Consider the following 72089-nt stretch of genomic DNA (forward strand, 5'->3'; position numbering starts at 1 on the left):
CACTCATTGATAAGTGGCTATTAGCCCAAATGCTTGAATTACCCTAGATGCCTAGAACACATGAAACTCAAGACGAATGATCAAAATGTGAATGCTTCACTCCTTCTTTAAAAGGGGAACAAGAATACCATTGGCAGGGAATAGAGAGGCAAAGAATAAAACAGAGACAGAAGGAACACCCATTCAGAGCCTGCCCCACATGTGACCCACACATATACAGCCAACCAATCAGAGAAGATGGATAAAGCAAAAAAGTGCAGGCAGACAGGAGCCGAATGTAGATCTCTCCTGAGAGACACAGCCAGAATACAGCAAATACAGAGGCGAATGCCAGGAGCAAACTACTGAACTGAGAACAGGACCCCCGTTGAAGGAATCAGAGAAAGAACTGGAAGAGCTTGTAGGGGCTTGAGACCTCATATGAACAACAATGCCAAGCAACCAGATCTTCCAGGGACTAAGCAACTACCTAAAGACTATACATGGACTGACCCTGGACTGTGACCTCATAGGTAGCAATGAATATCCTAGTCAGATCACCAGTGGAAGGGGAAGCCCTGGGTCCTGCTAAGACTGAAACCCCAGTGAACGTGATTGTTGTGGGGAGGGCGGCAATGGGGGGAGGATGGGGAGGGGAACACCCATAAAAAGTGGAGGGGGAGGAATTAGGGGGATGTTGGGCCGTAAACCGAGGGGAAAGGGAATAACACTCGAAATGTAAATAAGAAATACTCAAGTTAAAAAAAAAATAAAAGAGAGCCCCTCTGAGTGCTTCCGTGTAGTACTTTCTGAGTCACTCTTCATGGTGCTGTGAGAGGAGCTCAGAACACCTGACATGGGATTCGAGAACTACAAATTACGAGGAACCTGTGTAGTTAAGAATTTACTTCTGGGATAAACAGTTCTCTGCACCCAAATACCGTGGGAGGGAGAGATAAACCCTCAGAGAGGCAGACATGCCTGGGAAACCAGAAGAGACTGCACTCTGCATACACATCTCGGACGCCAGAGGAAAACACCAAAGGCCATCTGGAACCCTGGTGCACTGAAGCTCCCGGAAATGGGGGCACAGATCTTCCTGGTTGCTGTTGCCACGGAGAGCTCTTGGGCAGCACCCCGACAGCAAACTTGAGCCTTGGGACCACAGGTAAGACCAACTTTTCTGCTGCAAGTGACCTGTCTGGTGAACTCAAGACACAGGCCGACAGGAACAGCTGAACCTATAAAGAGGGAAAATTACACGCCCGAAAGCAGAACACTCTGTCACCATAACAGGCTGAAAGAAAACAGGAAAACAGGCCTACAGCACTCCTGACACACAGGCGTACAGGGCAATCTAGCCACTGTCAGAAATAGCAGAACAAAGTAACACTAGAGATAATCTGATGGCTAGAGGCAAGCGCAGGAATCCAAGCAACAGAAACCAAGACTACATGGCACCATCGGAGCCCAATTCTCCCATCAAAACAAACATGGAATATCCAAACACACCAGAAAAGCAAGATCTAGTTTCAAAATCATTTTTGATCATGATGCTGGAGGACTTCAAGAAAGACGTGAAGAACTCCCTTAGAGAACAAGTAGAAGCCTACAGAGGGGAATCAAAAAAATGCCTGAAAGAATTCCAGGAAAACATAATTAAACAAGTATAAGCCCATAGAGAGGAGTCACAAAAATCCCTGAAAGAATTCCAGGAAATCATAAATAAACAAGTAGAAGCCCATAGAGAGGAGTCACAAAAATCCCTGAAAGAATTCCAGGAAAACACAATCAAACAGTTGAAGGAATTAAAAATGGAAATAGAAGCAATCAAGAAAGAACACATGGAAACAACCCTGGATATAGAAAACCAAAAGAAGAGACAAGGAGCTGTAGATACAAGCTTCACCAACAGAATACAGGAGATGGAAGAGAGAATCTCAGGAGCAGAAGATTCCATAGAAATCATTGACTCAAATGTCAAAGATAATGTAAAGCGGAAAAAGCTACTGGTCCAAAACATACAGGAAATCCAGGACTCAATGAGAAGATCAAACCTAAGGACAATAGGTATAGAAGAGAGTGAAGACTCCCAGCTCAAAGGACCTGTAAATATCTTCAACAAAATCATAGAAGAAAACTCCCCTAACGTAAAAAAAGAGATACCCATAGGCATACAAGAAGCCTACAGAACTCCAAATAGATTGGACCAGAAAAGAAACACCTCCCGACACATAATAGTCAAAACACCAAACGCACAAAATAAAGAAAGAATATTAAAAGCAGTAAGGGAAAAAGGTCAAGTAACATATGAAGGCAGACCTATCAGAAACACAGCAGATTTTTCGCCAGAAACTATGAAGGCCAGAAGATCCTGAACTGATGTCATACAGACCCAAAGAGAACACAAATGCCAGCCCAGGTCACTGTATCCTGCAAAACTCTCAATTAACATAGATGGAGAAACCAAGATATTCCATGACAAAAACAAATTTACACAATATCTTTCTACAAATCCAGCACTACAAAGGATAATAAATGGTAAAGCCCAACATAAGGAGGCAAGGTATACCCTAGAAGAAGCAAGAAACTAATCGTCTTGGCAACAAAACAAAGAGAAGAAAAGCACACAAACATAACCTCACATCCAAATATGTATACGACAGGAAGCAATAATCACTATTCCTTAATATCTCTCAACATCAATGGCCTCAACTTCCCAATAAAGAAACATAGATTAACAAACTGGATACGCAACGAGGACCCTGCATTCTGCTGCCTACAGGAAACACACCTCAGAGACAAAGACAGACACTACCTCAGAGTGAAAGGCTGGAAAACAACTTCCCAAGCAAATGGTCAGAAGAAGCAAGCTGGAGTTGCCATTCTAATATCAGATAAAATCAATTTTCAAGTAAAACTCATCAAAAAAGATAAAGAAGGACACTTCATATTCATCAAAGGAAAAATCCACCAAGATGAACTCTCAATCCTAAATATCTATGCCCCAAATACAAGGGCAACTACATACGTAAAAGAAACCTTACTAAAGCTCAAAACACACATTGCACCTCATACAATAATAGTAGGAGATTTAAACACCCCACTCTCATCAATAGAGAGATGATGGAAACAGAAATTAAACAGAGACGTAGACAGACTAAGAGAAGTCATGAGCCAAATGGACTTAACGGATATTTATAGAACATTCTATCCTAAAGCAAAAGGATATACCTTCTTCTCAGCTCCTCATGGTACTTTCTCCAAAATTGACCATATAATTGATCAAAAACGGGCCTCAACAGGTACAAAAAGATAGAAATAATCCCATGCGTGCTATCAGACCACCACAGCCTAAAACTGGTCTTCAATAACAATAAGGGAAGAATGCCCACATATACGTGGAAATTGAACAATGCTCTAGTCAATGATAACCTGGTCAAGGAAGAAATAAAGAAAGAAATTAAAGACTTTTTAGAATTTAATGAAAATGAAGGTACCACATACCCAAACTTATGGGACACAATGAAAGCTGTGCTAAGAGGAAAATTCATAGCGCTGAGTGCCTGCAGAAAGAAACAGGAAAGAGCATATGTCAGCAGCTTGACAGCACACCTAAAAGCTCTAGAACAAAAAGAAGCAAATACACCCAGGAGGAGTAGAAGGCAGGAAATAATCAAACTCAGAGCTGAAATCAGCCAAGTAGAAACAAAAAGGACCATAGAAAGAATCAACAGAACCAAAAGTTGGTTCTTTGAGAAAATCAACAAGATAGATAAACGCTTAGCCAGACTAATGAGAGGACACAGAGAGTGTGTCCAAATTAACAAAATCAGAAATGAAAAGGGAGACATAACTACAGATTCAGAGGAAATTCAAAAAATCATCAGATCTTATTATAAAAGCCTATATTCAAGAAAACTTGAAAATCTGCAGGAAATGGACCATTTCCTAGACAGATACCAGGTACCAAAGTTAAATCAGGAACAGATAAACCAGTTAAACAACCCCATAACTCCTAAGGAAATAGAAACAGTCATTAAAGGTCTCCCAACCAAAAAGAGCCTAGGTCCAGACAGGTTTAGTGCAGAATTCCATCAGACCTTCATAGAAGTCCTCATACCAATATTATCCAAACTATTCTACAAAATTGAAACAGATGGAGCACTACCGAATTCCTTCTATGAAGCCACAATTACTCTTATACCTAAATCACACAAAGACCCAACAAAGAAAGAGAACTTCAGACCAATTTCCCTTACGAATATCGACGCAAAAATACTCAATAAAATTCTGGCAAACCGAATCCAAGAGCACATCAAAACAATCATCCACCATGATCAAGTAGGCTTCATCCCAGTCATGCAGGGATGGTGTAATATACGGAATACCATCAACGTGATCAATTATATAAACAAACTGAAAGAACAAAACCACATGAACATTTCATTAGATGCTGAGAAAGCATTTGACAAAATTCAACACCCCTTCATGATAAAAGTCCTGGAAAGAATAGGAATTCAAGGCCCATACCTAAACATAGTAAAAGCCATATACAGCAAACCAGTTGCTAACATTAAACTAAATGGAGAGAAACTTGAAGCAATCCCACTAAAATCAGGGACTAGACAAGGCTGCCCACTCTCTCCCTACTTATTCAATATACTTCTTGAAGTTCTAGCCAGAGCAATCAGACAACAAAAGGAGGTCAAGGGGATACAGATCAGAAAAGAAGAAGTAAAATATCACTATTTGCAGATGATATGATAGTATATTTAAATGATCCCAAAAGTTCCACAAGAGAACTACTAAAGCTGATAAACAACATTAGCAAAGTGGCTGGGTATAAAATTAACTCAAATAAATCAGTAGCCTTCCTCTACACAAAAGAGAAACAAGCCAAGAAAGAAATTAGGGAAATGACACCCTTCATAATAGACCCAAATAATATAAAGTACCTCGGTGTGACTTTAACCAAGCAAGTAAAAGATCTGTACAATCAGAACTTCAAGACACTGAAGAAAGAAATTGAAGAAGACCTTAGAAGATGGAAAGATCTCCCATGCTCATGGATTGGCAGGATTAATATAGTAAAAATGGCCATTTTACCAAAAGCGATCTACAGATTCAATGCAATCCCCATCAAAATACCAATCCAATTCTTCAAAGAGTTAGACAGAACAATTTGCAAATTCATCTGGAATAACAAAAAACCCAGGATAGCTAAAACTATCCTCAACAATAAAAGGACTTCAGGGGGAATCACTATCCCTGAACTCAAGCAGTATTACAGAGCAATAGTGATAAAAACTGCATGGTATTGGTACAGAGACAGACAGATAGACCAATGGAATAGAATTGAAGACCCAGAAATGAACCCACACACCTATGGTCACTTGATTTTTGAAAAAGGAGCCAAAACCATCCAACGGAAAAAGATAGCATTTTCAGCAAATGGTGCTGGTTCAACTGGAGGTCAATATGTAGAAGAATGCAGATCGATCCATTCTCATCACCCTGTACAAAGCTTAAGTCCAAGTGGATCAAGGACCTCTACATCAAACCAGACACACTCAAACTAATAGAAGAAAAACTAGGGAAGCATCTGGAACACATGGGCACTGGAAAAAATTTCCTGAACAAAACACCAATGGCTTTCGCTCTAAGATCAAGAATCAACAAATGGGATCTCATAAAACTGCAAAGCTTCTGTAAGGCAAAGGACACTGTGGTTAGGACAAAATGGTAACCAACCGATTGGGAAAAGATCTTTACCAATCCTACAACTATACAATCCAAACTATACAGAGAACTCAAGAAGTTAGACCACAGGGAGACAAATAAACCTATTAAAAAATGGGGTTCAGAGCTAAACAAACAATTCACAGCTGAGGAATGCCGAATGGCTGAGAAACACCTAAAGAAATGTTCAACATCTTTAGTCATAAGGGAAATGCAAATCAAAACAAACCTGAGATTTCACCTCACACCAGTGAGAATGGCTAAGATCAAAAACTCAGGTGACCACAGATGCTGGTGAGGACGTGGAGAAAGAGGAACACTCCTCCATTGTTGGTGGGGTTGCAGACTGGTACAACCATTCTGGAAATCAGTCTGGAGGTTCCTCAGAAATTTGGACATTGAACTGCCTGAGGATCCAGCTATACCTCTTTTGGGCATATACCCAAATATGCCCCAACATATAAAAAAGACACGTGCTCCACTATGTTCATCGCAGCGTTATTTATAATAGCCAGAAGCTGGAAAGAACCCAGATGCCCTTCAACAGAGGAATGGATACAGAAAATGTGGTACATCTACACAATGGAATATTATTCAGCTATCAAAAACAACGAGTTTATGAAATTCGTAGGCAAATGGTTGGAACTGGAAAATATCATTCTGAGTGAGCTAACCCAATCACAGAAAGACATACATGGTATGCACTCATTGATAAGTGGCTATTAGCCCAAATGCTTGAATTACCCTAGATGCCTAGAACAAATGAAACTCAAGACGGATGATCAAAATGTGAATGTTTCACGCCTTCTTTAAAAGGGGAACAAGAGTACCATTGGCAGGGAAGAGAGAGGCAAAGATTAAAACAGAGACTGAAGTAACACCCATTCAGAGCCTGCCCCACATGTGGCCCATACATATACAGCCACCCAATTAGACAAGATGGATGAAGCAAAGAAGTGCAGACCGACAGGACCCAGATGTAGATCGCTCCTGAGAGACACAGCCAGAATACAGCAAATACAGAGGCGAATGCCAGCAGCAAACCACTGAACTGAGAATAGAACCCCCGTTGAAGGAATCAGAGAAAGAACTGGAAGAGCTTGAAGGGGCTCGAGACCCCATATGTACAACAATGCTAAGCAACCAGAGCTTCCAGGGACTAAGCCACTACCTAAAGACTATACATGGACTGACCCTGGACTCTGACCACATAGGTAGCAATGGATATCTTAGTAAGAGCACCAGTGGAAGGGGAAGCCCTGGGTCCTGCTAAGACTGAACCCCCAGTGAATTAGACTGTTGGGGGGAGGGCGGCAATGGGGGGAGGTTTGGGAGGGGAATACCCAGAAGGTAGGGGAGGGGGGTGGGGGATTTTTGCCCGGAAACCGGGAAAGGGAATAACACTCGAAATGTATATAAGAAATACTCAAGTTAATTTAAAAAAAAAGTAAATAAAAGAAAATAAAAAGAAAAAATAGAAAAAAGGGAAAAAAAAGAAACACACTGTACAAAAAAAGAGTTTGAAGAAAGGTTTCAAGTGTGAAATTAAATACCTTTGTGGAAGGGAAGTGACAACCAGCCCCCTGGAAGCTTTAAGGGATGCCTTTGGTCTCAACAATTAGCAGATTCTAAAAACAGGTAGTATATCTAGTGCTAGTTTACGGCAAGGGTCTGTACCGTTAGGAAAAAGGAATCATCATGATAGTGGAGCTAGGGTTCTGTTCACATAGATATACAGAAAATCTCCTGGGAGGAATCACATGGGGACTGTGTCCTCTCTAAAGAAACAATTAGTCTTGGCTTGTATGTACTCCTCACTCCTATATGTGCTAATTTCTCTCTCTGAGGTTGAGGTATCTTTAAGGAAAATTGGACTGTTATGTGAGTATTGGAATAATTTAGTACCAAGAATTACTTCACTTCTGTAATTATCACCACTATTCTTACCATCATCACGGTTTATAGCTACCTTGGTTACCACCAGCAATATCACCTGTACTTACTGCCTTGAGGTTCGTTGCACATCACACCTAATTATCATGTATGCTGCAACATCAGCTAGCTTTAAACAATTACTTTAAGAACTTTTAAGAACAAGCTCAAAGATTTCACTGAAACAAATTGGATATTTTTAGTTAAACAATGGTAAACTTGTAAAGATGGCCAATCCTTCCTTGCCTGCTTATCTACTTGTAGACTGACTGTAGAACCGATGAGCTGGGAAAGCTTTTGAATGTGGGCCTGTAATAGTGTTCTCCTGTAGGTGCTTATTCACTTGGGGAATTTGTTCAGAAAAAAATACCTGCCTTAAGAATGTATTGAGGCTGAAGAGATGGCTCAGATGTTGGGGGAGCTTTCCTCTTCCAGAGGAACTGATCTCCCAGCCCCCATTGTGGTGACTCCTAACTACCTGTAACTCTAGCTACAGAGGATCTGGGATCCTCTTCTGGACTTTATGGATGCCTGAACACACACACACACACACACACACACACACACACACACACACACTTTCTCTTTCTGGAATAACACTAAATTAAAAAGAATATATTAAGCCTGATAAGGTCTATGAAGATATTCATATTGCAGAGTTTTAAATTGAAGTATTTGGTAATAATTGCAGATTTCTTATAGCTATGCTGAACAATACAGGGATATTTCTGTTGTTTTACTGAATTTACCATCCTGGAAAGCAAATACTCAATTCTCACATCCAGGATATAGACAGTGACACATTTCATTGATTTTGCTCTTGTTTCCTGATTTAGCTTTACTTCTTCCTATGTGTTTTTGTTTTGTTCTGTGCACTTTCACCAACCTGACTGAGCCCTTGGACCTACTAGTATAGAATATATACACAATGGAATTTTATTCAACCATTTGTAAATAAAAAATAAAATTATAAAAGAGGAAAATGATTTCAATGTAAAGAGCAATGACAAATACAGAACTTCAAGACACTTGCTCCATTACAAGGAGCTCAGAGATTTTTACAGATTTCTAAAATATTTCGAATATAATACTTAAATGAGAATCACATTATGTCTTCATTTAAAACATCAAAATATACTCTAGGTCTGGGCAAAAATAGACAAAGGATGCAATAATTTTTTTGCATTTTTGTTTTGTTTTGTTTTATTTTTCATAGATGAGACTATATTAGGAAAGCATAGATCCATCTTGTTTAAAATTTAGTGGAGTACATTTGTACTCTAAATTAAATTATACAAATTTACCAAGAATTTCATCAAATCAGCTCTAAAAATTAACATCATATCTTTAAAAGAAGTAGTTTATTGTAGGAGCGTCACGAAATTAATTTCTAGAAAGGAGCTCAGAGAAACCACTAACCATTATGAAGTAGCGACAACATTTCTAAGATAAAATATATTTGACTATAAAAGATACAATACATCACTGATAAAAATTGTGTAGATTTAGTGTTAAATAAGTGGTTTGAGAGGAGAACACACAATATTTAAAAACATAACAGTGTGCGTGTGTGTGTGTGTGTGTGTGTGTGTGTGTGTGTGTGTGTGTGTGTGTTGTGTGTGTTTTGGGATATACTATCATATGCCTTAAGAATGCCATTGACACCAGCTCAGGTACATTTCTGGTCAAGTTCTACTATACTTTCAAGATTGAATTCTGATTGCACAACATGTTAGCTAAGTGTTTGAAAATTCAGAAAGAAATTTGGTAGCATTTTCCCTAGGAATTCAAAGCATAAAAGTATGTATTGCATAAATCTATCACTGAGGGTGTATAAGGTTATGGTAAAACATATTACATTCTCCCTGTTATGATGAAGGTGACAAAATTTATTCTTAAGGATCATTCCAGTATGAGACTTTCAATATCAGCCAAAGAAATAGAAACATATTTCAGTTGGGTGAAAATTTTAATACCAATCCAGAAAAATAACTAGGACCATTTTATTGAAATTATTATGACTGAAGTTATTTTATTATACATACTTTATGAGTAAAATGCATGATATATTGAGAAACCATAAGTGACCTAAAGATTCATGATTCTTAATCATGCTAAACAAATGCTCAAGGCCAGTGTATATAAACTGCTTAGTTTGGAGATAAGGGTAATACTTGTATGACACAGTTAATGTCTGCCTGCCATTTTTGCTTTTCTGGAAAAAAAAGTAATTTTAAGAGTATATATCATTTTAATATATTTTAATTGCATTAAAGCTATTTTATAGATAATTAGAATAAAAGTTATTTATTTAAAAATAATAATTTTCTCACTTCCTTGGAAACAATAATTCCAGGCATTTACTAGGCTTGATTGATCAAAATGTAAGAATTAGTTTTATTAATAAAAATATAAGAAATCTACAGAATTGAATACTTCCAAAATGAGTGCTAAGTTGAAACCTATATCAAATTATGAATGTATAATATATATTTTAAAGTGAATTGAATTGAGATTAATTTCAGTATTTCAAATGTGATGCCATGAAACAGAAAAATGAAACACTATTATAACAAGTGTCAATAACCAAATCCAAATTACATAATTATATATATCCCAAATAATTACTATCTTAAAAGAAATTTGCTATGCAAAAGATGTAATTTGGTTTTTTACAAAGAAAATAAAATTATATGGTTTTAGATAATTGTGATCAAAGTATTTTAGGGGTAAGACAGGATGATCATGTATTTTAGGTTATCTTGCACTATGTAGTATATCAAAAACAAACCAAGTAAGAAAATGGAAATGATTTTGTAAAATATGATCAGGAATCAAGTGAGAAGGAATATGTTCAGAATATAAATGAATAGTACGTAAAGTAAATAGTCAGTGCAAAAGTTAATCAACATCTGTTGAACGTGCTTGGTGCATGTCTGTAACCAGCACATTTGAAGCTATAGTAGATTCAATACAAATTAAAGATCATTGTGGTCTACATTAACATTTCTACATTAAAACATAAATCTTTTTAAAGAAAGTAAACTTTATTAATCATAAGCTTAATAGAAGGGAAAAACAAACAAATGAACAAACTTTAGGAGCCTTTTCTTCACATCAACAGCTTAATTCTAATATTGAAAGTGCTATTTCCCTTTATTAACTTTTCCATTTCATGAATATCTTAAAAGGCATAAGTTTTTCTCCTTCACTCTTCAAGCTGGCTGCCAAGATTTTTAAGTAAATTATATGACTTGTGTCTGTGTGTATTTGTTTTGTTTTGTTTTTCTCTTAAATACTAATAAAACTATGTTTGAGCTTAAAACACATAAAGTCATGAACAAAGGAGAATTTTCCTGTTCGGCACTGTCAAAAATGGGATTCAAAACTCGTCTTTTTCATATTAAAAGGCGTCAACTTTAAAACAAAAAAATGACACTTATTCATATTTTTTAAAATAGTTTATCCCATATTGGCAAATGTCCTGGCAAATAGAAAACCTCATATTGAACTAATGATATATTGAATTAGAAGCACTTTCTTCTGAAAAATTATTTGTGAAATGCATTCACATATTCAAGAGTTATTGATATTTTTTTCCTATCATATTATTTTCGGTTAAAGCTTAGGAATAACATTTTATTTCCTGGATTGGTAAATGTAATGGACTTTTAACCATCACAGAAACAAATATTCATACATCATTCTTTCTCCATGTGCATTTTTTACAGAAGCTAATAAAATTCTTCTTTGTGTTACTTTCTATGGTATTTATATGGTGGAATATATTTTGCTAAGCTAGTTTATAAAATTGAACATTGAACATGCATCATTAAAATATTAACACTTAAATTGCAAGAGAGAATATCTGAGGAGCTGATGGTGATTTTTCAACTGAATGTTTTGGCAAAATTAAGATCTCATTATTGCATAATAATTTTCACCAAAACATGGGCTCTCCTTTCTCCCATGATGAAAGCCAGTCATTTGATGTTATTGAAGGAGGGAATTGGGAGTTTCTCTGGTCTTTCAAATTATTTTTTTTCATAGAAGAAAAGTAAAAACAAATAGAGGACGGTTATATAGAATTAATTTGAAATTTTGGGTCAATGGACAGACGTTTAAACCAACAACTTTATTTAAAAGTATTTCATCTCTCTTCCTTCTAATTGTCCATGTCATCTATTTACTGAGATATTTATTATAGCTATAATAAATTTTCCCATATATAGTGGTAAGAGATTTCATATAGAAATTCATCAAAACTCATATAAATATGAATTTGTAGTTCTAAAACACAGTGAATATAATGTTCATTCTAGATCTTGCCCAAGTAGATTGCCCTTCAATAATTCAACATCTTTATTTAAAAACACTCCTGATTATATATCCATTTTTTTCTCCTCCTCCTCCCCTTCCTCCTTCTTCCCCCCTTCTTTCTCTCCTTCTTCTTCCTCCTCTTTTTTTCTATGAGACAGGGTCTCTATATATACCTTTGTAAAACCTGGAGCTTAATTTGTAAATCATGGTGAGCTTGAATGCAAAGAGCTCTACCTGCTTCTTCCAGTAACACCACAGGAAATGTATCATACTACCCAGTTTTCATATAGAAATAGGATAATCTATGTCTGTCACTATTGTATAATTATGTTCACTGACCAAAAAAAGCTCCTATTTATAATAAATCAACGTGTCTACTCTCATGCTTAGTTTTGTTGACCACTTATGTTCCCTGAAGGAAATGGGGTTACAGAAACAGAGTAATCACAATTATATCTAACACTAACCTACTGGAATGAAACACTTTGACTGCAATCTCTGGATAGTAATAATGTTCTATGTGATATGGATTCTTAAGACTGCTTGAAGAACAGGGTACATGTGGATATAGTCTGACAAAATTACTGCTGAAATCTATTATATTATTATGACTTCTAGTGATACTAGAATTATTTTAGACAATTATGATACATATTCAGTTGTAATACACAGCATAGAAAAATCTCAGGGGTCACTTACTTAGTCTTTCCCAATAATGTTTTGTGAAAGACTATACAATTTTAAAATTAAATACTAATAATAAAGAGGAGCTTTAACTTGGGAGGAGGGAGGAAAGATAATACAGATGGATATAGAGGAAGTAGAGATGAATAACAATAAATATATTTTAATATCCATAGAGGAACATATTATGTTATGAATAGACTTAAATATATAGTATATATGTTTTATATTATATAATTTAAAGAGATTTATATTCCACATGATAGTATAATATTCTGTGATGATTAATTTTTACATACAATCAAAGTCATTTTTGAAGACTTAACCACATAATTACTCTGTAGGGAACTGTGGGTCATTTTCTTAATGATTGATTTGAGTGGGAGTAACCACCACACTGTGGATAGTATCACTCTTGGGTAGGTTGTTCATAGGTGACATAAGTAAGCAAGTTAGAAAGTCACGAGGAACTAGCCAATGAACAACATTCCTCCACAGTCACTGCTTCAGCTTTTGGCCCTAAGTACCTGACTTGACATCTCTTGATTATGAACCCTTACCATGGATGTGTTAAACATACTCCCAGTTTATTCTCAAGGTTTATTGGTTTTTGCTTACAATAAAATAGAAAGAAATTAGTGTGTTCTCACTATGAAAGCAATAAATTTATAAACCCATTGTGAGACATCAAGAAATGCCCTTTGAGTTAGTGAACAAGGTGATAAAATTGACTCCAAACAAATATAGGCTTGGTAGTCTCCAGCACATAAAAGTAACACCCTATTTCTGATGATTCCCCATATTATATATACATAACTTCGTAGAAGACTCATTGCTGAATACTCACTTTGATAATAACTAAAAAGGGAGAAATAAAAACAAAATCCAAGGAAATGCAGAAAATCATCTGATCCTACTACAAAAGCCTATACTTAATAAAACTGGAAAATCTGGATGAAAAGTATAATTTTCTAGACAGACAAAAGGTACTAAAGTTAAATCAGGATCAGATAAACCATATAAACAGTGCAATAACCCCTAAAGAAAGAGTAGCAATTATTAAAGTTCTCCCAAACAAAAAGAAAGCCAGAACCAGAAGGGTTTAGTGCAGAATTTTATAAGACCTTCATAGAAGACCTCATACCAATACTGTCAAAATTGTTCCACAAAAACAAACAGAAGGAACACCACCCAATGTGAAATCACAATTATGTTGTACCTAAACCACACAAAGACTCAACAAAGAAAGAAAATTTCAGACCAAATTCCCTTATGAATATCAATGCAAAAATAGACAATAAAATTCTCAAAACAGATTCCAAGAAGATATCGAAAGGATCGCCCAACATAATCAAGTATGCTGCATCCCAGGGATGCAGGGATTTTTCAATATACAGAAAGCAATCAACTTATTCTACTATGTAAATAAACTCAAAAGAAAAAATCATTATCTCAATAGATATTGAGAAAACATTTTATAAAATTCAACACACCTTCACTTTAAAATTCTTGAAATGACCAGGAATTCAAAGCTAATAACTAAGCATAGTAAAAGCAATATATAGCAAACCAGTAGCAAACATCAAACTCAATGGAAAAAAAACTTGGAGCAATCCCACTAAAATTAGGAACCAGATATAGATGTCCACTCTTCCCCTTCCTATTCAATATAGTACTAGAAGTCCTAGCCAGATCAATCAGACAACGAAGGGAGGTCAAAGAATACAAAAGGGAAAGGAAGAAGTCAAAATATCACTATTTGCAGATGATATGATAGTATACTTAAGTGACCCCAAAAATTCCTCCAAAGGACTACTAAGCCTGATAAACAGTGTCAGCAATGTAGCTGGGTATAAAATTAACTCAAATAAATCAGTGGCCTTTCTTTCCTCAAAGGATAAACAGACTGAGAAAGAAATTAGTGAAAGCACAGTAGTCCCAAATAGCTTAAAACTATTCTGTGTGTCTTTAACCAAGCAAGGCAAACATCTGTATGACAAGAACACCAAGACTCTGAAGAAAGATATTGTAGAAGATCTCGGAAAATGAAAAGACTTCCCAAGGTAAAGGATTGGCAGCATTAATGTAGTAAAATTGCTCCACTATGCTCATAGCAGCCTTATTTATAATAGCCATAAGCTGGAAAGAACCCAAATGCCTTTTAACAGAAGAATGGTGGCAGAAATTGTGGTACATCTACACAACGGAGTACCACTCAACTGTCAAAAATGCCAAAAGCAATCTACAGATTCAAAGGAATCCCCATCAAAATTCCAACTCAATTCCTCATAGAGTTAGAAAGAGCAATGTGCAACTTCATTTGGAATAACAAAAAACCCAGGATAGTGAAAACTAAACTCAACAATAAAGGAAAGTCTGGAGTAATCACAATTCCTTACCTCAACCTGTATATTACAAAGCAAAAGTGTTAAAAAATATATGGCACTGATACAGAAATAGGCAGGTAGATGAGTGGAATAGAATTGAAGACCCAGAAATGAACCCACACACCTATGGTCACTTGAACTTTGATAAACGAGCTCAAACCATCCAATAGAAAAAACATAGCATTTTCAACAAAAGATGCTGGCTCAACTGGAGGTCACCAGTCATGTAGAAGAATACAAATTGGCCCATACTTATCACCCTGTAAAAGTTAAGTCCAAGTAGATCAAGAACTTCCAGATAAAACCAGAGACACTCAATATAATAGAAGGAAAAGAGGGAAAGATCTTCAAACACATGGGCATGCGGAAAATTTTCTGAATAAAACACAATTGGCTTACACTCTAAGATCAACAAATCAACAAATTGGACCTCATAAAAGGGCAAAGTTTCTGTAGGCAAAGGACACTATCATTAGGACAAAAAGACAACCAACAGATGGGGAAAAGATCTTTACTTGTCCTACATATGATAGAGGGCTAATATTCAGTTTATACAAAGAAATCAAGAAGTTAGACTCTAGAGAACCAAATAACCCTATTAAATATGGGGTACAGAGCTAAACAAAGGATTCTCAGTTGAGGAATATGAAAATGGCTGAGAAGTACATACAGGAATGCTCAACATCCTTAGTCATCATGGAACTACAGATCAAAACAACCCTGAGATTATTTATGTTTCATAACACTCAGAATGGCTAAGATAAAAAAAATCAGATGACAACAGATGCTGTCAAGGATGTGGAGAAAGAGGAACACTCCTCCATTGTTGGTGGGATTGCAGACTGGTACAACCACTCTGGAAATCAGTCTGGAGGTTCCTCAGAAAATTGGACAGTGCACTACCTAAAGACATACCTATACCACTCCTGGGCATATACCTGAGTTCTTCTCCAATGTACAATAAAGGCACATGCTCCACTATGTTCATAGCAGCCTTATTTATAATAGCCAGAAGCTGTAAAGAACCTAGATGCCTTTCAACAGAAGAATGGATACAGAAATTGTGGTACATCTACACAATGGAGTACCACTCAACTGTCAAATACAATGACATCATGAAACTCATAGGCAAATGGATAGAATAAGAAAATATCACCATGAGTGAGGTAACCCAATCACAAAATAGTACACATGATATGTACTCAGTGATAAATTATATTAACCCAAAAGTTCAAATTACCCATGATAACATCCACAGACCCCATGAATTTCAGGAAGAATGACCAAAGAGTTGAAGCTTAAGTCCTCCTTAAATGGTGGAATAAAAATCTCATAGAAGGGGAAATGGAGAAAAAGTTTGGAGCAGATACTGAAGGAATGCCCATTCAGAGCTTGCACAACTGTGGATCTTGCCCATGTATATTCAGTTACCAAAACTAGGCAATATTGATGAAGCCAAGAAGTACATGCTAACAGGAGCCTGATATAGATGTCCCCTGAGAGACTCAGGAGAGTGTGACAAATACAGAGACAAATGCTGAGAGTAAACCATTGAACTGAGAATGCAGTCCCAGTTGGAGAAATTAGTAAAAGGACTGAAGGAGTTGAAGGGTTCTTGCAGTCCCATAACAACAACAATATCAATGAACTAAATCTTCCAGGGACTAAACCACTACCCAAAGACCACACATGGAAAGATTCAGGACTCCAGCTGCATATGTAACAGAGGATGACCATGTTGGGTACCAATGAGAGGAGAAGCCCTTGTCCTGACAAGGTGGACCCCCTAGTGTAGGGGAATCTCAGGTTGGGGAGTTGGGAAGGGTTGGTATTTTTGGAGTGCGAACACTTATAGAAGAAGGGGTGGGTGTGGGACAGAGGGCGTATGGTCAGGAAACCAAGAAAGGGAGTACCATCTGAAATGTAAGTAAAATATAGCCAAAAAAATGTGCTACAAAAATCACCAAAGCAAGAAAAGAAATCAATAGGTTTACCCATCTGTCCAGCTTACAAACCAAATCAATTAGTAGACTGGTAAGATCTGCTAAATGATGCAATAATGGCGCATTTATGTGGGTATAGCAAAAAGATATGTAATTGGACATTAGTGTCACTATGTAAGAGGGCTGTGGGATACTTAACCACACTGATACATCTTCAGCAAAGTCCCATACCTGAGACTCAGGATAAATCATGAAAAAAGGGGGAAGGAGTTGGGGATTTAGCTCAGTGGTAGAGCGCTTGCCTAGCAACCGCAAGGCCCTGGGTTCGGTCCCCAGCTCCGAAAAAAAAATGAAAAAAAAAGGGGGGGAGGCAGATTGTAAGATTCAGAGAACTCAGATAAGTGCTGTGAGACTCTATCTTCTAGATGTGACAAGTTAAATCAACAATATAATTTCAACAATGTATTTGAAACTTGGGTGACAGAAAATCTTACTAGGTGTCATCACTAAATAGTTATAGGAAGTCAATACATGTTGAGAGAAGGGGAAAAATTGCTCTGTATATCTCACTGCTAAGTTTATTATATCCCAATTAGTCAACCTGAAAGACATGTATATATGAGTAAGACATGTATATATGAATTCTTATATATGAATAAGAATCCATGTACATACGAATTCAATAGGCTACATCAATATACATACTCTATAACACACACACATACACACACCCACACACATATATCACTTATATACATGTTCTGCATGTGTCAAGTAAAAGGAAGAGAAGTCATCGATATGAAAAAGAGTGTTAAAGACACATGGGAGATTTTAGAATGTGAAAAGAGAAGGGCAGAAATGATGTGAATCTAGTACTGATGCAAGAACTTCTCAAAAAAAAAAAAACAAGTCACAAAATGTTACATTTATATAACAAAGATATAAAATTATTTTATTGCTATAAACAGCATAATTATAGCATTTCAAAATATGTCATGAACTAAATCTTACTTTACATTACATTTTGACACTAGATATTTTATATTTCAACATTATTCATTAGAATACTCAAATTTCTCTGTGGATAAAGCTTTGTGTTGTTTTTGTTTTTGTTTTGTAATTGCTAGAGTAGTGTTCTATAACAGGGGATTATCAAAGATTCATTAACTTTTCTTCTGCTGAAGAATTTCTGAACTGCTTTCACTCTGAGGCTATTGTAAACAAACCTTGTTGAAATACATATGTTAAGCTATCTTTAAAAATAATATGATTTTTCCCATTCTCTAGGTAGTATGGTATTTTTGTTTGATTTTATAAGAAACCCCAGAAGTGTTTAAAGAGTGTCTTTGTTAACAGCATTGTGCCAGAATTATAGGTATTTCCCCCATAATCCCATATTCTGCAATATATCTATTTTTAGGGTTTTTTAAACTGTTGCTTAAAAATTTAACAATTCGTGTGTGTGTGTGTGTGTGTGTGTGTGTGTGTGTGTGTGTTTGTGTGTGTGTATCCTTGTGTTTTGAATTTTCTATTTAGAAATAGCTAACTGTGTTGAACATCATTTACTTCATCAATTGCAATAAGGCTAACAGTTTAATTGGCACTTTTTTCAAAAATAGTTCAACTCTATTAGGAGTGAATTGTTTATATTATAAATATTCCAACTCATATTTTATGTCTATTCTATTTGTATTATATATATATATATATTTGTAAATATATATATGTATATATGCTTAAAGATTTACCAATATAAGGATGAATACGTAAAAACAAAAGTGCCCACAGAGGCCAGAAGAGGGCAAAAGAACTTCTGGAGTTGTATTTATAGGTAAATATGAGCTGCCAATCATGAGTGCTAAGAACGGAACTCAGGTCCTCTGGAAGAACAAGTTTCCTTGATCTATATTTTAGAAATATATTTTTGGGTATATAATTTGTTAACTATTTTGTCTCAGTTTTTACTGGATTTTTTTTAGACATTGCTGGGCAATATTTTTGTAAAAAAAATATTTTGTTAGGACCCAGCTATCACATTCTCTTTATGTAGCTGAAGTGTCTAAAAATGATTTGCTTAACTCTAAATCCTGAAGATTAATTAGATTTGTAACATGTTTTACATATGATTCATTGATCTATTTTAAGTCAATTTTTAATATAGTGTTTTATATTACATTAAAGATGTATTATATTATAATTTATATCATGTTAAATTGTTTCACAACATGTTGAAGATATGCCACCTTGTTTAAATCATTTTTACCTGTGTAAATCTTCAGATAGCAATATTTAATGTGTCAGTGATAAGTTCTAGGTTCTGCCTACATATATCTCTGCAATAATCCTTTCAAGATTATCAATACATATACTAGATCATACTATTGGACATTATGATTTCTTTCATGATTTTCTTCATCAGCTTTCCTTTATGTTTTGGTTTTGTGTACTTTGATAGGAACTATAAAATTCCTTTGTATTTCCTCATGAGGAAAACAAAACTTGATGATGTTTAAATGGGATTTATAGTAGTAAGAGAGAACAATCAGGTATAATAAACATCTTTACAATATTAAACTTTCCAATTTATAGGAACACACAGGTTTTCATTGATATAGATCTTCTTTAGAAAGGAGAATTTTTAATCTTTTCTTTCCAGTGTATATTATTTTAAATTTATTTTCTTGAAATATCATAGAAATGGGTAGTTCTGCTAAACAACAATGTTGAAATCTTATTTGTTTTCATATGCTCCCCATCAATGCATGAAGAAAAATTTCATTGCTGTATGTTATGTATAATACTAGGTGAATTACTGTAGATTATGTATATAATGAAGCAAATACTCAATAGTCTCTGAGAGGTTTTTACATGTCTATAAAGTATTGCATTAAATTATGTTTCTCCCACCAAAACAAACATGGAATATCCAAACACACAAGAAAAGCAAGATCTAGTTTCAAAATCATATTTGATCATGATGCTGGAGGACGTCAAGAAAGACGTGAAGAACTCCCTTAGGGAAACACAGGAAAACATTAATAAACAAGTAGAAGCCTACAGAGAGGAATCGCAAAAATCCCTGAAAGAATTCCAGGAAAACACAATCAAACAGTTGAAGGAATTAAAAATGGAAATAGAAGCAATCAAGAAAGAACACATGGAAACAACCCTGGATATAGAAAACCAAAAGAAGAGACAAGCTTCACCAACAGAATACAAGAGATGGAAGAGAAAATCTCAGGAGCAGAAGATTCCATAGAAATCATTGACTCAACTGTCAAAGATAATGTAAAGCGGGAAAAGATACTGGTCCAAAACATACAGGAAATCCAGGACTCAATGAGAAGATCAAACCAAAGGATAATAGGTATAGAGGAGAGTGAAGACTCCCAGCTCAAAGGACCAGTAAATATCTTCAACAAAATCATAGAAGAAAACTTCCCTAACCTAAAAAAAGAGATACCTATAGGCATACAAGAAGCCTACAGAACTCCAAATAGATTGGACCAGAAAAGAAACACATCCCGTAACATAATAGTCAAAACACCAAATGCACAAAATAAAGAAAGAATATTAAAAGCAGTAAGGGAAAAAGGTCAAGTAACATATAAAGGCAGACCTATCAGAATCACACCAGACTTCTCGCCAGAAAATATGAAGGCCAGAAGATCCTGAACTGATGTCATACAGACCCTAAGAGAACACAAATGCCAGCCCAGGTTACTGTATCCTGCAAAACTCTCAATTAACATAGATGGAGAAACCAAGATATACCATGACAAAACCAAATTTACACAATATCTTTCTACAAATCCAGAAATACAAAGGATAATAAATGGTAAAGCCCAACATAAGGAGGCAAGCTATACCCTGGAAGAAGCAAGAAACTAATCGTCTTGGCAACAAAACAAAGAGAATGAAAGCACACAAACATAACCTCACATCCACATATGAATATAACAGGAAGCAATAATCACTATTCCTTAGTATCTCTCAACATCAATGGCCTCAGCTCCCCAATAAAAAGACATAGATTAACAAACTGGATACGCAAGGAGGACCCTGCATTCTGCTGCCTAAAGGAAACACACCTCAGAGACAAAGACAGACATTACCTCAGAGTGAAAGGCTGGAAAACAATTTTCCAAGCAAATGGTCAGAAGAAGCAAGCTGGAGTAGCCATTCTAATATCAAATAAAATCAATTTTCAACTAAAAGTCATCAAAAAAGTTAAGGAAGGACACTACATATTCATCAAAGGAAAAATCAACCAAGATGAACTCTCAATCCTAAATATCTATGCCCCAAATACAAGGGCAACTACATATGTAAAAGAAACCTTACTAAAGCTCAAAACACACATTGGACCTCACACAATAATAGTGGGAGATTTCAACACCCCACTCTTATCAATGGACAGATCATGGAAACAGAAATTAAACAGAGATGTAGACAGACTAAGAGAAGTCATGAGTCAAATGGACTTAACGGATATTTATAGAGCATTCTATCCTAAAGCAAAAGGATATACCTTCTTCTCAGGTCCTCATGGTACTTTCTCAAAAATTGACCATATAATTGGTCAAAAAACGGGCCTCAACAGGTACAGAAAGATAGAAATAATCCCATGCTTGCTATCTGACAACCCCGGCCTAAAACTGGTCTTCAATAACAATCAAGGAAGAATGCCCACATATACTTGGAAATTGAACAATGCTCTACTCAATGATAACCTGGTCAAGGAAGAAATAAAGAAAGAAATTAAAAACTTTTTAGAATTTAATGAAAATAAAGGTACAACATACCCCAACTTATGGGACACAATGAAAGCTGTGCTAAGAGGAAAACTCATAGCGCTGAGTGCCTGCAGAAAGAAACAGGAAAGAGCATATGTCAGCAGCTTGACAGCACACCTAAAAGCTCTAGAACAAAAAGAAGCAAATACACCCAGGAGGAGTAGAAGGCAGGAAATAATCAAACTCAGAGCTGAAATCCACCAAGTAGAAACAAAAAGGACCATAGAAAGAATCAACAGAACCAAAAGTTGGTTCTTTCAGAAAATCAACAAGATAGATAAACCCATAGCCAGACTAACGAGAGGACACAGAGAGTGTGTCCAAATTAACAAAATCAGAAATGAAAAGGGAGACATAACTACAGATTCAGAGGAAATTCAAAAAATCATCAGATCTTACTATAAAAACCTATATTCAACAAAACTTGAAAATCTTCAGGAAATGCACAATTTCCTAGACAGATACCAGGTACCGAAGTTAAATCAGGAACAGATAAACCAGTTAAACAACCCCATAACTCCTAAGGAAATAGAAGCAGTCATTAAAGTTCTCCCAACCAAAAAGAGCCCAGGTCCAGACGGGTTTAGTGCAGAATTCTATCAAACCTTCATAGAAGACCCCATACCAATATTATCCAAACTATTCCACAAAATTGAAACAGATGGATCACTAACGAATACCTTCTACGAAGCCACAATTACACTTATACCTAAACCACACAAAGACACAACAAAGAAAGAGAACTTCAGACCAATTTCCCTTATGAATATCGACGCAAAAATACTCAACAAAATTCTGGCAAACCGAATCCAAGAGCACATCAAAACAATCATCCACCATGACCAAGTACTCTTCATCCCAGGCATGCAGGGATGGTTTAATATACGGAAAACCATCAACGTGATCCATTATATAAACAAACTGAAAGAACAAAACCACATGATCATTTCATTAGACGCTGAGAAAGCATTTGACAAAATTCAACAGCCCTTCATGATAAAAGTCCTGGAAAGAATAGGAATTCAAGGCCCATACCTGAACATAGTAAAAGCCATATACAGCAAACCAGTTGCTAACATTAAACTAAATGGAGAGAAACTTGAAGCAATCCCACTAAAATCAGGGACTAGACAAGGCTGTCCACTCTCTCCCTACTTATTCAATATACTTCTTGAAATTCTAGCCAGAGCAATCAGACAACAAAAGGAGGTCAAGGGGATACAGTTCTGAAAAGAAGAAGTCAAAATATCACTATTTGCAGATGATATGATAGTTTATTTAAGTGATCCCAAAAGTTCCACCAGAGAAATACTAAAGCTGATAGACAACTTCAGCAAAGTGGGTGGGTATAAAATTAAATCAAATAAATCAGTTGCCTTCCTCTATACAAAAGAGAAACAAGCCGAGAAAGAAATTAGGGAAACGACACCCTTTATAATAGACCCAAATAATATAAAGTACCTCGGTGTGACTTTAACAAAGCAAGTAAAAGATCTGTACAATAAGAACTTCAAGACACTGAAGAAGGAAATTGAAGAAGACCTCAGAAGATGGAAAGATCTCCCATGCTCATGGATTGGCAGGATTAATATAGTAAAAATGGCCATTTTACCAAAAGCAATCTACAGATTCAATGCAATCCCCATCAAAATACCAATCCAATTCTTCAGTGAGTTAGACAGAACAATTTGCAAATTCATCTGGAATAACAAAAAACCCAGGATAGCTAAAACTATCCTCAACAATAAAAGGACTTCAGGGGGAATCACTATCCCTGAACTCAAGCAGTATTACAGAGCAATAGTGATAAAAACTGCATGGTATTGGTACAGAGACAGACAGATAGACCAATGGAATAGAATTGAAGACCCAGAAATGAACCCACACACCTATGGTCACTTGATTTTTGAAAAAGGAGCCAAAACCATCAAATGGAAAAAAGATAGCATTTTCAGCAAATGGTGCTGGTTCAACTGGAGGTCAACATGTAGAAGAATGCAGATCGATCCATGCTTATCACCCTGTACAAAGCTTAAGTCCAAGTGGATCAAGGACCTCCACAACAAACCAGACACACTCAAACTAATAGAAGAAAAACTAGGGAAGCATCTGGAACACATGGGCACTGGAAAAATTTTCCTAAACAAAACACCAATGGCTTTCGCTCTAAGATCAAGAATCTACAAATGGGATCTCATAAAACTGCAAAGCTTCTGTAAGGCAAAGGACACTGTGGTTAGGACAAAACGGCAACCAACTGATTGGGAAAAGATCTTTACCAATCCTACAACAGATAGAGGCCTTATATCCAAAATATACAAAGAACTCAAGAAGTTAGACCGCAGGGAAACAAATGACCCTATTAAAAAATGGGGTTCAGAGCTACACAAAGAATTCACAGCTTAGGAATGCCAAATGGCTGAGAAACACCTAAAGAAATGTTCAACATCTTTAGTCATAAGGGAAATGCAAATCAAAACAACCCTGAGATTTCACCTCACACCAGTGAGAATGGCTATGATCAAAAACTCAGGGGACAACAGATGCTGGCGAGGATGTGGAGAAAGAGGAACAGTCCTCCATTGTTGTTGGGATTGCAAACTGGTACAACCATTCTGGAAATCAGTCTGGAGGATCCTCAGAAAATTGGACATTGAACTGCCTGAGGATCCAGCTATACCTCTCCTGGGCATATACCCAAAAGATGCCCCAACATATAAAAAAGACACGTGCTCCACTATGTTCATTGCAGCCTTATTTATAATAGCCAGAAGCTGGAAAGAACCCAGATGCCCTTCAACAGAGGAATGGATACAGAAAATGTGGTACATCTACACAATGGAATATTACTCAGCTATCAAAAACAACGACTTTATGAAATTCGTAGGCAAATGGTTGGAACTGGAAAACATCATCCTGAGTGAGCTAACCCAATCACAGAAAGACATACATGGTATGCACTCATTGATAAGTGGCTATTAGCCCAAATGCTTGAATTACCCTAGATGCCTAGAACAAATGAAACTCAAGACGTATGATCAAAATGTGAATGCTTCAGTCCTTCTTTAAAAGGGGAACAAGAATACCCTTGGCAGGGAAGAGAGAGGCAAAGATTAAAACAGAGACTGAAGGAACACCCACTCAGAGCCTGCCCCACATGTGGCCCATACATATACAGCCACCCAATTAGACAAGATGGATGAAGCAAAGAAGTGCAGACTGACAGGAGCCGGATGTAGTTCGCTCCTGAGAGACACAGCCAGAATACAGCAAATACAGTGGCGAATGCCAGCAGCAAACCAGTGAACTGAGAATAGGACCCCCGTTGAAGGAATCAGAGAAAGAACTGGAAGTTCTTGAAGGGGCTCGAGACCCCATATGTACAACAATGCTAAGCAACCAGAGCTTCCAGGGACTAAGCCACTACCTAAAGACTATACATAGACTGACCCTGGACTCTGACCTCATAGGTAGCAATGAATATCCTAGTAAGAGCACCAGTGGAAGGAGAAGCCCTGGGTCCTGCTAAGACTGAACCCCCAGTGAACTAGACTTGTGGGGGGAGGGTGGCAATGGGGGGAGGGTCTGGAGGGGAACACCCATAAGGAAGGGGAGGGGGGAGGGGGATGTTTGCCTGGATACCGGGAAAGGGAATAACAATCGAAATGTATATAAGAAATACTCAAGTTAATAAAAAAAAAAAAAGAGGAAAACTCATAGCTCTGAGTGCCTGAAAAAAGAAACAGAAGAGAGCATACATCAGCAGCTAGACAGCACACCTGAAAACTCTAGAACAAAAAGAATCAATACACACAAGAGGAGTATAGGGCAGGAAATAATCAAACTCAGGGCTGAAAACAACCAAGTAGAAACAAAAAAGGACTATACAAAGAATCAACAAAATCAAGAGCTGGTTCTTTGAGAAAATCAACAAGATAGACAATCCCTTAGCCAGAGTAACAGAGGGCACAGAGAGTGTGTCAAAATTAACAAAATTAGAAATGAATAGGGAGACATAACAACAGAATCTGAGGAAATTAAAAAAAATCATCAGATCCTACTACAAAAGACTACAATCTACAAAATTTGTAATCTGGAGGAAACGGACAATTTTCTAGACAAATACCAGGTACCAAAGTTAAATCATGAACAGATAAACCATCTAAACAACCCTGTAACTACTAAAGAAATAGAAGCAGTCATTAAAAATCTCTCCCCAGAAAAATGAAGCCAGGACCAGATGGGTTTAATGCAGAATTCTATTAACCCTTCATATAAAACCTCATACCAATGCTGTCCAAACTATTCCACAAAGAAAGAAATAGATGGAACACTACTAAATTCCTTCTATGAAGCCACAATTACTTTTATACCAAAACCACACAAAGACCCAACAAAGAAAGAGAAATTCAGACCAATTTCCCTTATGAACATCAGTGCAAAAACACTCAATAAAATTCTCACAGACTGATTCCAAGAACACATCAAAAGGATCATCCATCATGATCAGGTAGGCTTCATCTCAGGTATGCAAGAATTGCGGGGTTGGGGATTTAGCTCAGTGGTAGAGCGCTTGCCTAGGAAGCGCAAGGCCCTGGGTTCGGTCCCCAGCTCCGAAAAAAAGAACAAAAAAAAAAAAAAGAATTGTTCAATATACTGAAATCGATCAATGAACTCCACTATACAAACAAACTCAAAAATAAAAAACACATGATCTTTTTGTTAGACATTGAGAAAGCATTTGACAAAATTCAACACCCCTTCATGATAAAAGTCCTGGAAAGAACAGAAATTCAAGGTCTACACCTAAACATAGTAAAGCCATATACAGCAAACCAGTAGCTAACATCAAAAAAATGGAGAGAAACTTGAAGCAATTCCACTAAAATCAGGGACTAGACAAGGCTGCCCACTCTTTCCCTACTTATTCAATACAGTTCTTGAAGTTCTCGCCAGACCAATCAGACAACAAAAGGAGATCAAAGGGATACAATTCAAAACAATCCAATGGAAAAAAAATATAGTATTTTCAACAAATGGTGCTGGTTCAACTGGAAGTTAACATGTAGCAAAATGAAAATCAATCCATTCTTATAGCCCTGTACAAAGCATAAGTCCGAGTGGATCAAGAGCCTCCACCTTAAACCAGATACACTCAAACTAATAGAAGAAAAATTGGGGAAGAGTCTTGAACACATGAGCACAGGGGAAGATTTCCTAAACAGAACACACATGGATTTTTCTGTAAATTTAAGAATTACCAAATCGGACCTCATAAAATTGCAAATTTTCTATAAGGCAAAGTACACTTTCATAAGGACAAAAAGGCAACCAACAGATTGGGAAAAGATTTTTACCAATCCTACATCTGATAGAGGGCTAATATCCAAAATATGCAAAGAACTCAAGAAGTTATACTCTGTGGATTTTATCCTGGGCATTTTTTTTGCTAATATCCCCTTTTTTGGTTCTTTTTTTTTTTTTCGGAGCTGGGGACCGAACCCAGGGCCTTGCGCTTCCTAGGCAAGCGCTCTACCACTGAGCTAAATCCCCAACCCCGCTAATATCCCCTTTTAAGTGAGTACATTCTATACATGTTCTTTTGGGTCTGGATGAGGACATCTTGAGTTTTGCAGGCAAATGGATGGAACTAGAAGACCATGGAACTCTTTATGTAACTCACAAACAGCTTTCCTTTGGAGATTAGATATTAATAGTCACCTCTCCCAGAATGTACTTACCGCTTCTTTAAGCCATAGGCAAGGGTAGTGGTTGGCTTCAAGATTTTCAAATGTTATCCCCTTTTGCAGTTTCCCCTCCATAAGGCTCTATGCCCTCCTCCCTCTGCCCTGCCTTTATGAGGATGATCCACCACATTACCACCCACTCCTGCCTCAGCAGCCTAGCATTCCCCTATCCTGGGTCATCAATCCTCAACAGGACCAAGGGACTCCCCTCCCAGTGATGCAAGATAAGGCAATCCTTCACTACATATCCACCTGGAACCATGGGTATTCCCTGCATACTCTTTGGTTGGTGGTTTATTCTCTGGAAGCATTGGTTGTTTAGTTGGTTGGTTTTGTTGTTCTTCCTATAAGGTTACAAGCCCCTTCAACTACTACATGCCTTGCCCTAACTACCCTATTGTGGTCCCCATAGTCAGTCCAATGTTTGGCTCCATATATCCACATCTGTAATGGTCCAGTTCTGGCAGAAACTCTCAGGGAACAGCTTTAAGAGGCTGCTATCTGTAAGCATTTCTTAGTATCATCAATAGTGGCTGGTTTTGGTGTCAGCAGATGTGATCAATCCCTATGTGGGGCAGTCTCTGGATGGCATTTTCTTCTATTTCTGCTCTACTCTTAGACAGGACCAAATCTAGGTTAAAATTTTTGAGATGGGGACATTGCCCTATCCTTCAGCTAGGGACCTTGCCTATGTAATTGAGGTGGTATCTAAAATTTCTGTTACCCCTTTGTTGTGTATTTTGGCTATCTTATTTCTGGTTGGGTCCTGAGAACCTATTGGGCCCCCAGCATCTGGGACTTTCTAGTGGCTACACTCAGTTCACGCTCCCCCAGTGCTACATGCCTACTTCCAAATTCCTGACACTCTGTACTTCTCCACCATTTCTTCCCATATATGAACTGGCCCTGCTTTTCCCTCTCCCTGCTTGCTCCTTCCAGATTGCTTCCTCCTTCTAGTTCCCAGAAATTATTATTTTCCCCCTACTGAGTTGTATTGTATAATCCACACTTTGGTATAATCTTTCTTCTTAAGTTTCATATGATGTGTGAGTAGTCTTGTGGTCCCCATCAAAATTCCAATTCAATTTTTCATAGAAATAGAAGGAGCAATTCTCAAATTTATCTGGAAAAACAAAATTGCAGTATATAAAAAAATCATTCTCAACAATAAAAGAACTGGGGAAATCACCATCACTGACCTCAAACTTTAATAGAGTAATAGTGATAAAACATACATGTTATTGGTACAGAGGCAGACAGGTAGATCAATGAAATAGAATTGAAGACCAAACAATGAAGCCACAAGCGTTTGGTCACTTGATCTTTGACAAAGGAGCCAAAATCATCCCATGGGAAAAAAAAGATAGCATTTTCAACAGATGGTGCACGTTCAAAAGATGATAAGCATGTAGAAGAATGTAAATTGACCCATTCTTATGTCCTTGTACAAAGCTCAAGTCTAACTGGAACAAGGACTTCCAAATAAAATCAGATAAATTAAAACTAATAGAAGAGAAAGTGGGGAAAATCCTTGAACACATTGCATAGGGGAATACTTCCTGAACAGAAAATCAATGCCTTACGCTCTAAGAGCAAGAATTGACCAATGGGAACTCATATAATTGAAAAGCTTCCATAAGGCCAACATAATCTCAATAGAACAGAATGGCAGCCCACAGATGGGGAAAAGATCTTTACCAACCTTACATCAGATAGAGAGTTAATAGCCAAAATATAAAAAGAACTCAAGACAATAGACTCCAGAGATCCAAAATATCCTATTACAAATGGGGTACTGAGCTAAAGAGAGAATTCTCAACTAAGGAATTTCAAATGGCTGAGAGAAAGAAATGTTAATTATCACAGTAAACAGGGAAATCCAAATCAAAACAACCCTGTGATTCCACCTCATTCCCAGTCAGAATGACTAAGTTCAAAAACTCAGGTGACATCAGATGCTGACGATGATGTGGAGAAAGAGGAAGACTCCTTCATTTTTGGAGGGATTTCGTGCTAGTACAACCACTGTGAAAATCAGTCTGGAGGTTTCTCAGAAAATTAGTCATAGTACTACCTGAAGACCTAGCTATACCACTCCTGGGTATATACCCAAAGTGGCTCCCACAAAACCAAGGACACATGCTCTACTATGTTCATAACAGCCTTATTTATAATAGCCAAATGCTAGAAAGAACACAGATGCCCTTCAACAGAATAATGGATACAGAAATTGTGGTACATTTACACAATGGATTACTCCTCACCTATTAAAAAGAATGATTTCCTGAAATTCATGGGCAAATAGATGTAACTAGAATATATCATCCTAAGTGAGGTAACCCAATCACAAATAAACACAAATGGTATGCAATTACTAGTAATTGGATATTAGCCAAAAAGAACCCTGGGATACCCATGTCACTACTTACTGACCATATTCCTCGTATTTTGTGTGTGATGTTTTCATTCCACCCAAACTGCCATGTTCCAATTCTTCAGCTCATATTATCTATACCATAAATTCCTTAGTTCTAAAGGTTAATAAAGATAAAATTTTTGTCTACATTGAAATACACAGTAAATACTAGTATTTCACTTTTATTACATATAACATATATGTTCAGTTTGACAATTTTAGAGATTAGGAGATATATTTGTAAGAGGACATGCCTATAATTTTGGGATAAAGCATATAAAGCTATCAGTTTATATAGAATGCCCATTTTGACAGGGACACAATAACAAAATACCACATATACAATTATGTGTAACATATGAAGGAGTTTCATTAAAATTATGAGCCTTCCAAATGAGCCTTCCAAATAAAAATGGATTATTAGGAATAGAGTATAATATATGAAAATTATTTTAGTGTAAATCTAGAATAATAAGCAAGTGAAGTACTACATATCCAACAGCAAGATAGCAATATAAAAATTACTTGAATGAAAATTAAATTATTATGCTCTTGTATGCCTCCTATCATGACTAAAATTTCTGTAGCAAAAGTTCAATAGTTTTCCTGTATTATTTATCAATGAACCTGTTTTGTTACTTATTCATTTATTTATTTAAAATGGGGAATTTCTTATTTTATTATCGGTTATTTCATTTATTTACATTCTAAATGTTTAGAATTCTGGTTTCCCTCAATAAACCCTCAATCCCACCCCTTTTCCTCCCTGCTTCTATGAGGGTACTCTCCCAACCTCCCACAAACTCCTGCCTTCCTACCCTAGCATCTGAGAAAGTTGGGGTATCAAGCTTCCACAAGACCAAGAGATTACCCTCCCAGTGATTCCAGATGATGCAATCCTCTGCTACATATGCAGCTGGAGCCACGGGTCTCACCATGTGTACTCTTTGGCTGATGTTTTAATCCCTGGGATGTCTGAGGGGGGTCTGGTTAGTTGATATTGTTGTTCTTCCTATGAGGCTATAAACCCTTCAGTTCCTTCAGTCCTTCACCTAAATCTTCTGTTGGGGTCCCTATTCTCTGACTTTGGTTGCAAGCATCTGCATATGTTTGGTAAGGCTCTGCAGAGCCTCTCAGATTTAAGCTCTATCAACTCATTTCAGCAAGGCTTCCTTGGCATCTGTATTTATTTCTTTATCCTAAATTAAGAATAAATTTCCCATTTCTATGCAACATATTAGTGCCTCTTCACACTTCCACAAATTTATTAATCTCTAGTTTAGACTAAATTCTTTACATTCTAACAAAATATATCTTTATCATTCTTTCTGTCACTCATGTTTGGTCATAATGATTTGTTACAAAATCTGAACAAGTCAAGATCAAAGAATATAACTGACCCAAACAATGGACCAATATAGCCAATGAAGAAAATTTAAAAAGCTAATGATAGTTAAATTTATTATTATCTTAGTCAGGGTTTCTATTCTTACACAAACATCATGACTAAGAAGCAAGTTCGGAAGGAAAGGGTTTATTTAGCTTACACTTTCATGTTGCTATTCATTACCAAAGGAAGTCAGGACTGAATCTCAAGCAGGTCCAGAAGCAGGAGCTGATGCAGAAGCCATGGAGGGATGTTACTTACTGGTTTGCTTCCCCTGGCTTGCTCAGCTTGCTTTTTTATAGAACCCAGGACCATCACCAGTCCAGGGATGGCACCACCCACAATGGGCTTGGCCCTCCCCCCTTGATCACTAGTTGAGAAAATGTCTTACAGCTGGATCTCATGGACTTATTTCCTCAACTGAGTTTTCTTTCTGTGTGATAACTCCCGCTGTGTCAAGTAGACAAACAAAACCAGCCAGTACACTTAGTGACAAATAGATAACTACTGTAAAGTCAGTGCAAAATGCCTATGTGGAAATGTGACACAGGATATAAATGTAGATTTTAGTAATCAGAAAGAATTCACAGAGGGATATTGAAAAGAATGATTTGCTTACTGTAACTCAGTCTAGTCATTTAATTCATTTTAAATACCTATTATAATATGGATGTTTGGGTAAGGTAACAACAATACTTCATAATTAGTTGTCTATGAATACTTAAGTTTGTTGTAAAGAACTTCATAGGAATTTTGTTTTGGTTTCTTTTATTTTGTTATATTTAAAGTCAGTGTTTCTGTTACCGTGACTGTCCTTGAACTCTGTTCTATAGAACAAGCTGGACTTATATGCAGAGATCCACCCAAGAATCTACTGGGAGTGAAGATGTCTGACATTGCACTAGATCATAGGTATTTAAAATGAATTAAATGACATATCATCTAATTCTAAATGAATATACTTCCTAGTATTGAATTTGTACAAACTATTATATTTAATGGTTTGAAATTAATATAATTTTAAAAGCAGTACTCTTGATTACCATACTTAAACATCTGTATCATGTACATATAAGTATGAATTTTACATATGTCTAAAAACATGATTAAGCACTCATAAAATATACACTCCACACTTAAGGATTTTCAAAAAATAACTCTTTCAAATTAAAATAGTGCAATTCTACATGTGGGTTTGGTATTTAACTTGCTACCCAATGATGTTATTTTCATCAGCTAATCTATATGGTTGTTATAACTACTTGAAACTCAGATGATAAATATTTCATTTAGAATTTGATTACTGTGAATTTGTTTTTATGTAATAGCTATTGCAAAAAGAGAAAGTTTGGAAACTCCTATCATTGACAGAGGATTACTTCTTGAGAAAATTTCATTAAAATCAGGAGTGTGCATGAAAATTGAACACTTTTGTGTGGTGTTTGAACAGGAATTTATTAAAGGAATAAAAGTTATCCCCTATCTCTTTGACAAGACATGCACAGAAATGGATTTACTCTAAGGTATATAGATGATATAACTGCCTCAGAGTAGAAAAAAACAGAAATTTGATCTCTTCAGCTAATAAAGTCCTATTTTATATGAAAACACAGATGAAGAACTTAAAAGTTAAAGGAACAGAATTATCACTTTCTGATGAAATAGATAAGTATTTTCATTATTTCAAATTATGAATAAGTTGAGAACTGAAAATTTTTCAAGTTTCCAAAATATACGTTTGGAAAGATAGTGTACTTTTAGATTTTTGTGATTTTTGTTAATTTATTAATCATAGAAGACTAAAGTTGTTAGTAAAGCTGTTTCATTTTTCTCTTATGCACACAGAATACTTATATTTCCAAATTTTCTCTGTTGATATAAAAAAACTCATATTGGAATACAGGCCAATAAAATGTAGCTAGAAAGGATAAATGCAAAATCTTGGTATATAACCTGTAAATTATTCAGATTTCTCTTGACTTAAGTTTGCTCTTCTGTAAGTATGATATTAAGATCCAGAATAGATTGGCTGCCAGGTGACCATTGCAAAACGCACATAAATATGAGGTATACCATGATTAGTAAAAACATTTGTGAATAGGATGAAGGAGAAAAAATGCTTTTATGTCAAGGCAGAGAAAGGAATGCAAGGAATAAGTTTATGCTTATAGAATGAAATATCTGTTTTTTATGAAGTCCAAATAAATTCCAAATTATAGTTCAATATTTAAAATACCATTTATAAAGACTGTACTTCTGTATTTTGTAGATCATTATTTCAGTATGGGAACATAAAATTGTTACTCATCTAAAATTTATCTCTTTTCCTCTTGAGCACGTAAAATAATTAGAATTTCTGGTGTATTGTTAAAACAACATATTTTTTATTATTTTTCCTAACATCCAAACATAATTTGCAACTGTACCACACTTGAATTTTTCCTTTAATTTATTATATATGGTCTTTGCATTAAAGTATGTCTGTGACCCTCATGAAAGTACTGCCCACAGAAACCTGCAAGAGACAGTAGATACTCTGGAACTAGAAATACAGATGATATGGCTCTACCCTGTGTGTTTTGGAAGTACAATCCAAGTCCTTTAGAAGAGTAGCCAGTGACCTTAAACACTGACACATCTCTCTACTTCCAGATTTTAATTAATTTAATTGATCCTTTATTTAAATTCTGCAAAAATGTACTCAGCCATATTGAAAGGAATTGTTGGACTTTCAAGAATTTGTTCTACCACCATACATTTTAGTGAAACTGAATTTGGCAATGTAATAAAATATATTTTGGGTTTCAACTATACTCCAACTATAGTCTTGAGAAATTTATATACATTGTCACAATTACCTCAATATTGTCTAAGTATAGATTTAATGTCATTTGAAAATAAAGATTAAGAATCTCAATCTAAGCTAAGCTCTTAGTCTAAGTTTTACAACTGGCAATTGCGTGACTTCTGATCTAAATCTAGTTATTAGGACTTACAAATTGACATTAAAACTTACAATGCCAATCACATTCCTCTTGGGTCATGGGAGCCTCTTGCTTTCCTGGGATCTGAAATGCTGAACAAAGGGGAGGAAGAACCTGTAGAGATCATATCTAGAGGCTAGGCAAGGCCACCAGTTGGGGGATAGGACCTGAAGTAGCTGAAGGCAATCCCATAAGAAGAACAAACATATCAACCAGCGTACCCCCCATGGTTCCCAGGGAATAAACCATCAACCAATGAGTACTCAGGGATTATTGCCCACCTTCTACTCCTCTTAGGTGTATTTATTTCTTTTCATTGTAGAGCTTTTAGAACACAAATGCCAGCCCAGGCTACTATATCCAGCAAAACTCTAAATTAACATAGATATTCCATGACAAAACCAAATTTGCAAAAATAGCTTTCTACAAATCCAAACCTACAAAGGATAATAGATGGAAAACTCCAACACAAGGAGGGAAACTCAACCTTAGAAAAAAACAAGACAGTAAGTAATCTTCTTGCAACAAAACCAAAAGAAAAGTGACATCCAAACATATTTCTTCCCTAGTAACAAAAATAGCATGAAGCAAGAATCATGACTCCTCAATATCTTTTAACAAATATGGACTCAGTTCCCGAATAAAAAGACTAACAGACTGGATATGTAAAAGGACCCAGTACTTTTCTGCATACAGGCAACATACCTCAGAGACAGAGACAGACACTACCTCAGAATAAAAGACTGGAAAACAACTTTCTAAGCAAATGGTCTGAAAAAACAAGCTGGAATAGCCATTCTAATACTGAATAAAATCCACGTTCAACCAAAAGTTATCAAAAAAGATAAGGGAGGACACTTGTTATTCATCAAAGGAAAAACCCACCAACATGAACTCTCAATCCTGAATTTCTATGCTCCAAATGCTAGGACACCTACATTCATAAAAGAAATCTTACTAAATCTCAAATTCCACATTGCACCTCACACAATAATAGTAGGATATTGCAACACCCCACTCTCATCAGTGGATCGACCATGGAAACAGAAATTAAACAAAGACATAGACAAACTTATAGAAGTTCTGAACCAAATGGACTTAACAGTTATTTATAGAACATTTCATTCTAAAACAAAAGGATATACCATCTTCTCAACACCTCATGGTATTTTCTCCAAAATTGACCATATAATTGGCACAAAATTTGCCTCAACAGATAGAAGTTAGAAATAACCCTACACATCTTATCAGATCACCAGGAACTAAGGCTGGTCTTCAACAACAAGAAAAATGAGAGAAATCCCACATATACATGGAAGTTTAACAACACACTACTCAATGATAACTTGGTCAAGGAAGAAATAAATAAATTAAAGACTTTTTAAAATTTAATGACAATGATTGCATAACATACCCAAACTTATGAGACACAATGAAAGCAGTGCCAAGCAGAAAACTTATAGCTTTGAGTGCCTCCAAAAAGAAACAGGAGAGAACAAATTAGCAGCTTAACATGTTCCCTTTCTATGGTTGTAAATGTAAAAGTCACTTTTATTTCCTCAGTGTATTGAATGAGATGGATGCCATATTCTAGTTTTATGAGTAAATGGCCTGTGTTGAGCCCACAGTATTTTGATCTCTGTTCTAACTATCTCTTGGCCTAGGCCTAGAATCATCTAACCTCCATAAAATCTTTCACCTTCTGTTTCCTAAACCAGGACTAGAATATTTCAGCCTCTGAGACTTCCTGCCACATATGCTTACCATGTCATAGTTGTTTATAATATTTGCCTGGGTGTTTCAACTCAGCCTTGGCTGCTCAAAGCTGAATGATTCTCTCCAATGTGGCTTCTCTGGATGTTTCATTGAATTGCTCTGCTTGGCCTCAAAGTAACTCTGGAAATTTGTTCTAATGTTATGTCTCCTTCTTATTCTCTAGCTTCACCTGCCTCTTCTGTCCTGCATTCACTACACTTACTCCCAAGTGACTGCTCCAAACTCAACACCACTCAACTGAACTTACTAAATGCTTTCCTGGTGCTTCTCTTTAATAGCTCCTCTTTCCTATTGTATTCTCATGATAATTCAGCATATCTTCTCCTGCCAAATCTTTCTGTTATTCATACCTTTGTCTGACCCTCAATTAGAAGTCAATTTTGGGGATTAAAGTTGTGCACTTAGTTCCTGTCTGAATTCCAGCTAGAGGAACTAAAGTTGTGTGGCATGTCTGTATCTAGGCAGATCATACAGACCTAGACGGTCCTTGGATGTGATTAGAGCAGTCATGTTACTGGAATAATGTTCCTCTATAACACTGAATACAGAAATGTATGTTGGTTCTCCATGGGAAGTCTATGACATGAAATGACATAAAACAGAAGTGTTATAAAACTTCAAATGTGTCTATCTGTTTATTCTTACAGTATTTTGAAATTTTTTTATTTATTTGTCTGGTTTTGAGGGTATGATTTTTGGTAATAGTTTTTTGTAACTTAAAGATAAATGTTTTAATATGCCTATAGAAGTCAAGGTGATTTTGAATTTCTACTAAAACAAAACATTTGTTGTAAATCATATTTTGTTTTCTGTTAATATGAGACAGTAATTAATCCTTCATAGATATAGAGAGAAGCTTGTTTTTCACTGACTTTAGATCCTGGCAAGTTGCACACTAAATATTAAATATTATAATAACTAATGTAGAAATAAGATGCTTATATATGGTATAATATCAACAAATACATAGGACTGAGTATAGGTACATGTATTTGGATACGTAGTCACAAGGTAGTGGCACTATTTGAAAAATTTATAAGCATTAGGATGCGTGTCCTTGGTGAAGTAAGTGTACCACAGGGTTAGGCTTTGTAATTTCAAAAGCCCACATACCAGAAACAACAGTCTCTCTCTCCCCCCTCTCCTCTTCTCTTCTCTCTCTCTCTCTCTCTCTCTCTCTCTCTCTCTCTCTCTCTCTCTCTCTGGATCAGGATGAAGGTCTCAGGAAGTTTTCTAGTGCCCTATTATATGCTATTATGCTGCTAACCATAATAATAATGGATCAAACCCCTCTGAAATTTTAATGAAGTCTCATTAGAGTTGCCATGGTCATGGTGTCTCATCACAGCAGTAGTAGAGTGGCAAGGACTTATGGTATGAGCATATGGAAACATTTAGATATTATAGAACCATTCCTGAAAACAATGAATAGTCATACATACAAAAACAAAAGTTATTTAACAGAAAGTGTGAAAATTTAAACAAAAATTAGATATGCATCCTTCTGAAATGACAGGCATTAAAAGAATTTGCTGGTGCTCCAGAGTTATAGGGTGTGATTCCAAGCACACACCTTGTGGTTAACGACCATTTGGAACTCCAGATTCAGTGTATCTGAGGCCCTCCTTATGCACACACATGATATATACAGGGAGATCATATTTACACTTGCAATAATTATTTTAAAATTAATAAATATTAACATAGTACCACCATGAATACTAACAACACTCAATAGTTCCAAGTTTGGTATGTGGCTTTATAGGTAGAACAGATGTTTTCCCTGTCACTTCTGAGAAATGTTTGTCTGACAAACTGATGTTACTTTATGACTTTTCCTGTTTTCAATATGTCATAATTCCTTAAGTACCTTTTTCCCAACTTCAAGCTACAGTTATTTCTCTGATGCTCTGTGTGTTCTCACATGTATTTGAGGATTTGAAATAGTAAGAATTAGTCAAGAGTTTATATTTACCTCAGACATTGAATAATTTTTCATTAATATTTTATAGTCATTGCCTAGGAATACTTGTTTCTATGTGAAACTCTGTGACAAATTCACCTCACTTATGTATGTTTCCACACTTTCACTTTTTTTTAGGTTTTGATGCAGTTTCATATATCTTTCACGACAGTCAGAGTGAGATGAATGTGATATGAGCATGCTGTTTCTTCTAGTGAGACATTTCCTCATAATCCTTATCATGATTTCTCTGTAACCTCCAAATATATTGTCACTGTACGTCTGTCACTCTTCAGTTCTGCTCCTTTTGCCTTCTGACTAAAAGGTCTCACTATGTTAGCTTATTGTGGAAAATAGTGCATTGTAAAAGTACAGAATTTCTGGTGACAAATCCATGTGATATAGCTAAATGCCAGGGGCATCAGGAATGTCTGTATGCCCAATAGCTTCTTCGCCCTCCCCCTTTCTATTGGATTTTTTAAAACTATATTTCAAATGTTATTCCCTTTCCAGGTTTCCTGTTCATAAGCCTCATATCCAATACCTCTTCCCCTTCGTCTATAAGGGTATACACTCTCCATAACCACCACTGCTTCCCCCTGCCCTCAACTTCCCCTGCATTGCAGGGTCCAGCCTTGGTAGGAGCAAGGTCTTCTCATCCCATTGGTGCCCAAACAAAGCCATCCTCTGCTAAATATGCAGCTGGAGCCATTGGTCTGTTCATGTGTAGTCTTGGGTAGTGGTATAGTCCCTGGGAGCTCTGGTTGGTTGGTATTATTCTTATTGGGTTCCAAGACCCTTCGGCTCCTTCAATCCTTTCTCTAATTCCTCCAACTGGGACTGCATTCTCAGTTCAATGGTTGGCTGCCAGCAATTGACTCTGTATTTAACATGCTCTGGCTAAGCCTCCCAGGAGATAGCTATATCAGGCTCCTGTCAGTATGCACTTCTTGGCTTCATCAATATTATCTAGTTGGTGGATATATATATATATATATATATATATATATATATATATATAGATAGATAGATAGATAGATATAGATATATAGTTATATATTATACCCAGTAGGGAAGTTGGGGGCAGGGGGAAGCAGTGGTGGTTATGGAGAGTGTATATCCTTATAGAAGAAGGGGAAGAGGTATTGGATATGAGGCTTATGAACAGGAAACCTGGAAAGGGAATAACATTTAAAATATAGTTTTAAAAAATCCAATAGAAAGGGGGGAGGGCGAAGAAGCTATTGGGCATTCAGACATTCTGAATGGCCATTTCTTCAGTCCCTGCTCTAAACTTTGTCTGCATATCCCATTCTATGATTGCTTTACTTCCATTTTCAAGGAGTACTGGAGCATTAATTCTTGGGTCGTCCTTCTTCCTGAGCTTCATGTGGTCTTTGGATTGTATCTTGGGTAATTCAAGCATAGTGGCTAATATCCACTTATCAGTGAGTGTGTGTTTATTTGTGATTGGGTTGACTCACTTAAAATGATATTTTCTAGTTCCATACATTTTCTATGAAATTCGTGATGTCATTTTTTTCTGATAGCTGAACAGTACTCCATCGTGTAGATGTACCACATTTTCTGTATCCATTCCTTGGTTGAAGGGCATTTGGGTCCTTTCCAGCTTCTGACTATTATAAATAAGTCTTCTATGAACATAGTAGAGCATGTGTCCTTGATGTATGTTACAACAGCAATTGGGTATATGCCCAGGGGAAGTATAGCTGGGTCCTCAGGAAGTGCAATGTCCAATTTTCTAAAGAGCCTCAAGCTTGAATTGTAGAGTGATTGTACCCCTTTCCAATCCAACCAACAATGGAGGAGTGTTCCTCTTTCTCCACATGCTCACAAGCATCTGTTGTCACCTGAGTTTTTGATCAAAAAATAAGCAGGCTGAGAAGGAAATGAGGGGAATGACACCCTTCACAATAGTCACAAATAACATAAAATACCTTGTTGTGACTCCAATGAAGCAAATGAAAGATCTATATGTCAAAAAATGCAATACTCTGAAGAATGAAATTGAAGATCTCAGAAGATGGAAAGATCTTCCATGAACATTTATTGACAGGATTAATATAGTAAAAATGGCCATTTTGCCAAATGCAATCTACCGATTCAAGGCAATCCCCATCAAAATTTCAACTCAATTCTTCATTGAGTTAGAAAGAGTAATTTGCAAATTTATGTTGAATAACAAAAATCCCAGGATGGTGAAACCTATTCTCAACAATAAAAGTAGTTCTAGGGTATCACCCTCCTTGGCCTCAAGCTGTATTACAAAGAAATAGTGATTAAAACCTCTATGGTGTTTGTACAGAGATAGGCAGGTAGATCAGTAGAATATAACTGAAGACCCAGAAATGAACCCATATACCTATGATCACTTGAACTTTGACAAAGGATCTAAAACCTTTCTGTAGAAAAAAAAAGATAACATTTTCAACATATGGTGCTGGTTTAACCTTTGATCAGTATATAGAAAATGTAAATTGATACATTCTTATTGTGCTGCACAAAGCTCAAGTCCAGGTGGATCAAGGACTTCAACATAAAACCATACACACACAAACTAATAGAAGAAATACTGGGGAAGAGCCTTGAGTTCATAGTTAGTAGGGAAAAGTTCCTGAACAGAACTCCAGTGGCTTATGCTGTAAGATCCAGAATCTAAGAACGGGACCTCATAAAACTGTCAAGCTTCTGCAAGGCAAAGGACACTGTACTTAGGGTAAAATGTCAACCAGCAGATTGGCAAAAGATCTTTCCCAATCCTACACCTGACAGATGGCTAATATCCAATATATACAAAGAACTCAAGAAATTAGACTCCAGAGAATCAAACAACACTATTCCAAAAATGGGCTACATAGGTAAACAAAGAATTTCTAGATGAACAATATTGAATATCTAAGAAGTACGTGAAGAAATGTTCAACATCATTAGTCATCAGGAAAATGCCAACCAAACAACTCTGATATTCCACCTCACACCAGTCAGAATGGCTAAAATCAAAAACTCATTTAACAACAGATGCTGGCAAGAATGTGGAGAAAAAGGAATACTCCTTCCTTGTTAGTGTGATTTAAGCTGGTATATCCATTCTAGAAAACATTCTGGAGTATCCTCAGAAATTCAGCCATACTCCTGTCTGAGAAGTCAGTTATACCTGTCCTTGGCACAAACTCAAATGGTGCACCAACATATAACAAAGGCACTTGCTCCACTATGTTCGTAGCAGCCTTATTTATAATAGCAGAAACTGGAAAGAACCCAGATATCCTTCAACAAATGAATGGATACAGAATATGTGGTATATTTACACAAGGGTGTACTATTCAGCTATTAAAAATAATGACTTCATGAAATTCATAGGGAAATAGATAGAACTAGAAAATATCTTCCAGAATGAGGTAACCCAGTCACAAAACAACAACAACAACAACAAAAACAACAACAACAACAAAACAGACATGGTATGCACTCTCTGGTAGGTGGATATTAGCCTCAAAACTTGGATTACCCAAGATATAATCCACAGACCACATAAAGACCTTTAAGAAGAAAGAAGACCAACATGTGGATGCTCAGACATTAGAATCTGGAACATAATACTCATGGGTTATAGGCAATGGGAAGGACTTGGGAGGAAGAGAGGCAGGAAAAGGAAAAAGGGGGACAGGATCTGGTGTGGGAGGAGACAGGAATGATCTACAGAGTCAGGAATTTGAACAGAATTGTGTAGCAATGGGAATAAGGAACTGGTGGTAGCCATCAGCAAGCCCCAGATGCCAGGAAAGCCAGAGGCTCCAAGGATCCAATAGGGATGAGACTAGCTGAAATTCATAACAAAGGGTAGAGAGAATATATAGAGATAATATACAGAGATAGGCATGATCACTTGTTGGGGGATGGTGCCACCACTCATCTCCAAATTTTTAACCCAGAATGGCTCTTATTAAATGGAAATACGGGACAAAGTGTGGAGCAGATACAGAAGGAAAGGTCATCCAGAGACTGTCCTACCTGTGGATCCACCACACACATAGATACCAAACCCAGACACTATTAAGGATGCCAAGAAGTTATTGCTGACAGGAGCATGTTATATCTGTCTCTGGAGAGGCTCTGCCAGTACTTGACAAATACAGATGCAGATACTCACAGCTAACCATTGCACTGAGCACAGGGAACCCATTGGAGGAGTTAGAGAAAGGACTGAAGGGGCTGAAAGGGTTTTCAAGACCATAGGTAAAAGAACAATATCAACCAACCAGACACCCGCCACCCAAGCTCCCAGACACTAAATCACCAACCAAAGAGTACACATGTAGGAACCCATGGTTCCTGCTGCATATGTAGCTAGGATGACACCATCTGTTATCAATAGAAGGAGAGGCCCTTGGTTCTGTGAAGCCTAGACTCTCCAGTGTAGGGGAATGACAGGGTGGTGAGGTGGGTGTGGATGTGTGTGAGGGGGAGCATCCTCATAGATGCAGGGGAAATGGGATAGGGAAATTCTGGAGGGGAAAATGGAAAGGGAATAACATTTGAAATTTAAATACATAAAATATCTGAAAAAATAGTAATTCATGCTATATATGTTGGGGTTAAAAACTACACTATGATTCACATGTATTGTACTACATGTATAAAAAAAATAAGAGTTACATTTTCAAACATTTTAAAATAACTAGGCGTTCTTATTCTGTGAGTCTACTAGCTACTGTTTCACTAAGTCATTGTTAGAATTTAAGTCATTTAATTGGCTATTCAGACCAACATTGTAGCTTTATTGTGTACAGTTGTTTAAGTAAAAAGAAATCCCTTTAAATAGTACTGCTGTATATATTTCATATGGACAATAAAATATATTACTTTACATAAATCGAGTGATAAAAACATTACTACAGTCCCATTCCTATATCATGGGAAAAGTTGTAATCTTTAGACAATCTCAAAATATGTGTATTGTATTATAGTTTTGTATTCCTGAGATAAGGTACCACTATGTTAAATGACTTATAGAAGAGTTTTTCAGCTTATGTTTTTTTTTTTCCCCCCAGAGGGACATGAGTCCATAATGGCAAGCAGGTAAGGTAACAAGAAATAGGCATAGCAGGGGAAAGCTTAAAGATTGTAATTTTAACCACAACCAGAAACAGAGGGTGTCAAATGAAAGTATAACAAAGCCATATTTTCTCGTTATCTATCTCTAATGAAATAATTCTCTATAGCTCACAAGCACCCACTAAATGTTCCTAAACAATACTGCCAACTGGGGAACACTCTTTTAAGTTCCTAAGCCTATGGGGAAAATTTCTCACTTAATCCATATACCACACTGTGCCTCCTGACCCCCAAAGGCTCAAACTTGTATCATAATTCAAAATGTATTTAGTCTAAATTTACCGACTCCTAGCTGTTGTTTGTTTCAATATTGTTCAACAGTCCAAGAATTCTTCTTAAACTTAAGGAAATATTTCCATTGTTACCCCCTGCAAATTACAAAAACCACCTATGTCCATGCAACTATGGTAGCACTGAATATATTTTGCATTTCAAATGTGAAAAAGAATAGGGCGAAATGAGAAAATATTGAAGCAAAGCAAAGCAATAAGGTAAGCGAATAAGACAAACATCAAACCATGTAGTAATGTGTGCAGAATCAAAGGGCTTGGCTTACCCTTATTCAACTCCCTGTATGCAGTTTTCCTTAGTAAATGATTCACAGCTTAACCATCCCAAATATCGTGCGTTACTACTGCAGCCTAGGGTTTTATTTCCTGGGTAAATGCAATGGCTTCTCAAGCACTCATAATCTTTCAGTTCCTTCCTCCATACGGGGACTTTCCTGGCATATTCTGCCTGTCCTCGGTGAATCTCTGAAACTACCAAGGATGCAAGGCCTTTTTGCTCTTGCATGCTACATGTCTCTAAACCCAACGTTACTGGATGACAGCATTGTAACATTCTGTATGATGAGATTTCTAAAGATTCTTAATCAGCTTGGAATAGACCCAGAGCAGCTTAAAAACATTTATAGAACCTTTTCTTTTCTTAAATTCTTCTTAGCAAAGAACTCCTTAGACACCCTATCGAGTATTGAAAACTGTACTGGCTAGATTTGTGTGTCAATTTGACACAAGCTGGAGTTATCACAGTAAAGGAGCCTCAGTTGTGGAAAGGCCTTCATGAGACCAAGCTGTAACACATTTTCTCAACTAGTGGTCAAGGTGGGAGGACCCAGTCCATTATGAGTGGTGCTGTCCCTGGGTTGGTGGTCTTGGGTTCTATAAGAAAGCAAGCTGAGGAATCCAGGGAAAGCAAGCCAGTAATAAACATCCTAACATCCTTCCATGGCCTCCTTTAATGATGAACAGCAACATGGAAGTTACCCTTTCCTCCAAAATTTGTTTCTTGGTTATGATGTTTGTGCAGGAATAGAAATCCTAAAACAGAAACTAATATGGAATTTGGTACTAGATAATTGGTTGTCTCTGTGAGGAATCTTGGATGGTATTTTATGGAAAAAATATCATCTTGATCTTGAGACTCATGATGGCTATTTCTCTGCATTCATTGTAATTTCTTACAGAAGTATGAATTCTTACATAATTTGTTACTTATTTATCTGTAATCCATTGAGATGCATATGAGCACAATCTTCTTTCCATCTTTATTAAATTGGATATTTCTTATTTACATTTAAAGTGATATAAGCATAATCTTTCCATGGACATTCTTTTTTTTATTTTCTCCAATTTTTTATTGGATATATCTATTTACTTACATTTCAAATGTTATTCCCCTTCCTGGTTTCCTGTCCATAAGCTCCCATCCCCTCTCCCTCCCCAATACGGGTGTTCCCCCTATCCATTCCACTTACCACCCCCATTCCCCTGCATTGGGGGTCCAACCTTGGCAGGATCAAGAGGTTCCCCTTCCACTGGTGCCCCTACAAGACTATTCTCTGCTACATATGCAGTTGGTGCCCTGGGTCAGTCCATGTATAGCCTTTCGGTAGTGGTTTAGTCTCTGGAATCTCTTATTGGTTGGCACTGTTGTCCTTATGCGGTTGCAAGCTCCTTCAGCTCTTTCAATGCTTCCTCTAATTTCTGCCAAGTGTGTCCTGTTCTGAGTTCAGTGGTTTCCTTAGCATTGATCTCTGAATTGGACATGCTCTGGATATGTCTCTCAGGAGAGGTCTGTATCCAGTCCCTTTCAGCATGCACTTTTTAGCTTCCTCAATCTTATCTAATTTTGGTGGATGTGTGTGTTTGTGTGTGTGTTTGTGTGTGTGTGTGCATATATATATATATATATATATATATATATATATATATATATATATATATATATAATGGGCCACATGTGGGGCAGGCTCTGAATTGCCATTCCTTCAGTCACTGCTCTAAACTTTGATTCCATATCTCCTCCTATGGATATTTTTCCCCTTTTAAGAAGGAGTGGGAGCATCCCCATTTTGGTCATCCTTCTCCTTGTGCTTCCTGTGGTTTGTGGATTGCATCTTGAGTAATTCGAGCTTCTGGGCTAATATCCACTTATCAATGAGTGCATACCAAGTGTGTTTTACTGTGATTGGGTTACCTTACTCAGGATGATATTTTCTAGTTCCATTAATGTGCCTATGAATTTCATGAAGTCATTGTTTTTGATAGCTGAGTAGTACTCCATTGGGTAGATGTACCATATTTTTTTAATCCATTCCTCTGTTGAAGGGACATCTGGGTTCTTTCCAGTTTTTGGCTATTATAAACAAGGCTGCTATGAACATAGTGGAGCATGTGTCTTTGTTGTATATTGGTGCATCTTTTGGGTATATGCCCAGTATTTTTATGCGATATCTTTATCTGTGTTACTTTCCAGGTCTGACATGTTTTATCATGTAGCTGTGAAGTATATTTGCTTCCCCTGTCTATCATCTCATTCAGTCAGTAATATTTAAATATCTTATGATTCATAATGGGACTTTTTATGAGTAGGCTAAAGAGATATCCAGGTAGTGCAACAACTACAGCTCAAAGAAATCATTTTATCCAATTAGTGTAAGTGTACCAATGTCAGGACAAAGAAATGATTATGCCAAAATATAGCTGAGTAAACCAATGCATTTATTGTGGTTACTTTAATGTGAGTGAAGAATTAACCACAAGTGCCTGGACACCTCAGAGGCAGTTACATTTCAATATCCCATCTCAATATGCATGACACCTCAAGAAAGCTGAAAGCATGAAAATTTCTTTAATGAGTTTTAGGTAGCTCTACAGATTTAAAAGTCTTCAACAGATAGCTTCTTTAAGTGGTGAGTCATCTTCCTATGCAGTTGTTTACTGCTTCCTTTAACTTAGAGAGATGATGACTTGTGAAAGTAGTTTCAGAAACCACCTGAGTCATGTGAATTGTTTACTTCAACGTTATCAGGACTTTCTTCAGCCTGTTTACAGAAGATATATTTAGATTCAGAGGAAACTGATATGTAACACAATCCTCCCAAATTTAACTCACACTTACATTTCAAAATTTTGTAATCTGTGCTTAATTTCTAGTCTTTCTAGCTATATTTAGAGAAATGTATTTTCATTGAATTTCATCCAGACTGTAATACATGTAGATGCACATTACAATTACATAGTAATTTTAATTGTTGAAAACCTGCATGCGACTTCCACACATTCATGGAAATTGAAGATAGGTATTTCCGATGGAAAAATATTAAATAATATATACTTTTGAATGTACTTACTGATAGCTCAATTTTCTGAATTATTACTCCTATAATCCTATCTTCTCTCTACTGCTTTTCAAAATAAACAAATTACTTGTAGAAGAATTTCAATACAGCAGCATAGCTTATCTGGCTGTATTAAAGACATACCATTAGTATAGACATTTAATCCCAAACAATGGAAGTTAGGTTAGTTTGTAGAAGGTAGCACCTATGTTTAAAAATGATATCTAATTGATGGGTAGACAAAATGATGAATCAGAGAAAGATTTGACAGAATGTGTCAGAGATATAATCTGTCCTAATGTCAGGAGAAAAGCTATTTGAGGGCAGTACAATGAAAGGGAAGGCACTTCAGTCAGTTCAGTCATTCAGTGGGGAATCAGTATAGTGGTGTTGAAAAAAAATTGTAAGGATTCAAGACAAAAGTTTAAAATTAGAACAGAAGCAGTCTTAAGAACATTAAATGAATAGTATTTGTAATTAAATATCTATTATGATACAACTATAAATAAAAATATAAATTTACTAGTGCTGAGTCACAAAATCATTAGCTATTTATGATTTCAAACTCATGCTTGTAAGAGTGATAATGTATAAATATAGCAACAATTACTGCTTATAACATTTTATCATATAAACACACACACACACACAAACACACACCCCTACACAAACACTATGCTACCCTAAATAAAAATTGATAGTATTGCATAGTCAGGTTTTGTGCTTCATGTAAGTAAAATATTGAGTAATAAAGATAAAAGGAATGGAGAAGTCACGCAGTAGGTAATTGATAATGCTTCCAGAGCTCCTAGTTTGGTTTCCAGTACCCACATCATGGCTCTCAACAGACTGTAACTCTATTTCAGGGGGTCTAACATCTGTAGGTCCTAGATATGAATATTGTGCAGAGACACAAATAAAAACACAACACTCATAGTCATAAAAGTTCAGAAAAATAAAACAATTTTTTTAAATCTTATTTTCAGCAACATACACTGACACATGCCTATAATCACAGGACCTGAAGGAAAGAGACAGGCAGATTTCTGTGAATCTGAGTCTAACGTAGTCTACATGGTAACTCTAGAATATCAGAGCTAAATAGAGAGGTCCTATCTCAATTGAAACCAAAAAAAAAAAAAAAAAAAAAAAACAAAAAAAAAAAAAAAACAAAAAAACCCAAAAATATTCTGTTCTGATTTTCATGTCTCTTTGAAATTAGTTTAACTATTAAACTTATACCGAAATTATAGATTTTTTATATTTTAATCTATACATATTTTACATAATTCTCAACTGTCATATTCTCAATCATACAAGTTATTTTTCCTATTATTGTTTCCATATTAACTCTGTACATATATAATATACCTGTCATAAAAATACATATTTACACATATATAAATTATCTGTAGTATTTACCCAAGTTCATATACCTGGAACTTTAGATAAATCTTTGTTCCTTTTATTCCCACGTGCTGCTTTTGAAATCATTGAAGAAGTTCTGTTTTATTTCCAAAATATGACTAAGACTTCAGTTTTCTCATAATTTTGATGGGTGGAACCCCCAGAATACACTCATATCATCATTTTCTTGAGATACTATGACAGCCTTCTGTATTTCATATATCTCCTCAGAATAACAGTTATAAAAGTCAACCTAAAATTTAGATTGAAAATCTCCTTCAATCATTTTTCTCCAACATTTTACAATTTGTATTAAAATAAGAATTTAACTTTTAAAAAGTCCCATAAAACAATTCATCACCTATTTCATTATTCAGCCATATATAGTCACTGAAAAAAACCTAACCTTTCATTCTATCCAAGCAAAACAATTTATTTCTAATGCCCCTAGTTATTTCTTCCCTTTTCTTTTTATATTTAATGTATTGTACTCATATCCTCATTTATCTTATTTAATTGATACTGTTTCATCATTTGCAACCTTAGACTTTATTAATATGAGAAATATTCAAGGAAAATATTTCAAGTCTGAATGTATACATATGCCATATATTTGACAGCATTCTCCGGTTTCTCTATTGTATGTTTATTGTATGCATATATTGTTTATACAATAATTGTTTTTGTCATTTTTGATGTAAAATATCAGAATTGATATGAAATATGGAGATAATTAAATAAAAGAATTCTTTATATTGAATACATATATATATATATATACATATATATATATAGTCTAAATGCCTCTTGCTCTGTTAAGAAAATTTCATGGAAATAGTTATTTTAGGAAATGGAAAGGTGTTTCAATGATTAAAAAAGTTTTCTGCTCTCACAATCAGATCAAGGATTTGTTTCTATCACCCACAGGTCAAGAAGATGCCACACATACATAAATACATATATTTGACTTCGTACAATACAGAGCAATGAAAGACTCTTCTGAAAAAGATACTAACTAATGTAACTTGGAGGAATGCCACATTTCAAACATAATGAAGGAATTTAATCATATATAAATAATTACAGAAAGATCTAGTGTACAGGATAAAATGAGCAATAACAATTGAAAGGACATAAACTTTGTCATAGGGATTTACTGCTTTGAACAGACACCATGAACAAGGTAAGTCTTATAAAAGACAACCGTTAATTGGGCAGGCATACAGGTTCAGAGATTCAGTCCATCATCATCAAGGTGAAAGCAGGACAGTATCTAAGCAGGCATGAGTGAAGTAATCTAATCACAGAAAAACACACATGGTATGCACTCATTGATAAGTGGATATTAACCCAAATGCTCAAATTACCCTAGATGCACAGAACATGTGAAACTCAAAAAGGATGACCATAATGTGAATGCTTCACACCTTCTTTAAAAGGGGAACAAAAATACCCTTGGGAGGGAATAGGAAGGCAAAGTTTAGAACAGAGGCAGAAGGAACACCCATTCAGAGCCTGCCCCCACATGTGGCCCATACATATACAGCCGCCAAACTAGATAAGATGGATGAAGCAAAGAAGTGCAGGCTGAAAGGAACTAGATGTAGAGCTCTCTGGAGAGACACAGCCAGAATAAAGCAAATACATAGGCGAATGCCAGCAGCAAACCACTAAACTGAGAACGGGACCCCTGTTGAAGGAATTAGAGAAAGAACTGAAAGAGCTGAAGGGGCTTGAGACCCCATATGAACAACAATGCCAACCAACCAGAGCTCCCAGGGACTAAGCCACTACCCAAAGACTATACATGGACTGACCCTGGGCTCCAACCTCATAGGTAGCAATGAATAGCCTAGTAAGAGCACCAGTTGAAGGGGAAGCCCTTGGTACTGCCAAGACTTAACCCCCAGTGAATGTGATTGTTAGGGGGAGGGCGGTAATGGGGGGAGGATGGAGAGGGGAACACCCATATAGAAGGGGAGGGGGAGGGGTTGGGGGATGTTGGCCTGGAAACTGGGAAAGGGAATAACAATGGAAATGTAAATAAGAAATATACTAGTTAATAAAGATGGAGGAAAAAAAGAAAAGAAAAAAAAAAAGAACTGAAGCATCTGTCCTTTGTTTGGTCTTCTTTTTGAGCTGTATGTGGTCTGTGGATTGTGTTTTGGATAATTTGAGCTTTTGGTCTAAGGTCCACTTGACAGTAAGTGCATACCATGTATTTTTGTTTTTCTTTTTTCTTTTTTTTGTTTTTTTTTGTTTTTTTTTTTTTTTTTGGAGTCATTTTTGTGATTGGAGTACATCACTTAGAATGATATTTTCTAGTTCCATCCTTTTGACTAGGAATTTCATGAATCATTGTTTATTAATACAGTTTTTGTGTGAACAGAACATGGAAGGACCTTGGAACTCCATGGAATGGCAAAATATACATATGAGGCAATTAACAATAATAACAACAACAATATTAATAATAATAATATTATTAATAATAACTTAATGCAAAAAGCATAAAAATATTTTTAATCATATGAAAAAATACCTTTCAATACTAGGTAAGTAAAAACCCATCCAGAAGAAGTCCACAGAACCCCAGAAAGAGGTCAAGAAAAAAATGTAGCCACGTCATATGACACATAATATTTAAAATATTCAATGTACAAAACAAAAGCAAAGGTTTGAATCACATACTAATCCATATTTATCAGGACACCTGACATTCTATCCACACCATGAGATAAATAAAAGAGTTGGACCTGTCTTTGAATGATTTGAAAAAACACAATTGTTAAGCCAATACACTATACTCAATAAATAAAACTGTCATAATTGACAATTCACAAAAAAATCTTTCTATAATAAACGGAGGCTGAAAGAATCGATGACCACCAACCATCCCTACAGAAGATGCTATAAGAAACACTATATATGAAGAGAAAGAAAAGATATTCAATATTCCAGAAGAAAGAATTTAATGATACTAAGAAGCCCATTAAACAAAAGAGGGCCAAACATTGAATATTCAAATAGGGATTAGAAGGAAACAATATACATCTTTCAGTCATTACTCTGAATATGAATGGGCTCAGTTCAAAATCAATGGACAGAAACTACCAGACTGAATTAGAAAACAGAATTTTCTTTTGCTTCTTCAAATAAACATGCCTTACCACCGAGAACCTATAATTTTTTGAAGTTGAAGGATGGAAAATATTATTCTAAGCAAATGGCACCAGGAAACAAGTTGGAGTTACTTTTGTAATATTTGACAAAATAGATTTTAAATAAATTCTTGTCAGAAGAGATGATGAGGGTTACTTTATACTAATCAAGAAAACAATCCATAAAGGCATAATTGCAACCCTAAATATGTATTCACCGCACACAGGATAACCTAAATTTCATAAAAAAAAACATTATTTCTAAAATCATAGGTTAATGCTTACTGTAAATCAATAATACTAAAAGATTTCAATAGGCCACATTTATCATTATGCAAATCAATTGTACAAAGGATGAATAAAAAACAATGACTTCTATATCTGTATTTCACTAATTTGAAACATAATTTCATATTTTACATGTTTTGACTTGGTATGAGTTATTTGCACTTTAAACCCAAAATATAAATAATACCACTTGCTTTTATCCAACTTCAAAACTGGCTTTCTCTAAGAGAACACTCATCAATCTATTCTACCAATGTTTCCAGTTCCTTTTAATTATTACTTCTAATTCATTTTTTTTTTTTGGTTTTAGTGATTACCAAGTGACTATATGCTGAGTCATATAGGCATTAAGAAAGTAAAATTTTTTCCCACTTGTTGGCAGTTCCCAGAATGATTACACCATTAAATACCCTGTGCAAGTGTTCCTTTTTCTTGGAAGAAACTCAAAACAGGATTTTCATTTGTGAGCTCTGAACATAGTCATTAGGGAGATATTATGACAACTACTATGTAAAACTTTCTTTCCTTGCTGGCTCTCTGAGTAGAATGACTATGTTTTTATAAGCAGTATCCATTAATATGTCTTAAATATTTGTCATTATTTTAATGCACTAATTACCCAAGAATAAAATTGCCCATAACATAAAATATTAGTCTTAGGTATTTGTTTATATCTACATTGAGCTTTATACTGGATGGGATTTTTTTTCCCCAACAACTAACACAGAAGCTTCCTTTAGTCTCGCTAATGCCAGTACAGTACTGGGGTGATATCTGAAAAATAAAGAGACTATGCTCAGGAGGTTCACAGCTTACTCAGTCATTTCATAAGCTGGATATTTTATTTATTTATTTATTCATTTATTTTTGTCATCTATTTTGACTGTAAGGGACACCTGCTAAAATGTATTCATTTTGTGTCTCTCTTCCAGGCAGGATTCACAGAAGGATGAACACTTGTCCGTGTTTTCCTGATGAAAATGAATATGCAGTCTACTTCTCAACATTTCTCTTGCTAAACTCAAGACATAAGAAAATTTTCCTTTATCAATATTTTCATTTCTTTTGAAATGTGCTTGTTTTGCTCCTTTTCTAACTGATTGATCCTAGCTAAGATAATACTTTTGAAGCCTCTCTTTTTATGCTTGTTAAAAGCAGGTTCGCTTAGTATATGGAATTTCCCTTATTAAAGCCAGAGAACACTTCAGTATCATCTACTACCCACTTAGAAGTGCATGCATGATGTTCTCTGATTACTGCAATTTCGAATGTGTCTATTGAGTGAGTGCCAGTCCATTAGCGAGTAATGCCAAAGGAAAACATGTTAAGACGCTGCATTTATTTGGTAAATAGTTATTTGCTTTGGCCTACTATTATTAAATCTATGTACCAAGGTTTTGTTAATGCTATATAATTTTGGAACATTATTATTATTATTATTATTATTGTTATTGTTATTATTATTATTATTATTAAATTATTATTCTTTATTTTTTTTAATATTTTTTTTATTTTATTTTTTTATTATCTTGAGTATTTCTTATATACATTTCAAGTGTTATTCCCTTTCCCGGTTTCCGGACAGACATCACCCTCCCCCCTCCCCTTCCTTGTGGGTGTTCCCCTCCCAAACCTCCCCCCATTGCCACCCTCCCCGCATAGTCTAGTTCACTGGGGGTTCAGTCTTAGCAGGACCCAGTGCTTCCCCTTCCACTGGTGCTCTTACTAGGATATTCATTGCTACCTATGGGGACAGAGTCCAGGGTCAGTCCATGTATAGTCTTTAGGTAGTGGCTTAGTCCCTGGAAGCTCTGGTTGCTTGACATTGTTGTATTTTTGGGGTCTCGAGCACCTTCAAGCTCTTCCAGTTCTTTCTCTGATTCCTTCAATGGGGGACCTATTCTCAGTTCAGTGGTTTGCTGCTGGCATTCGCCTCTGTATTTGCTGTATTCTGGCTGTGTCTCTCAGGAGCGATCTACATCCGGCTCCTGTCGGTCTGCACTTCTTTGCTTCATCCATCTTGTCTAATTGGGTGGCTGTATATGTATGGGCCACCTGTGGGGCAGGCTCTGAATGGGTGTTCCTTCAGTCTCTGTTTTAATCTTTGCCTCTCCCTTCCCTGCCAAGGGTATTCTTTTTCCTCATTTAAAGAAGGAGTGAAGCATTCACATTTTGATCATTCGTCTTGAGTTTCATTTGTTCTAGGGATCTAGGGTAATTCAAGCATTTGGGCTAATAGCCACTTATCAATGAGTGCATACCATGTATGTCTTTCTGTGAGTGGGTTAGCTCACTCAGGATGATATTTTCCAGTTCCAACCATTTGCCTACGAATTTCATAAACTCGTTGTTTTTGATAGCTGAGTAATATTCCATTGTGTAGATGTATTATTATTGTTATTGTTATTATTATTATTATTATTAAATTATTATTCTTTAAATAGTTTGTCCCATGAGAATATTCAAACATAATGAATCTGAATTCACCATGATGAAATTTTCTAATATTGGCAGGGATGCAGCATAATTAACGATTAGTATACTTTTAATATTTCATAAATGATAAATTATTTCCTATGTACAATAGATAGCAATTTTGAAAAGTACAATTAGAGTTATTCTAGATTATTTTTAACTTTTGTCAGAGACTGATATTTACAAGACACTGAATGAATACTAGAATTTTTGAATATAGGTTTAGCAATGGCAATTGTAGAGTATTTTATTTGAATCATCATAGAATAATTGAGGTCCTTCTTGATTTACTGAATACTTAAGCATGTTTCAATGGAACACTACTCCAGAATGTCCAATTTAGCATCAATGAAATGGTTAGATAAGACAAAACCAAATCTTAAATAAGATATTTTATAAAATAATAAACTTGTTTTCAAGAAGAAATATAAACAGAGTCTACATGATCTTCTCTGGGGCATTTTATAGTTTTTTTTTATGAAGAATAAAACAACAGTATGATCAGTGAATCAGTTTCACAAGTATTGGCCATAGAAACTAAAGAACAATGAATTTCAATGTAAGATATAAGGGCAATTTGAAGCCAATAAAACTGTTAGGGTGAATATTTAAGCACAAAATAATTAGTTTGCATTGTTAAAGGCTAAATGATTATTTACCAACAATAAAAATAAGTAAATAGTAAGGTAATTTAATTGAAAATGAATAGAACAACACAGTATATGACTTGACTCTTTTTGCTGCCTTAAGTATAAAAAAAATTATTTGTTAGTATATGTAAAACTCATAGTTAATATGCAAATAAATTAAGTTATTTTCTAACCTTGATTCACTCAATGTCTTATATAGTGTTTGACCTCTTATAATATACAATTGTATAAAGATAATAATATACAAGTATATATTGTTCAGACAAATGCAAATTTATTATTTCTGCTAACATTTTATTTTTGAACTATTTCACATTTATCCATTCATTTTCAAAACATTATCTTCTTATTCACATTTTGTATTTTGAAATTTTATTTTGAACAACTGCCACATTTGTCTGGTATCTTAATTATCAATGAATAAAATAATTCACTCATCAAATTGATATGTCATCCATGTTTTTGTCTCATGTATACAAGTTAATCCTTATTATTTTAAACATAGTCCATTATGACATTATGGAGTTGATAAATGGTAGTCAAAATTTAGTCATAGTATTTTAGCTATCAGCTATATATTTTTTGCTTCCTTTCTTTTTATTTTTTGTAGCTAGTGTGTTAATAACCTGTTTTCATTAGGACCAACAGTGACTATGAATGGGTTTAGAGAAATATTTGATGAGGTTTTCTAAAGCTTTCAAAATTAAACATGTGGCACAATGTTCCACAAAATGAAAACCTGTCCTGTGCCATAATCTGGAGTGAACTACATGTAGAAGGGATGTCCACATACGCCTGTGCAAGGGATTTTATGCCTGTTTGTTCCTACTTAGTTTTCTTTCTTTCTTTCATTTTTATCTTTTATGTAATATATACTCTACTAAGTTTTGTTGTAAATTAATTCATACTCATGAATAAAATACCAACTTTGAATGTATGTGGCCAATATACATTTATCTCATCAACATTATTTTACAACTGTATACTTTAAGAGAGCCCAAAGACCTTTTCCCAATCTGTTGGTTGCCGTTTTGTCCTAACCACAGTGTCCTTTGCCTTACAGAAGCTTTGCAGTTTTATGAGATCCCATTTGTCAATCCTACAACAGATAGAGGCCTTATATCCAAAATATACAAAGAACTCAAGAAGTTAGACCGTAGGGAGACAAATAACCCTATTAAATAATGGGGTTCAGAGCTAAACAAAGAATTCACAGCTGAGGAATGCCAAATGGATTAGAAACACCTAAAGAAATGTTCAACATCTTTAGTCATAAGGGAAATGCAAATCAAAACAACCCTGAGATTTCACCTCACACCAGTGAGAATGGCTAAGATCAAAAACTCAGGTGACAGCAAATGCTGGCAAGGATGTGGAGAAACAGGAACACTCCTCCCTTGTTGGTGGGATTGCAGACTGGTACAGCCATTCTGGAAATCAGTCTGGAGGTTCCTCAGAAAATTGGATATTGAACTGCCTGAGGATCCAGCTATACCTCTCCTGGGCATATACCCAAAAGATGCCCCAACATATAAAAAAGACACGTGCTCCACTATGTTCATAGCAGCCTTATTTATAATAACTAGAAGCTGGAAAGAACCCAGATGCCCTTCAACAGAGGAATGGATACAGAAAATGTGGTACATCTACACAATGGAATATTACTCAGCTATCAGAAACAATGCCTTTATGAAATTCATAGGCAAATGGTTGGAACTGGAAAATATCATCCTGAGTGAGGTAACCCAATCACAGAAAAACACACATGGTATGCACTCATTGATAAGTGGCTATTAGCCCAAATGCTTGAATTACCCTAGATGCCTAGAACAAATGAAACTCAAGACGGATGATCAAAATGTGAATGCTTCACCCCTTCTATAAAAGGGAAACAAGAATACCCTTGGCAGGGAATAGAGAGGCAAAGATTAAAACAGACACAGAAGAAACACCCATTCAGAGCCTGCCTCCCATGTGGCCCATACATATACAGCCACCCAATTAGACAAGATGGATGAAGCAAAGATGTGCAGGCAGACAGGAGCCGGATGTAGATCTCTCCTGAGAGACACAGCCAGAATACAGCAAATACAGTGGCGAATGCCAGCAGCAAACCACTGAACTGAGAACAAGACCCCCGTTGAAGGAATCAGAGAAAGAACTGGAAGAGCTTGAAGAGGCTCGAGACCCCATATGAACAACAATGCCAAGCAACCAGAGCTTCCAGGGACTAAGCCACTACCTAAAGACAATACATGGACTGACCCTGGACTCTGACCTCATAGATAGCATTGAATATTCTAGTAAGATCACCAGTGTAAGGGGGAAGCCCTGGGTCCTGCTAAGACTGAGCCCCCAGTGAACGTGATTGTTGTGGGGAGGGCGGCAATGGGGGGAGGATGGGGAGGGGAACACCCATAAAGAAGGGTAGGTTAGGGGGATGTTGGCCCAGAAACTGGGAAAGGGAATAACACTCGAAATGTAAATAAGAAATACTCAAGTTAATAAAAGAGAGAGAGAGAGAGAGAGAGAGAGAGAGAGAGAGAGAGAGAGCCCAAAGACAATATACCCTGCACGTTCACCAATTCACCTATATAACCACTCACTTCTTATTCCCCTTTCTTACTACATGACAGTCACTTTTTATAATTGGCCTTCCTCCTATATTTGAATTTTTTTATATAAAACAGACCTATGGATAGATGCTTGATAGAAACTCCCATACACAGGTGATAAAAACACTAATAATGTATGATACATACCCTTCTTATTCTGGGAGAAATGATAGGTTCTGGAATGAATAGAGTCAAAGAAGTAATGTCCTTCTTCAATAATCTATGAAAGCTAGCACTGTCTAGGAAAAATATATACAAATAAAAATTAAAAATTATATAGTGTAGGATGAGGAGCAATATGTTTGATGAGTTATTAATATATATTTGTAGTTCAAATCAGTTAAAATTTTGCTCACTTGAGAAAAAAATTCATCTTTTGTATATATACTAGTAGATTGATTTTGTTTTAATTTTACTTTTGACTTATAAATGAATTCTGAAAATTATATGGTAATAATTATATTTTTTATGATTTAAATTTCAGAAAAAGATATTTCATTTGGTAATGTGATCATGTAATATTTTTAATGTTTAAAATATATTAATGGCTTCCCTTCCCCTAGCCATCTTCCTGCTGTCTGAGTCCTCATGGGCATGCTGCACAAAACAGCTTGTTATCCCAAGTGGACCTCCATTCTTGACCTCTCCTTGACCTTCATTGGATTCCTGAACTATACAGGGAGACCTCAATTCTCCTGCCACCTCTCCCCTGAAATTCATCAGACCTGAGAATCCTGGATCTTACAGGTAAGTTTCCCTTCCCCCACCCATCTTTCTGGTTCTCTAAGCTATTTAGACCAAACCAAGCTGCACTGAGCAACCTGCTATCCCCAATGGACCTCCATTCTCCCACTGCTTCTACCCGACCTTCATCAAACTCCTGGACAATACAAATAAGCTTCATTTCCTCCACTCATCATTTTTGCTTTCTGAGCCCTCTCTGGGAAAAGGCAAGCTTCCCCTAGTAGTGTGTCACACATTTATCTGAAAACTCCAGACATCCATCAGACCAAAACCTCTTGAAATATACAAACCTGCAGGTCCACATCCACACAGACCTGAAGGTCCACATCCATGCAGTACAAGGATACCCATCAGTGGCCTGCCACATGAGGGCCTTTGACGTTCACTCCCCCTACAAACAACTACTACAAAAAGAACATCTAGGAAGCAAAATCATCCTGATGGTTAAATTCCCTCTAAAGGACACAATTAACAAAAGCCCTGGCAACATGATACCTTCAAAGTACAGCTACCTCACTAATGCTAGCTGTGAATTTCTTAACACAACTAAATCTCAAGAAAATGACCTTAAACCCACTTTGTAAAGATGATAGGGCCTTTAAAGAGAAAATTAATCTTTACCAATCTTATAAATAGAAGCCTAATATCTGATATATACAAAGAATTCAACATGTTTGAGCCCAAAGAGTCAAATAACCATATTAAAAAAATGGGGTATCAAACAAAGAATTCTCATTTGAAGAATATTGAATAGCTGACCAGTACCTAAAGAAATGTTAAAAATTCTTGGTCATCAGGGAAATGGAAATCAAAGCAACCCTGATAGTCCACTTCATACCAGTCAGAATGTCTAAAATAAAATCTCAGGTGACAACAGATGGTGTCAAGGTTTTGGAGAAAGAGAAACACTGCTCCATTGTTCATGGGATTTCAAGCTGGTACAACAACTCCTTAAATCCTTCTGGAGGTTCCTCAGAAAACTGGTTATATTACTAACTGCAGACCCAGCTACACTACTCCTGGGCATATACCATAATGATGTCCCAATATATAACAAACACACATGCTCTACTATGTTCATACCAGCCTTATTTCTAATATCCAGAAGCTGGAAAGAACCCTAATGCCCTTCAAAATAGGAATGGATACAGATTCTTATATATCTACATAATGGAATACTACTCAGCTATTAGAAATAATGACTTCATGAAATTCATAGGCAAATGGATGCAACTAGTAAATATCATTCTGAGTGAGGTAATCCAGTCCCACAAAACACCCATGGTATGCACTTACTGATAAATGGATATTAGCCCAAAAGCTCAAATTACCCGAGATACAATCCACAGAGCAAATGAAGCTCAAGAAGAGGGAAAAATCCAAGTGTGCATGCTTTAGACTTTTTTAAAAAGGGAGACAAAAATATTCGTAGGAGGAGATATGGAGACAAAGTTTCAAGCATAGACTGAAGGAATGGCCATTCAGAGCCTTCCCCACCTGGGGAATCAAGTTCATAAATAAACAACTACCAAACCCAGACACTATTGCAGATGTCAAGATGTGCATGCCTACCAGAATCTGATATAGCTGTCTCCTGAGAGGCTCTGCCAAAGCACGACAAATAAAGAGATAAATCCTAGAAACAAACTATTGAACTGAGAACAGTGTCCTCATTTGAGAAGTTAGAGGAAGGATTGAAGTAGTTAAAGAATCTTATAACCACATAACAACAACAATACCAACAACTAGCATTCCCTGGGACTAAATCTCTACCCAAAGCATACATATGAACATAGCCATGACTCCAGCTACATATGTTGCAGAGGAATGGCCTTGTTGGGCACCAATGGTAGAAGATGCCCTTGGTCCTGCCAAGACTGAACCCCCAGTGTAAGATAATATTAGGTTGGGGAGGCAGGAAGGGTTGGGTGTTGGGGATGTGGGAACATGCTCATAGAAGAAGGGGAGGATAGGATCGCAGGCTTATGGAAAGGAAACTGGAAAAGTGAATAACATTTGAAATGTAACTAAAAATATCCAATAGAAAATAAAAATAAATAAATATAATATATTCAATAAAATAAACTAATAAGCCTTATTAATCAGAGGGACCTAGCAGACATGTATATTGTATTTCATGCCAATACAAAATAATATGCCTTCTTCTAGGCACCTAATGGATCTTTCTCCAATATTTACCAAGTACTTGTTCACAAAGCAAGTCTCAAGAGATAATTGAAATTATTCCTTGAATCTTATCAGACCACAATGGATTAAAGCTTAACCTCACAATCTTCAGAAACACTGTTTCGCTTATATACTCATGAAAATTTAAGAACCCACTACTCAAAGAAAATGAAGATGCAACATACCCAATTTTATGGGACATCATAAAATCAATGCTCAGAGAAAGTTTCATTGCACTTAGTTCTGTCATGAAGAAATAGGAAAGTATCCATTCCAGCAATTCAAAATTTTATCTGAAAGCTCTAGCATAAAAGAAACAAAAGAAGATTTAGAAGTAGAAGAAGAAGGAGAAAGAGAAGGAGATGTAAAGGGAATGGAAGAAGGAGAAGGAGTAGAAGAAGGAGAAGGAGAAGGAGAAAGAGAAAGAGAAGAATAAGGAGAAAGAGAAGGAGATGGCTTAGATGAAGAAGGTGGAGGAGGAGAGGAAGAAGAAGGAGGAGAAGGAGAGAAGAAGGAGAAGGAGAAGGAGAAGAAGGAGAGGGAGAAGGAGAAGGAGAAGGAGAAGGCAAAGAGGAAGAGGAAGAGGAAGAGGAAGAGGAAGAAGAAGAAGTAGAAGAAGAAGAAGAAGAAGAAGAAGAAGAGGAGGAGGAGGAGGAGGAGGAGGAGGAGGAGAAGGAGGAGGAGGAAAAAAGAAGAGGAAGAAGAAGAGGAAGAAGAAGAAGAAACAAGCACAGCAAAGTAAATAAACATAAACTCAGGGCCAAAGTCAGTTCAAAAAGAGAAAACAATACAAAGAATGTAAGGGTCCATGATTCATAAAAGAATGATTTGGGTGCTAAATTGTACGGAGACACAAAGAGTGTTTTATTCTTCATAAGTCCAGCATGCTGGAGTCTCCCATTACCAGAATAAAGAGACAACAAAGCAAGCCTCAAGCTTTACTTAAGCACAAGCTTTAGGCATATTAGGGAATTCTGGGTTAGTTATCTTTTTGTTAATCTGTTAGGTCTATCTCTACAGACATTCCATTACCGAGGGCTAGAAACTTTGGGGAGAGGTCTGGAAACTGCTGCTGACTCATAGACCTTGCCTCATGCCAGGTGGCAGGGCAGATTCAGAGACTTGGGTTCACCTGGAATTGTACAGTTCTTGAAAACAGAGATTGAGGCCTAGTCTGCTTAACTGCCGTTTTGAAGCCTGTCGTGGAATCTCTCTAGCCTTCTCATAATCAGTGCAATTAAGAGATGGTTCTTTGAGAAAATCAACAAGACGTTCAAGTTCAAACCCTTGCCAAACTAATGAAGAGACAGTGAAAAAATATTAAAATAATTAATGAAAACAAAGACATAACAACCAACACTGAGGAAATTCAAAGAATCATTAGGTCTTACTTCAAAAGTCTATGTGGCACAAAATTAAAATATTTTAACGAAATGGACAATATTCTAGACAGATAACATTTATGTAAGTTAAATCACTATTTAAACAGTCCTATAATCCTTACAGAAATAGAAACAATCATTATAAGGCTCCCAACCAAAAAACCCTAGGACCAGACTGTGTTAAAGCAGATTTATATCAGATTTTGAAAGAAGAAATAATATCCCTAAAATTATTCCACAAAATAAAAACAGAAGGCACACTGCAAAACTCATTCTATGAGACCACTGTAACTCTAATATTTAAACCATACAAAGACTCAAAAAAGAAAGAGAATTACAAACTGATTTCTCTTATGAACATTGATTCAACAATACTCAATCAAATACTCACAAAACAAATCCAGAATCACATCAAAGATATCATCAATAACGTTCAAGTAGACATCATCACAGGAATTCAGGAATGGATCAATATATGAAAATCCATCAATATAATCACCATATAAACAAACTGAAAAAAAGTCCCATGTAAATATCTCATTAGACATTGAAAAATCCTCGATTGAAATCTAGCACCTCTTCAAAATAAAGGTATTAGAGAAATCATGAATACATAGCATATACATAAGCATAAGAAAGCAATATCCAACAAGCCAATATCAAACTAAATTGAGACAAACTTAAAGCAAATCCTCTAAAATCCAGGGAAAGGCAAAAATATCTACTCTCTATTCAATATAGTACTAAAAGTTCTGGCTGAATAATAAGACAATAAAGGAGAGCAAGGAAATAGAAATTGGAAAAGAAGTGAATTTATAGCTATTTGTAGATTATATAATAGCATATGTGAGCAACTGCCAAAATTCTTCTAGAGAACACATATAGCTTGTGAACACCTTCAGCAAAGTAGCTGGATAAAAAATTAACACAAATTAATGAGTAATCGTTCTTTAATAAATGATATAAGGGCTGAGAAAAAGTAGAGAATAACATAATTTAAAATTGCAATGAATAATATCAAATATCTTGGTGTAACCTAACCAATAAAGTAAAAGATCTGTATGACAAGAATTTCACGTCCCTGAAGATAGAAACTGAAGAAGATGGCAGAACATGGAAAGATCTCCCATGCTCATGCATAGTTAGGATTGGCATATTAAAAATGGACATCCAACCAAAAGCAATCTACAGATTCATTGCAATCTCCATCAAAATTCAAACATATTTTTATAGACCTTAAAAGAGCAATTCTCAATTTTATGTGGAAAATACAAAACCAAATCCAAAATGTAAACATAAAGAAAAACAAACAAGCAAGCAAACAAACAGAATGTCTAAAACAAATATGAACAACAAAACAACTTCTCAAGCAATCATCATCCCTGACCTTAAGCTGTACTACAGAGCAATAGTGATAAAAACCTTCATGATATTTCTGCAGAAACAAATGCTTTCATCAATAGAATCAAATCAAAGACCCAGAAATAAACTGACACACCTCTAGACAGTTGACTTTGATAAAGAAGCCAAAACCACACAATGGAAAAGTGAAGTCATCTTCAACAAATTATACTTGACTAACTGGAAGTTTCCATGTAAAAGAATGAAAATAAATTAGTATTGTCCTGCATAAAACTCAAGGCCAAATTGATCCAGGTCCTCAACATAAAATCAGACATACAAAATCTCATAGAAATAAAAGTGGGAAATACACTTTCAAGGATTGGTATAGGAGACAGTTACCTGAATAGAATACCAATGGCTTAGGCTCTAAGATAAACTATTGACCAATGGGACCTCATGAACCTATAAGGCTTCTGGAAGGCAACAGATATGATCAATAGGACAGCTTACAGATTTAGAAAGGATCTTCACTAGCCCTACATCTGACAGAGGGCTCATAAACAAATTTATGAAGAAGTCAAGAAGTTAGATACCAACAACCTATTAACCCAATATAAAAGTGGGGTACATAACTAAACAGAGAATTTTCAACATAGGAATCTGGAATGGAGGAGAAACACTTAAATAAATATTTAGAGTCCTTAGTCATCATGGAAATACAAATCAAAACAATTCTAAGGTTCCATTTCAAACCAAAGAGATTGGCTAAGATAAAAAAAGAGCAAAAAAAAAAAAAACAGAAAAACAATACAAAACAAAACAAATACTTCCAGACATAGCACATTCTGGCAAAGATGTGGAGCAAGAGGAACGATTCTTCACTACTGTTGGGAGTGAAAACATGTACAACCACGTTGGAAATTGATTTGCTAGTTTCTCAGATAAGTAGAACTTCTTCTACTTCAAGATATAGCTATAACATTCCTGGGTATATACCCAAAAGATGCTCCAACATCCCACAACAGACTTGCTCATCTATGTTCATAGCAGCTTTATTTATAATAACCAGAACGTGAAATCAAGCCATATATCCATCAACTGAGTAATGAATAAAGAAAATGTCATATATCTGTACAGTGGAATGCCCTTCAGCTATTAAAAAACAAAGACATTATTAATTGTGAACATTGAGAATATCATCCTCAGTAAGGTAGCCTAGTTACAAAAGCACATTCATGGTAGGCACTCATAAGAGGATATTAGTTATAAACTACAGGTAACATACTATACTCCACAGACCCAAAGAAGCCAAAAAGAAAGAAGGTCTAAATGAGGATACTTGAATTTCAGAAGGGGGAATAAAACAATCATAATAGGGAGATGGGTAAAGGGGAGTAGGAGAGAAGGAGTGTGGTGAGTGGAATGGGGCAGGGAAGATAAGGGCAGAATTGGACATTAGATTCCATTAACATTAGTGGAAATTTGCAACTGACTGAGGTGAGGAAATCAGAGCTATATCCAGGACAAGGCAGAACCTCATAGTAAGGGAGGCTCCCAAGAATCAATGTAGTGACCTAAGCTGTGACTTAAAATATTGAGCTTATGGAACCTGAAGAGACCAGCTCCCGTAAATAGGTAGGAATCCCAGTGGAGTGAGAGAGACACCAGCATACCCAGTAAACTTTCAGCCCCAAATTTATTTTGTCTACAAGAAATGTAGGCACAGGGGTTGAAACAGACACTGAGGGAATGGTCAACCAATAAACAGCCCAACTTGAGATCCATGCGATGGGCAAAAACCAATTCCTAACACTACTAATGATAACTCTGTTTTGCTTTCAAACAGAAGCATGTGGTCCTCTGAGAGGCTCAAACCAGCATCTGACTCAGACATATGGACAAAATAGCAAGACAGTAGATGGAACTTGGTGCCTCTTATGGAAGAATTCCCTTAAAGACTAAGGCCCCTAAAGAAGATAGGAACTCCACAGAAAGACTAAGCTATACTCTTGGGTTTCTTAGAGACTGACCCTCCAACCAAAGTACATGCAGAAATGGACCTGGTTTTCCCTGCATATATGTAATAGATTTGCAGCTTGGTCTTCAAGTGCCCCCCCCTCAACAATGGGAAAAATAACTATTCTAAAACCTGCTGCCTATATGTAGGGTATTGTCGCACCCAACCTCGACCAGCAAGGAAGACACGACCACAGGAAATCTTTTTCAAGCAGTTTTACTCAGGAACCTTGATACAATCTTCTAACCTCTATCTCTTCTGACTCTCTCCCCTCTGACTCTCTCTCTCTTCTGATTCTCTCCCTTCTGACTCTCTCTTTCTGACTCTCTCTCTCGCTCTCTCTCTCGCTCTCTCTCTCTCTCTTTCTTCGGACTCTCTCTCTCTTCTGACTCTCTCCCTTTCTCTCTTCTGACTCTCTCTTCTTGGGGAACACCCTGCACCACACTTAAATAGCTAGCACAGTCCAGTCCTAGCAAGCCACGTGGGTCATGTAGATAGGCTGTCACTATGCAGAAGCTAGCAGGCCAGGCAGACATAGCCGAATAAGGACTTGTTTACTACAAGGAGCGCTCACCGTTGGGAGGGTGGAAGGTGGAAACCAGCGCCATCTTTGAGACACAGCACGTTGCAGCTCTCTACAGGGTATGTTCTTCAAGTTAGGCTGCCTTGACTGGACTTAGTGGAAGAGGAGCACATAGCCTCACAGAGACTTGAAGTGGCAGGTTGGGGTGATACCAAGGTGTGCTCCCTATTGCTCAGAGGAGAAGTGGAGACAAATGGAGCAAGGATTGTGGAAGTGACTGACCAGGAGGGTGACATTAATTAGTATGTAATATGGATAAGTAAAAAAAAATCAATAAGTAAAATTAAATTAAAAAAATAGAATATTGTGTATTAAATCACAACAAATATTTTAAAGTGGTAATTTAACTGTGATATATATATATATATATATATATATGTGTGTGTGTGTGTGTGTGTGTGTGTGTGTGTGTGTCTGTGTGTGAGTGTGTGTATGTGTTATTTCATATTTTTAAAATGTAGAAATTTTTAAAATTTAAATCATACTACTTTGTTTGTTAGAATAAAAATATATTAAGTAAAATTAGAAAATTGTAATAATTCATGATTACTTTCAAATAAACCTTTGGGTACCCAAATCCCTTGGGGTAGAAAGCTGGACTCTCAGAAGTGCAGACAATCCTGAGAGCTCAGAGGAGACCACCACTTCTTCTCACATTCCTGGCCCAAGAGGAACCTACCTAGTATTCTTTGTTACCTCTGGACATAGGAAGCTAGGAACAGTCAGGGGAAGGACACTTCTCTTTTCTGCCTGCATACAGAGTTGAATGCAGTCAACAGGAGTGCCTCCACAGTGGAGAGCAGAGGTAAGACCAACTCTTCTGCTCCAAGGGACCCTCCTGGTGGCCTCAAAATAAACAAAGCCAGGAGTAGTCTGGGACAAAATACTTCCTTTTTCTTCCTGCTCCCTAAACTGAACCACTCCCACAGCTTTCTCTATCCAAATCCTGTGTTTGTGTGTGTGGGGGGGGGGACTAGACTCACATATATGCAGACAATCCCGAGAGCACAGAGATCATCTCCTCTCTTCACGTTCCTGCCCCAAGAGGAGCCTGCATAGTGCACTCTGGATACAGGAACATAGGAGGAGTCAGCGGAAGAAACCTTCTGATTTCTACCTACACTCAGAGCTGAAATGCTCCCATAGATCTCTGTACCCAAATCCCATGGGCGAGAGAGCTGGACTCACAGAAGTGCAGACAACCCTGAGAGTTCAGAGTAGACAACTACTTCTGCTCACATTCTTGAACCAAGAGGAACCCACCTAGTGACTTATTTGCCCTCTGGGCATGGAAACCTAGGAGTAGTCAGGAGAAGGACACTTCTGGTTTCTGCCTGGGCCAAGAGTTGGAAGCCAGTCAACAGGAGCACACCTGAAAGCTGAGGTATGACCAAGTATTCTGCTCCAAGCTACCTGCCTGGTGGCCTCAGGACACACAAAGACAGGAACAGTTTGGGAGAAGACACTTCAGATCTGTGGGGGAGAGAGCTGGACTCACAGAAGGGTGGACAATCCTGAGAGCTCAGAGTACACAACTACTTCTGCACACATTCTGGACGTAAGATAAACCAACCTGGTACCCTCTGTGCCATCTGGCACAGGAACCTCGAAACAGTTTGCCAGCAACAAAAGCTGAAAGCCAGTGAACAGAACCAATGACACAGCTGAGAGCAAATGTAACACCAACTCTTTTGCTCCAAGTGGCCCATCTGGAGGTTTTAGAACACACAAACCCAGGATCAGCTCTCTGTTCCCAGATCCAGTTGAAAAAACAAAAACAAAAACAAACAAACAAAAAACAGGTCTACAGGAATATTGACACAGATTTACAGATGGAATAAACCACTGTCAGAGACAGCAAGACAAACTAACACCAGAGACAACCTGATGGCTAGAGGAAAGCACAGGAATCAAAGCAACAGAAACCAAAGCAACATAAACCAAGACTACTTAGCATCATCAAAGCCCAGTTCTCCCATGAAAACAAATACTGGATATCCAAACACACTGGATAAACAAGATTTGCATTGAAAATCACATCTGAAGATGATGATAGAGGACTTTAAGAAGGACATAAATAACTCCCTTAAAGAAATACAGGACAACACAGGTAAACAAGTAGAAGCCCTTAAAGAGGAAACACACAAATCCCTTAAAGAACTACAGGAAAAAACCAAACAGGGGAAGTAGTTGAAAAAAACCATCCAGGATTTAAAAATGGAAATAGAAACAATAAAAAAAATTACAAAGGGAGACAACCCTGGAGATAGAAAAACTAAGAAAGAGATCAGGGGTCATAGACAAAAGTATAACCAATGAAATACAAGAGATAAAAGAGAGAATCTTAGGGATAGAAGATACAATAGAAAACATTGACAGAACCATTAATGATAATATAAAATGCAAACACTCCTAACTCAAAATATATAGGAAATTCAGGATACAATGAGAACAAATTCAATTATAATATGTATAGAAGAGAGCAAAGGTTCCCAAACTAAAGGGCAAGTAAATATTTCAACAAAATTATAAAAGAAAACTTCCCTAACATAAAGAAAGAGAAGCCCATAAACGTGAAAGAAGCCTACAGAACTCCAAATAGATTGGATCAGAAAATAAATCCCTCCTGTCACATAACAGTCATAACACCAAACCTGCAAAACAAAGAAATAATGTTAAAAGTAGTAAGGGAAAAAGGTCAAATAACATATAAAGGCAGACCTATTATACCAGACACCTCATCAGAGACTATGAAAGCCAGAAGATCCTAGTTAGATATTGTACAAAACCTAATAGTACATAAATGCTAGCCCAGGCTACAATAGCCACCAAAGCTCTCAATTCACACAGATGAAAAAAAAAAAAAACAAGATATTCCATGACAAAACCAAATTTACACAATATCTTTCTATACATCCAGCCCTACGAAGGATACTAGAAAGAAAAATCCAACAAGGAGGGAAACTGCACCCTAGAAAAAGCAAGAAAGTAATCTCCTTGCATCAAAACCAAAAGAAGAGAGATACACAAACATAGTTCCACCTCTAACAATGAAAATAACAGGAAGCAGCAATCACTATTCCTTAATATCACTTAACATCAATGGACTCAATTCCCAAATAAAAAGATAAAGACTAACAGAATGGATATATAAAGAAGACCCAATACTTTTCTGCATAGAAGAAATATACCTCAGAGACAAACACAGACACTACCTCAGAGGAAAAGGCTGAAAAACAACTTTTCAAGCAAATGGTCTGAAGAAAAAATCTGGAGTTGCCATTCTAATGTCAAATAAAATCAACTTTCAACCAATAGTCATCAAAAAAGTTAAGGAAGGACACATCATATTCATCAAAGGAAAAATCTACCAAGATGAACTCTCAATCCTAAATATCTATTCTCCAAATGCAAGGACACCTACATTCATATAACAGACCTTACTAAAACTCAAAGTACACATTGCAATTCACACAATTATAGGCGATTTCAACAGCCCACATTCGTCAATGGACAGATCATGGAAATAGAAATTAAACAGATACATAGAGAAACTAACAGAAGTTATGAAGCAAAAGTACTTAACAGATATTAGCATAACATTTCATCCTAAAGTAAAAGGATACAACTTTTTCTCAGAACCTCATCGTACCTTCTACAAAATTGATCATGTAACCACTCTAAAATCAGTCTGGAGGTTCCTCTGAAAATCGGACATTGCACTACATGAGGAGCAAGCTATACTTCTCCTGGACATACACCCAAAAGTTGGTCTGACATGTAACAAAGACACATGCTCCGCTATGTTCATAGCAGTATTATTTATAATAACCAGAAGCTGGAAAAAACCTAGATGTCCTTCAACAGAGGAATGGATAAAGAAAAATGTGCTCCATCTATACAGTGGAGCACTACTCAGCTATCAAAAACAATGACTTCATGAAATTCATATGCAAGTGGATTGAACTAGAAAATATCATTCTGAATGAGGAAACCTAATCACAGAAAAACACACATGGTATGCACTCACTGATAAGTGGATATTAGCCCAAAAGCTTGAATTACCCAAAATACAATACACAGACCACATGAAGCCCAAGAAGAATAATGAACAAAATGTGGATGCTTCATTCCTTCTTAAACTGGGGATCAAAAATATTCATAGGAGGGTGTCCCACGCATGACTTCTCGCCTGCAAGAAACACGCGGGTACATAGAAATCCTTACTGTGACCAAACTTTATTATAATCTTAAAGAGGAAGCCTCGGCGCGCCAACATGGTGCGCTTATATACACCCTAGCGCGGCGCATCCACACCTGATTGGTTGTTTACCCACGATCTCATCAGGCACGCCCCGGAGTGGGCAAAGACCTGGCACGAAGGCACTCTTGCACATGCACACAGTTAACTTCCTGAAAGGGAGTCGGCTGGTGCGGTGAAGGCTGGCGCCATCTTGTAATGGCGGAGGCTATCCTGGCCTTCCACGTGGGGCGCAGTGGAAGCCAGCGCCATCTAGCGGTGGCGAATGTTATTGCGGCCCTCTACAGGAGGGGACATGGAGGCAGATTTTAGAGCAGAGACTGAAGGAACAGCCATTCAGAGCCTGCCCCACATGTGCCATACACATACATCCACAAAACCTAGATAAGATTGATGAAGCTAAAATGTGCATGCTGAAAGGAATCATACATAGATGTCTCCTGAGAGATGCAGCCAGAACATGACAAACACAGAGGCCAATGTTAGCAGCAAACCTCTTAACTGAGAACGGGACCCCCATTGGGCAAATTAGAGAAAGGACTGAAAGAGCTGAAGGGGCTTGCAATCCCATAAGAAAAACAATGCCAAGGAACCAGAGCTCCTAAGGAATAAACCACTACACAAAGACTATACATGGACTGACCCATGGCTCCAGCTGCACATGTAGCTAACGATGACCTTGTTGGGCACCAATGGAAGGAGAAGCCATTGGTACTGCCAAGGTTGGACCCCCAGTGAAGGCAAATGCTGGGGAGAGGGGGTTGATAGGGAGGGGAACACTCGTATAGAAGAAGGGGAGTAGGATGTGGTAGGGGGCTTTTCCAGGAAGCCGGGTAAATTTGAGGGTAAGTAAAAGAAAATTGAATAAAAAATTTCACTGTACTACTTTACAAAATCAGTTCCAATTTAAAGACCTAGGTGTTTTGAAATTAAAAGAAAGAGTGAGAATTTATAATAATAGAGATATTTAGTATAGTATATTTTATATCAAATATTTTACAATAGATAAGTGATAACAGATGTTTTAAAAGAATCACAATTTATAGGAAGGAATGATTCAGATGATATATTGTCCAAATAACAAAGTCCCAGAATGTATGAAAAAAAATCTGATATAGCTGTCAATCATCATGAACAAATCCAAATGTGTACCTAGGAATTTTGAAATCCACCAAGTTATGATCAGTATGAGTAAAATTCAACTTAGTACCACAACCAATTAAATGATCTTACTGATGTATTGCATGTTAACATTACAACAAAAACAACCAAACAAATATACATAGAAATTTCAACAAGATTTTTCTGTTAGGAACTGTAAGACAAATGACCAATTTAAAGGACAATTCCGTGGAATGAACTATATAAGTATAATGAAACAAACTTATGATTGTAAGTGTAAAAAATCAAAAAAGAATAAAATGAAATGAGAACATGTGCAAGTTAGCTTTAATTCACAACTTGACATATAATATAGCCATCTGATTAGAAAGCCTCATTGAGAAATTGTGTAGATCACATTTTCCTATGAGCATGCCTTTTTGGTTATTCTTAATTACTAATAAATACATGAGATGCTACCCACTGGGAGCTTCTGGAATACTAAGTAAGACAGCACTGACATCTACTTAGTGGCACCAGCCAGAGTCAAATGATGCTGAGCTATGAAAGAAAACTAACCTGTGCCTGAGAATAATCCAGTTAATGGAATTCCTGTGTAGTTTCCTGCCCTGATTTGCCTCAGTGATGAATAGGGACTTTCAAGTTTAATCCAAATTAAACTATTCTTCCTTGTTTTGATTTTTGTCATGGAGTTTTGTAATAGTGAGGGAGAAGTAACTAATCTAGTCAAAGTTGTAAGGTGTACCTAAGACAGATAGAGTTTACCAATAAACAATTTGTATCATTAAATACTTCCATTAAAAATAAGGAAATGACTTATGTAAATACCTAGTTCAAAACAATAAGAATAAAAAAGGAAAATATTAAGCAAATATAGGAAGAGAATGCATTAAGAACAGTATTCTTGTACATGCTTACCTCCAGTTGAACCAACACCATTTGCTGAAAATGCTATCTTTTTTCCATTGGATGGTTTTGGCTCCTTTGTCAAAAATCAAGAGACCATAGGTATGTGGGTTCATTTCTGGGTCTTCAA

Source organism: Rattus norvegicus, chromosome X (assembly GCF_036323735.1).
Source record: "Rattus norvegicus strain BN/NHsdMcwi chromosome X, GRCr8, whole genome shotgun sequence".
In the NCBI taxonomy this organism is placed as follows: Eukaryota; Metazoa; Chordata; class Mammalia; order Rodentia; family Muridae; genus Rattus; species Rattus norvegicus.